We start from the raw sequence: 72,089 nt of genomic DNA on the forward strand, positions 1-72,089 counted from the left end.
TGGACAGCGTGTGTGTCACAATCCCCATTGGAAAAATTGTGTGTGTCTCAAACCCCATTGGACAGCGTGTGTGCCATAAACCTCATTAGACAGCATGTGTGTGTCACAATCCCCTTTATACAGTGTGTGTGTGTTACAAACCCCATAGGACAGTGTATGTGTCACAAAACCCATTGGATAGCGTGTGTGTGTCACAAACCCTATTGGACAGTGTTTCTGTCACAAACCCCATCGAACAGCCTGCTTGTCACAATCCCCATTGGACATCGTCTGTGTCACAAACCCTATTGGACAGCATATGTGTCACAAACACCATGGGACAGTGTGTGTGTCACAAAACCCTTTGGAAAGTGTGCATGTCACAAACCCCATTGGATAGTGTGTGTGTGTCACAATCCCCAATGGACAGCGTCTGTGTCACAAACCCCATGGGACAGCGTGTGTGCCACAAACCCCATTGGACAGCGTGTGTGTTACAAGAATCATTGGACAGAGTGTGTGTGTCACAAACCCCATTCGAAAGTGTTTGTGTCACAAACCCCTTTAGAAAGTGTGCGTGTCACAAACCCCATTAGATAGCGTGTGTGTCACAAGACCCATTGTACAGATTTTGTGTTTCACAAACTCCATTGGACAGCGTGTGTAGTCACAATCCCCATTGCACAGATTGTGTGTGTCTCAAACCCCATTGGACAGCGTGTGTATCATAAACCCCGTTACACAGCATGTGCGTGTCACAATACCCATTGGACAGTGTTTCTGTCAGAAACCCCATCGAACAGCCTGTTTGCCACAATACCCATTGGACATCGTCTGTGTCACAAACCCCTTTGGACAGCATGTGTGTTCACAAACACCAGGGGACAGTGTGTGTGTCACAAAACCCTTTGGAAGGTATGCATGTCACAAACCCCATTGGATAGCGTGTGTATGTCACAATCCCCATTGGACAGCGTCTGTGTCACAAACCCCATTGCACAGCATGTGTGTCACAAACACCATTGGACAGAGTGTGTGTGTCACAATCCCCATTGGAAAGTGTGTGTTTCACAAAACCAATTGGATAGCGTGTGTGTCAGAAACCCCATTAGAAAGTGTGTGTTTCACAAACCCTATTGCACAGTGTGTGTGTCACAAACTCAACTCGACAGAGTGTGTATCACGAACCCCATTGGACAGCGTGTCTGTCACAAGTACCATTGGACAGCATGTGTGTCACAAGTACCATTGTACAGATTGTGTGTGTCACAAATCCCATTGGACCTCGTGTGTGTCACAAGTACCATTGGACAGCGTTTGTTTCACAAACCCCATTTGACAGCGTGTGTGTGTCACAATCCCCGTTGGACAGCGTATGTATCACAAACCCCATTGGACAGCGAGTGTGTCACAAACACTATTGGATATCGTGTGTGTGTCACAAGCCCCTTTAGACAGTGTGTGTGTCACAAACACCACTGAAGAGAGTGTGTGTGTCACACACCCCATTGGACAGAGTGTGTGTCATAAACCCCATGGGACAGCGTGTGTGTCACAATCCCCATTGGACAGCGTGTGTGTCACAAGACCCATTTTCAGCATGTGTTTCACAATCCCCATTGAACAGCATCCGTGTCAGAAATACCATTGGACAGCGTGTGTGTCACAATCCCCATTGGACAGCCTGTGTGTGTCACAAACCCCATTGTACAGCGTGTTTGTCACTATCCCGATTGGAAAGTGTGTGTGTCACAAACCCCATTGGACAGAGTGTTTGTGAGAAACCCCATTGGACAGTGTGCGTGTCACAAACCCCATTGGACAGCTTGTGTTTCACAATCCCCATTGGACAGCGTGTGTGTCAGGAACCAGATTTGACAGCGTGTGTGTCACAAGACCCATTGGACAGAGTGTGTTTGTTACAAAACCCATTGGACAGTGTTTGTGTGTCAGAAACCCCATTGGAAAGTGTGTGTGTCACAAACCCCATTGGATAGCGTGTGTGTGTCACAAACCCTATTGGACTGTGTGTATGTCACAATCCCCATTGTACAATGTCTGTGTCACAAACCCCATTGTACAGCCTGTGTGTCACAAACACCATTGAATATCGTGTGTGTGTCACAATCCCCCTTGGTCAGTGTGTGTGTCACAAAACCCATTCTGTAGCGTGTGTGTCACAAACGCCATTAGAATGTGTGTCTGTCACAAACCCCACTGGATAGCGTGTGTGTGTCAGAAACCCCATTGGACAGCGTGGTTTTCACAATCCCCATTGGACAGCGTGTGTAGTCACACACCCCATTGTACAGAGTATGTGTCACAATCCGCATTGGACAGTGTCTGTGTGTCAAAAACCCCACTGGAAAGCGTGTGTGTCACAAACCCATTTGGACAGTGTGTGTTTCAGAAATCCCATTGGATAGCGTGTGTGTCACAAACACTTTTGGACAGCGTGTGTGTCATAAGCCCATTGGACAGAGTGTGTGTTTTTTCAAAACTCACTGGACAGCGTGTGTGTGTCACAATTCCCATTGGACAGTGTGTGTGTGACGAACCCCTTTGGAGAGTGTATGTGTCACAAAACCCATTGGATAGCGTGTGTGTGCCACAAAACCTATTGGACAGTGTGTGTGTCACAAACCCCACTGGACAGAGTGTGTGTCACGAACCCATTGGACAGCGTGTATGTGTCACAATCCACATTGCACAGCGTGTGTGTCACAAACCACATTGGACAGCGTGTTTGTGTCACAATCCCCATTGGACTATGTGTGTGTGTCATAAACCCCATTGGAAAGTGTGTGTGTCACAAACCCCATTGGACAGCGTGTGTGTGTCACAGTCCCCATAGTATAGCTGTGTGTCACAAACCCCTTTAGAAAGTGTGTGTGTCACAAACCCCATGGGACAGAGTGTGTGTGTCTCAAAACCCACTGTATAGTGCACGTGTCACAAAACCCATTGGATAGCGTGTGTGTGTCACAAACTCAATTGGACAGCGTGTTTGTCACAAACCCCTATGGACAATGTGTGTGTCACAAACCCGATAGGACAGCGAGTGTGTGTCACAGTCCCCATTGTATAGCGTGTGTGTTCACAAACACCATTGAAAATCGTGTGTGTGTCACCATCCCCATTGGTCAGTGTGTGTGTCACAAAACCCATTCTGTAGCGTGTGTGTCACAAACCCCATTAGAAAGTGTGTGTGTCACAAACCCCACTGGAAAGCGTGTGTGTGTCACAAACCCCATTGGACAGCGTGGTTGTCACAATTCCATTGGACAGCGCGTGTAGTCACACACCCTATTGTACAGAGTGTGTGTCATGAACCCCGTTGGACAGCGTGTGTATGTCACAATCCCCATTGGACAGTGTGTGTGTGTCAAAAAACCCATTGGAAAGCGTGTGTGTCACGCACCCCTTTGGAGAGTGTATTTGTCACAAACCCCATTGGATAGCGTGTGTGTGTCACAAAACCTATTCGACAGTGTGTGTGTCACAAACCCCACTGGACAGAGTGTGTGTCACGAACCCATTGGACAGCGTGTATGTGTCACAATCCCCACTGGACAGCGTGTGTGTCACAAACCACATTGGACAGCGTGTGTCTTTCACAATCCTCATTGGACAATGTGTGTGTGTCATAAACCCCACTGGACAGTGTGTGTGTCACAAACCCCATTTGACAGCGTGTGTGTGTCACAGTCCCCATAGTATAGCGTGTGTGTCACAAACCCCATTCGAAAGTGTGTGTGTCACAAACCCCATTGGACAGAGTGTGTGTGTCTCAAAACCCACCGGATAGTGTACGTGTCACAAACCACATTGCATAGCTTGTGTGTGTCACAAACTCCATAGTACAGCCTGTTTGTCACAAGCCCATTGGATAGAGTGTGTGTGTCAGAAACCCCATTGTGCAGCATGTTTGTCACAATCCCCTTTGGACAACGTGTGTGACACAAGCCCCATTGGACAGAGAGTGTGTGACAAAGCCCATTGGACAGTGTGTGTGTCACAAACCACATTGTACAGTGTGTGTGTGGCAAACCCCACTGGACAGAATGTATGTCACAAACCCCATTGGAAAGAGTTTGTGTTCCAAACCCCATTGGACAGTGTGTGTCACAAACCCCATTATGTAGCATCCGTGTCAGAAACGCAATTGGAGCGCGTGTGTATTTCACAATTCCAATTGGAAAGCGTGTGTGTCACAAAAACCATTGGACAGCACGCGTATCATAAACACCATGGGACAGCGTGTGTGTGTCACAGTCTCCATTGGACAGCGTGTGTGTTCCAAACCCATTGGACAGTGTGTGTGTTTCACAGTCCCCATTGGACAGAGTGTGTGTGTCACAAACCCTATTGGACTGTCTGTTTGTCACAAACCCCTTTGGACAGTTTGTGTGTCACAAATCCCTTTGGACAGCGTGTGTGTGTCACAATCACCATTGGACAGTGTGTGTGTCACAAACCCCATTGTACAGTGTGTGTGTGGCAAACCCCACTGGACAGAATGTATGTCACAAACCCCATTGGAAAGAGTTTGTGTTCCAAACCCCATTGGACAGTGTGTGTTTCACAAACCCCATTGGACAGTGTGTGTGTCACAATCCACTTTGGAGAGTGTGTGTGTCACAAACCCTATAGGCAGTGTGTGTGCAACGAACGCCGTTGGATAGCGTATGTGCAACAATCCCCATTGGACAGAGTGTGTGTGTTAAAAAACCCATTGGACAGTGTGTGTGTCACGAACCCCATTGGACAGCGTGTATGTCACAATCCCCATTGTATAGAGTGTGTGTGTTACAAAAAACCATTGGACAGTGTGTGTGTCAGAAACCCCTTTGGACAGCATGTGTGTTACAAACAGCATTGGACAGTGTGTGTTTGTCACAAACCTCATTGGACAGAGTAAGTGTGACAAACCCATTAGGCAGCGTGTGCGTGTCACAAACCCCATTGGAAAGGGTGTGTGTCACAAAACCCACTGGATAGTGTGTGTGAAACAAACCACACTGGACAGCGTGTGTGTCACGAAGTCCATTGGACACCATGTGTGTCACAACCCCCATTGGACAGCATGTGTGTCAGAAACCCAATTGGACAACGTTTGAGTCAAAATAGCCATTGGACAGAGTGTGTGTGTCGCAAACCCCATTGGACACCGTGTGTGTCACAATCCCCATTGGACAGATTGTGTGTGTCACAAACCCAACTGGTCAGCGTGTGTGTCAAAAACCCCATGGGAGAGCGTGTGTGTTTCACAAACCCCATTGGTAAGTGTGTGTGTCACAAACCCCATTTGATAGAGTGTGTGTGTCACAAACCCCATGAGAAAGTGTGCGTGTCACAAAACCCATTGGATAGCGAGTGTATGTCACAAACCCTATTGGACAGTTTGTATGTCACAATCCCCATTGGACAGTCTCTATTGCACAAACCCCATTGGACAGCGTGTGTGCCACAAAAACCATTGAACATCGTGTGTGTGTCACAATCCACACTGAACACTGTGTTTGTCACAAAACCCATTGTATAGTGTGTTTGTCACAAACCCCATGGGACAGAGTCTGTGTGTTACACACCACCATTGTACTGCGTGTGTGTCATAAACCCCATTGGACAGCGTGTGTGTGTCACTATCCCCATTGGACCGTGAGTGTGTGTCACAATCCCCATTGGACAACGTGTGTGTCACAAACCGCATTGGATAATGTGTGTGTGTCAGAAACCCCATTGCATAATGTGTGTATTCAGAAACACTATTGGACAGCGTGTTTGTCACAATAGCCATTGGACGGAGTGTGTGTCACAAACCCCATTGGACTGCGTTTGTGTCACAATCCCCAGTGGACAGTGTGTGTGTCACAAACCCCATTGGACAGTGTGTGTGTCACAAACCCCATTGGACATTTTTTCTTTCACAAACGCCATTGGACAGTGTGTGTGTCACAAACCCCATTGGAAAGTGTACGTGTCACAAACCGCATTGGATAGCGTGTGTGTGTCACAAACCCCATTGAACAACGTGTGTGTGTCACAATCTCCATTGGACAGTGTGTGTGTCACAAACCCTATTGGCAGTGTGTGTGTCACGAACCCCGTTGGACAGCGTATGTGCCACAATCCCCATTGGACAGAGTGTGTGAGTTAAAAAACCCATTGGACAGTGTGTGTGTCACGAACCCCATTGGACAGCGTGTGTGTCACAACCCCCATTGGACGGCATGTGTGTCAGAAACCCCATTTTACAGAGTGTGTGTGTCACAAACCCCTTTAGAAAGTGTGCGTGTCACAAACCCCTTTGGATAGCATGTGTGTGTCACAAACCCTATTGGATAGTGTGTATGTCACAATCCCCATTGGACAGCGTCTGTGTCACAAACCCCATTGTACCGCGTGTGTGTCACAAACACCATTGGACATCGTGTGTGTGTCACAATCCCCATTGGACAGTGTGTGTGTCACAAAACCCTTTGTATAGCGTTTGAGTCACAAACCCCGCTAGAAAGTGTGTGTGTCAAAACCCCTTTGGATAGTGTGTGTGTGTCACAAACCCTATTGGACAGTGTCTGTGTCTCAAACCCCACTTGACAGCGTCTGTGTCACGAACCCCATTGGACAACGTGTGTGTCACAAAACCCATTGGACAGCGTGTATGTCACAATCCCCATTGGAGAGAGTCACAAAAGCCCTTTGAAAGCGTGTGTTTCGCAAGATCCGTTGGACAGAGAGTGTGTGTCACAAACACCATTGGACAGCGTTTGTGTCACTATCCCCATTGGACAGATTGTGTGTGTCACGAACCCCATTGGACAACGTGTGTGTCATAAACTCCATTAGAAAGCGTGTGTGTGTCAGAATCCCCTTTGGACAGTGTGTGTGTGTCACAAACCCTATTGGACAGCATGTGTGTGTCAAAATCTCCATTGGACAGCATGTGTGTCACAAAACTAATTGGAGAGTATATGTGTTTCACAATCTCCATTGGACAGAGTGTGTGTGTCACAAAACCCATTGGTCTACGTGTTTGTCAAAAACCCCTATGGACAGTGTGTGTGTCACAAACCCCATTGGACAGTGTGTGTGTCACAATCCACATTGGACATCGTCTGTGTCACAAACCCCATTAGACAGCATGTGTGTCACAAACACCATTGGACATCGTGTGTGTCACAAACCCTATTTTCAGTGTGTGTGTCACGAAACACGTTGGACAGCGTATGTGCCACAATTCCATTGGACAGAGTGTGTGTGTTACAAAAACCCATTGGACAGTGTGTGTGTCACAAACCCCATTGGACAGCGTGTGTGTTCAAAACAGCATTGGATAGCGTGTGTTTGTCAGAAACCCCATTGGAGAGAGTGGGTGTGACAAAGCCAATGGGCAGCGTGCGCATGTCCCAACCCCCATTGGTCAGCATGTGTGTCAGAAACCCCACTGGATAGTGTGTGTGTCACGAACCCCACTGGATAAAGTGTGTGTCACAAACCCCATTAGACTGTGTGTGTGTAAAAAACCCTATTGGTCAGCGTGTGTGTCACAAAATCCATGGGACAGCGTTTGTGTGTCACAAAGCCCAATGGAATGTTTGTGTGTCACAAAACCCAATATATAGAGCGTGTGTGTCACAAACCCCTTTAAAAAATGTTCGTGTCACAAACCCCTTTGGATAGCTAGTGTGTGTCACAAACCCTATTGGATAGTGTGTCTGTCACAAACCCAATTAGACATCATGTGTGTGACAAACACCATTGGACTGAGTGTGGGTGTCACAAACCCCATTGGACAGCGTGTTTGTCACAATCCCCATTGGACAGCGTGTGTTTGTCATAAACCCCATTGGACAGTGTGTGTGTGTCACAAACCCCATTGGACAGTGTGTGTGTCACAATCCCCATTGGACAGCGTGTGTGTCACAAACCCCATTGGACAGCGTGTTAGTCACAATCCCCATCGGACAGCGTGTGTTTCTCATAAACCCCATTGGACAGCGTTTGTGTGTCACAGTCTCCATTGGACTGTCTGTGTGTCACAAACCCCATGGGACAGAGTGTTTTTCACAAACACTATTGGACAGCATGTGTATCACTAGCCCATTGGCCAGAGTGTGTGTGTCTCAAACCGCATTGGACAGTGTGTGTGTCACAAACCCCGTTGGAAAGTGTACGTGTCACAAACCGCATTGGAGTGTGTGTGTGTCACAATCCCAACTGGACAGCGTGTGTGTCACAAAAACCACTGGACAGCATGTGTGTCACAAACCCCATTGGACAGTGTGTCTGTTTCACAACCTCCATTGGACAGCGTGGTTGTCACAATCCCCATTGGACAGTGTGTGTGTCACAAACCCCATTAGACAGAGTGTGTGTGTCACAAACCCCTTTGGACATCGTGTGTGTTTCACAAACCCCTTTGGACAGTGTGTGTGTCACAGTCTCCATTGGACAGCATGTGTGTCACAAGCCCATTGGACAGAGCGTGTGTGTCACAAAACCCATGGGACAGAGTGTGTTTCACAAACACTATTGGACAGCGTGTGTGTCACAAGCCCAATGGTCAGAGTGTGTATAACAAAACCCATTGGAAAGAGTGTGTGTCACAAGCCCCATTGGACAGAGTGTGTGTGACAAACCCCACTGGACAGAGTGTGTCACGAACCCCATTGGACTGCGTGTGCATGTCACAGTCCCCATTGGACAGTTTGTGCGGCACAAACCCCATTGGACAGCGTGTTTGTCACAATCCCCATTGGACAGCGTGTGTGTCACAAACCCCATTGGACAGTGTGTGTGCGACAAACCCCATTGGAGAGACTGTGTGTCAGAAACCCCATTGGAAAGAGTGTGTGTCACAAACCCCATTGGACAGTGTGTGTGTCACAAACCCCATTGGACAGCATCCGTGTCACAAACGCCATTGGACAGCATGTGTATGTCACAATCCCAATTGGACAGCGTGTGTGTCACAGAAAACATTGGACAGCATGCGTGTCACAAACACCATGGAACACCGTGTGTGTGTCACAGTCTCCATTGGACAGCGTGTGTGTCACAAACCCCATTGCACAGTGTGTGTGTTTCACAATCCCCATTGGACAGAGTGCGTGTGTCACAAACCCAATTGGACAGCGTGTTTGTCACAAGCCCCTTTGGACAGTGTGTGTGTCACAAACACCTTTGGAAAGTGTGCGTGTCACAAAACACATTGGATAGCGTGTGTATGTAAAAATCCCCATTGGACAGTGTCTGTGTCACAAACCCCATGGGACAACGCATGTATTTCTCAATCCCCATTGGACAGCGTCTGTGTCACAAACCCCCTTGCATGGCGAGTGTGTCACAAACCCCATTGGACAGCGTGTATGTCACAAACACCATTGGATAACGTGTGTGTCCTAAACCCCATTAGACAGTGTGTGTGTGTCACAATCACCATTGGACAGTGTGTATGTCTCACAAACCCCATTGGACAGTGTGTGTGTCACAAAACCCACTGGACAGTGTATGTGTCACAAAACCCATTGGATAGCACGTGTGTGTCACAAACCCTATTGGACAGTGTGTGTGTCACAAACCCCATTGGATAGCGTGTTTGTCAAAATCCCCATGGGACAGCATCTGTGTCACAAACCCCATTGGCCAGCGTGTGTGTCACAAACACCCTTGGACAGTGTGTGTGTCACAAAACCCATTGTATACCGTGTGTGTCACAAACCCCATTAGAAAGTGTGTGTGTCACAAACCCCATTGGATAGCGCGTGTGTGTCACAAACCCTACTGGACAGTGTGTGTGTCACAATCCCCATTGGACAGCGTGTGTGTCACAAACCCCATTGGACAGATTGTGTGTGTCACAAACCCCTTTGGACAGCGTGTTTGTCACAATTCCCATTGGACTGCAACTGTTTCACAAACCCCATTGGACAGTGTGTGTGTGTCACAAACCCCATTGGAGAGCGTGTGTGTCACAAGTACTATTGGACAGATTTTGAGTGTCACAAACCCCTCTGGAGAGCGCGTGTGTCACAATTCCCATTGGACAGCGTGTGTCTCACAAGCCCCATTGGAAAGAGTATGTGTCACAAACCCCATTGGACAGCGTGTTTGTCACAATCCCCATTGGACAGCGTGTGTGACACAAACCCCATTGGGCAGCGTGTGTGTGTCACAATACCCATTGGCCAGTGCGTGTTTCACAAACCCCATTGGACAGAGTTTGTGGCCCAAAACCCATTGGACAGCGTGTGTGTCACAAAGAGCATTGGACAGTGTGTGTGTCACAAACCCCAGTGTACAGCGTGTGTGTCACAAACCCCACTGGACAGCGTGTGTGTCACAAACACCCATGGACAGTGTTTGTGTCAGAAACCCCATTGGACAGTGTGTGTGTCACAAACCCTTTGAAGAGCCTGTGTAGCAGAAACCCCATTGCACAGCGTGTGTGTGTTCACAATACACATTGCAGAGTGAGTGTGTCACAAACCCCATTGGACAGAGTTTTGTGTTACAATACCCATTGGACAGCGTGTCTGTCACAAACCCCATTGGACAGATTGTGTGTGACAAACCCCTTTGGACAGAGTGTGTGTCACAAACCCCAATGGACAGTGTGTATGTCACAAACCCCATTGGACAGGGTGTGTGTCACAAACCCCCATGGACACTGTGTGTGTCACAAACCCCTTTGTAAAGTGTGTGTGTTACAAACCCCATTGGACATCGTATGTGTCACAAAACCCTTTGGACAGTGTGTGTGTCACAAACCACTTTGGAGAGAGTGTGTGTGTCACAATCCCCATTGGACAGCGTTTGTGTCAGAAACCCCTTTGGACAGTGTGTGTGTCACAAACCCCATTGGACAGCGTTTGTGTGTCTTAATCCCCATTGGACAGTGTGTGTGTTCCAAACCCCATTGGACAGTGTGTGTGTCACAATACCCAGTAGACAGCGTGTGTGTCACAAACCCCATTGGATACTGTGTGTGTCACAAACACCTCTAGACAGAGTTTGTGTGTCACAATCCCCATTGGACAGTGTGTGTGTCACAAGTCCTATGGGAAAGAGTTTGGGTCACAAACCCCGTTGGACAGCGTGTGTGTCACAACACCCATTTGACCGAGTGTGTGTGTTACAAATCCCATTGGAGACCGTGTGTCTGACAAATCCCACTGGACAGTACGTGTGTCACAAAACCCATTGGACAGAGTGTGTGTCACAAAAAACATTGGACAGCATGCGTGTCGCAAACACCTTTGGACAGTGTGTCTGTAACAAACACAACTGATCAGAGTGTGTGTCAGGAAACCCATGGGACAGCGTGTGTGTGTCACAAACCCCATTGGAAAGTGTTTTTGTCACAAACCCCTTTGGAGAGCGTGTGTGTGTCACAATCCCCATTGGACAGTGTGTGTGTCACAAGCCCCATGGGACACAGTGTGTGTCAGAAACACTTTTGGACAGTGTGTGTGTCACAAACCCCACTGGACAGCGTGTGTGTCACAATCCCCATTGGAGAGCGGTTGTGTGTCGCAATCCCCATTGGACAGTGTGTGTGTCACAAACCCCAGGGGACAACGTGTGTGTCACAAACACTATTGGACAGTGTGTGTGTCACAAACCCCACTGCTCAGCGTGTTTGTTACAAACCCAATGGGACAGCGTTTGTGTGTCATAAACTCGACTGGAAAGTGTGTTTGTCACATACCCCTTTGGATAGCATGTGTGTGTGTCACAAACCCTATTGGATAGTGTGTATGTCACAATCCCCATTGGACAGCGTCTGTGTCACAAACCCCATTAGACAGCGTGTGTGTCACAAACACCATTGGACATCCTGTGTGTGTCACAAACCCCATTAGACAGCGTCTGTGTCACAAACCCCATTAAAACATGTGTGTGTAACAAACCCCATTGGATAGCGTGTGTTTGTCACAAACCCTATTGGACAGTGAGTGTGTCACATACCGCACTGGACAGCGTGTGTGTCACAAACCCCATTGGACAACGTGCATATCACAAAACCCATGGGACAGCGTGTGTGTCACAATCCCCATTGGACAGAGTGTGTGTGTCAAAAAACCCATTGGACAGCGTGTGTGTCACAATCCCCATTGGACAGATTGTGAGTGTCACAAGCCCCATTGGGCAACGTGTGTGTCATAAACCCCATTAGACAGCGTGTGTGTCTCACAGACCGCATTGACAGAGTGTGTGTGTCACAAAACCCACTGGACAGTGTATGTGTCACAAAAACCTTTGGATAGCATGTGTGTGTCACAAACCCTATTGCACAGTGTGTGTCTCACAAAGGGCATTGGACAACGTGTTCGTCACAATCCCCATGGGACAGCGCCTGTGTCACAAACCCCATTGGACAGTGTGTGTGTCTCAAACCCCCTTGGAAAGTGTACGTGTCACAAACTGCATTGGATAGCGTGTGTTTGTCATAAATTCCATTCTACAGCTTTTTTGTCACAAACCCATTGGATAGAGTACGTGTGTCACAAACCCCATTGTACAGCGTGTTTGTCACAATCCCAATTGGACACCGTCTGTGTCACAAACCCCATTGGACAGAGTGTGTATGACAAACCCCATTGGACAGAGTGTGTGTCACAAGCCCCATTGGACAGTGTGTGTGTGACAAAGCCCATTGGACAGTGTGTGTGTCACAAATTGTATTGGACAGCGTGTGTGTGACAAACCCTACTGGAGAGAGTGTGTCACGAACCCCATTGGACTGCGTGTGCATGCCCCAGTCTCCATTGGAAAGTTTGTGTGGCACAAACCCCACTGGACAGCTTGTTTGTCACAATAGCCATTGAAAAACATGTGTGTCACAAACCCCATTGGACAGAGTGTGAGTGACAAACCCCCTTGGACAGCATCCGTGTCTCAAACGCCATTGGACAGCGTGTGTGTGTCACAATCTCCATTGGACAGAGTGTGTGTCACAAACCTCATTGGACAGCGTGTTTGTCACAAACCCCTTTGGACAGTGTTTGTGTTCCAAACCCAACTGGACAGTGTGTATGTCACAATCCACTTCGGACAGTGTTTGTGTCACAAACCCTATTGGCAGAGTGTGTGTCACGAACCCCATAGGACAGCGTGTGTGTCACGAACCCCATTGGACAGCGTGTATGTCACAAGTACCATTGGACAGACTGTGTGTGTCACAATCCCCATCGGACAGCGTGGGTGTCACAATCCCCATTAGACAGCGTGTGTGTCACAATCCCCATTGGACAGCATGTATGTTTCACAAACCCCATTGGACAGCGTGTGTGTCACAAATCCCTTTGGACAACGTGTGTGTCACAAGCCCATTGGAAAGAGTGTGTGTGTCACAAAACCCACTGGACAGTGAAAGTGTCACAAAACACACTGGATAGCGTGTGTGTGTCCCAAAGCCTAGTGGACAGTTTGTGTGTCACAAAAGCCATTGGACAGCATGCGTGTCACAAACACCATTGGACAGCGTGTGTGTGTCACAAACCCCATTAGACAGTGTGTGTGTAACAAACCCAATTGGTCAGCATGTGTGTCACAAACCACATTGGATAGCGTGTGTGTGTCACAAACCCCTTTAGAATGTGTGCGTGTCACAAATCCCTTTGGATAGCGTGTGTGTGTCACATACCCTATTGGGTAATGTGATGTCACAATCCCCATTGGACAGCGTCTGTGTCACAAACCCCATTTTTAGAGAGTGTGTGTCACAAACACTATTGGACATCGTGTGTTTGTCACAAAACTCTTTGTATAGCATATGTGTCACAACCCCATTAAAAAGTGTGTGTGTCACAAACCCCACTGGACAGCGTGTGTGTCACGAACCCTATTGGACAGGGTGTGTCACAAGACCCATTGGACAGATTGTGTTTCTCACAAACCCCATTAGAACGTGTGTGTGTCACAAACCCCGTTGTATAGCGTGTGTGTGTCACAAACCCTATTGGACAGTTTGGGTGTCACAATCCCCACTGGACAGCGTGTGTGTCACGAACCCCATTGGACAACGTGCATGTCACAAAACCCATTGGACAGAGTGTGTGTCACAATCCCCATTGGACAGTGTGTGTTACAAAACCCACTGGACAGTGTGTGTGTCACAAGCCCCACTGGACAGTACGTGTGTCACAAAACCCATTGGACAGCATGCGTGTCACAAACACCATTGTATAGCGTGTGTATGACACAATCCTCATTGCACTGTGAGTGTGTCACAAAACAATTTGACAGCGTGTGTGTCACAAACGATATTGGACAGAGTGTGTGTGTGATAAACACCATTGCACAGAGTGTGTGTGTCATAAACCCCATTGGACAGAATGTGTGTCACAATCCCCATTGGACACCGTGTGTGTGACACGAACCCCACTGGACAGCGTGTGTGTCACAAACACCCATGGACAGTGTTTGTGTCAGAAACCCCATTGGACAGTGTGTGTGTCACAAACCCATTGAAGAGCCTGTGTAGCACAAACCCCATTGTACAGCGTGTGTATGTCACAATACACATTGCAGAGTGAGTGTGTCACAAACCCCATTGGACAGAGTTTTGTGTTACAATACCCATTGGACAGAGTGTGTGTGTGATAAACACCATTGGACAGAGTGTGTGTGTCATAAACCCCATTGGACAGAATGTGTGTCACAATCCCCATTGGACACCTTGTGTGTGACACGAACCCCATTGGACAGCGTGTGTGGGTCACAAACCCTCCTGGTCAGTGTGTGTGTCACAAAACCCATTGGACAGCGTGTGTGTCACAAGCCCATTGGATAGAGTGTGTGTCACAAAAACCATTGGACAGCACGCGTGTCGCAAAAACCATTGGACAGTGTGTGTGTAACAAACCCAACTGGTCAGAGTGTGTGTCAGAAAACCCATGGGACAGTGTGTGTGTGTCACAAAAACCATCGGAAAGTGTGTTTGTCACAAACCCCATTGGAGAGCGTGTGTGCGTCACAAACTTATTGGACAGTGTTTGTGTCTTAAACCCCACTGGACAGCGTGTGTGTCACGAACCCTATTAGACAACGTGTGTGTCACAAAACCCATTGGACAGATTGTGTGTGTCACAAACCCCATTGGACAGCGTGTGTGTCACAATCCCCATTGGACAGATTGTGTGTGTCACAAACCCCATTGGACAGCGTGTGTGTCACAATCCCCATTGGACAGATTGTGTGTGTCACAAACCCCTTTGGTCAACGTGTGTGTCATAATCCCCATTAAATAGCGTGTGTGTGTCACAATCCCCGTTGGATAGTGTGCGTGTCACAAAGCCCACTGGACAGAATATGTGTCACAAAACCCATTGCATAGCGTGTGTGTGTCACAAACCCTATTGGACAGTGTGTGTTACAAAACCCCCTGGACAGAGTGTGTGTCACAAGCCCCACTGGACAGAGTGTGTGTGTCACAAACTGCATTGGACAGCATGTGTGTCAGAAACCCCCGTGGGTACTGTGTGTATCACGAACGCCATTGGACAGTGTGTGTGTAACAACCCCCTCTGGACAGTGTGTGTGTCACAATCCCCAGTAGACAGCGTGTGTGTCACAAACCCCATTGGATAGTGTGTGTGTCACAAACCCCACTGGACAGAGTTTGTGTCTCAAACACCAATGGACAGTGTGTGTGTCACAAAACCCATTGGACAGAGTTTGTGTGTCACAATACCCATTGGACAGTGTGTGTGTCACAAATCCCATGGGACAGAGTTTGTGTCACAAACCCCATTGGACAGCGTGTGTGTCACAACCCCCATGTGACCGAGTGTGTGTGTCTCAAACCCCATTGGAGACCGTGTGTCTGACAAACCCCACTGGACAGTACGTGTGTCACAAAACCAATTGGACAGCATGCGTGTCACAAACACCATTGTACAGCGTGTGTATGTCACAATCCTCATTGCACTGTGAGTGTGTCATAAAACCATTTGACAGCGTGTGTGTCACAAACGCCATTGGACAGAGTGTGTGTGTGACAAACACCATTGGAGAGTGTCTGTGTCACAATCCCCATTGTACAGTGTGTTTGTGACAAACTCCATTGGACAGCGTGTGTGTGTCACAAACCCCATTGGACAGTGTGTGCATCACAAACTCCCCTGGACAGTTTGTTTGTCACAAACCCCATTGGACAGAGTGTGTGTGTCATAAACCCCTTTGGACAGCATGTGTGTCAGAAACCCCATTGGACACTGTGTGTCACAAATGCCATTGGACAGCGTGTGTGTCACAAACCCCATTGGACAGCCTGTGTGTATCACAAATGCCCCTGGTCAGTGTGTGTGTCACAATACCCATTGGACAGTGTGTGTGTGTCACAAACACGATTGGACAGTGTGTGTGTCACAAATCCAATTGGTCGGCGTGTGTGTCACAAACCCGTTGGGACAGCGTGTGTGTGTCACAAACCCCAATGGACAGCGTGTGACTGTCACAAACCCTCCTGTTCAGTGGGTGTGTCACAAACCCCATGGGACAGTGTGTGTATATCACAATCCCCATTGGACAGTGTCTGTGTCACAAACCCCAATGCACAGCGTGTGTGTCACAAACAACATTGGACAGAGTGTGTGTGTCACAATCCTCATTGCAAAGTGTGTGTGTCACAAAACCCATTTGACAACGTGTGTGTCACAAACACCATTGGACAGTGTGTGTATCACAAAACCCATTGGACAGCATGCGTGTCACAAACACCATTGGAGAATGTGTGTGTGTCAAAAACCCCATTGGACAGCGTGTGCGTGACAAACCCCCCTGGACAGTTTGTTTGTCACAAACCCCATTGGACAGAGTGTTTGTGTCATAAACCCCATTGGACAGCATGTGTGTCAGAAACCCCATTGGACAGTGTGTGTCACAAATGCCATTGGACAGCGTGTGTGTCACAAACCCCTTTGGACAGCCTCTGTGTATCACAAACCCCCCTGGTCAGTGTGTGTGTCGCAATACGCATTGGACAGTGTGTGTGTGTCACAAACACGATTGGACAGTGTGTGTGTCACAAATCCCATTGGACAGCGTATGTGTGTCACAAACCCTCCTGGTCAGTGTGTGTGATACAAACCCCATTGAACAGCATGCGTGTCACAAACACCATTGGACAGTGTGTGTGCAACAAACCCAATTGGTCGGGGTGTGTGTCACAAAGCCCATGGGACAGTGTGTGTGTCACAAACCCCAATGGACAGCGTGTGTGTTTCACTAACCCTCCTGTTCAGTGTGTGTGTCACAAACCCCATGGGACTGCGTGTGTACATCACAATCCCCATTGGACAGCGTCTGTGTCACAAACCCCAATGAACAGCGTGTGTGTCACAAACAACATTGGACAGAGTGTGTGTGTCACAATCCCCATTGGACAGTGTGTGTGTCACAAGAACCATTGGACAGAGTGTGTGTGTCAAAAACTCCATTGGACAGAGTTTGTCATAAACAGCATTGGACAACGTGTGTGTTTCACAATCCCCATTGGACAGTGTGTGTGTGTCACAAACCCCATTGGACAGCGTGTGCATCACAAACCCCATTGGAATGTGTGTGCCTCACAAACCCCATTGGACAGTGTGTGTGTGTCACAAACCCTATTGGATAGTGTGTATGTCACAACTCCCATTGGACAGCGTCTGTGTCACAAACAACGTTGGATAGCGTGTGTGTGTCACAAACCCCACTGGACAGCGTGTTTGTCACGAAGAGCATTGGACAGCGTGTGTGTGACAAGACCCATTGGACAGAGTGTGTGTTTCACAAACCCCATTCTACAGCGTGTGTGTCACAAAACCCAGTGGACAGAGTTTCTGTGTCACAATCCCCATTGGACAGCGTGTGTTTCACAAACACCATTGGACAGCATGCGTGTCACAAACACTATTGGAGAATGTGTGTGTGTCAAAAACCCCATTGGACAGCGTGTGTGTGTCACAACCCCCATTGCACTGTGTGATTGTGTGACAAACACCATTGGACAGAGTTTGTGACACAAACTCCATTGGACAGAGTGTGTGTCACGAACCCCATTGGACAGTGTGTGTGTGTCAGAAACGCCATTGGATAGTGCGTGTGTCACTAAACCGATTGGATAGCGTGTGTATTACAAAGCCCTTTAGAAAGTGTTTGTTTCAGAAACCCCATTGGATAGCGTGTGTGTGTCACTAACCCTATTGGACACTGTGTGTGTGTCACAAACCCCATTGGAAAGAGTGTGTGTCACAAACCACATTACAAAATGTGTATGTCACACATCCCATTGGAAAGCGTGTGTGTCACAAACCCCATTGGACAGTGTGTGTGTCACAAACCCCACTGCACAGCGTGGGTGTCAAAAACCCCATTGGACAGATTGTGTGTTTCACAAACCACATTGAAGAGTGTGTGTATCACAAGAACCATTGGACAGATTGTGTGTGTCACAAACACCATTGAACAGTGTGTGTGTCATAAACCGCATTGGATAGCGTGTGTGTGTCACAATACCCATTGGACAGCGTGTGTGTGTGTGTCACAAACCCCATTGGACAGCGTGTGCGTCACAACCCCATTGGAATGTGTGTGCGTCACAAAACCCATTGGACAGTGTGTGTGTGTCACAAACCCTATTGGAAAGGGTGTGTGTCAAAAACACCATTGGACAGAGTGGGGGTCACAAACCCCCATGGACAGTGCTTGTGTCACGAAACCCATAGGACAGCATGCGTGTCACAAACAACATTGGACAGCCTGTGTTTGTCACAAGAACCATTGGACAGAGTGTGTGTGTCACAAACCCCATTGGACAGCGTGTGTGTGTCACAAACCCCATGGGACAGTGTGTGTGTCACAAACCCCATTGGACACTGTGTGCATCACAAACCCCCCTGGACAGTTTGTTTGTCACAAACCCCATTGGACAGAGTGTGTGTGTCATAAACCCCATTGGACAGCATGTGTGTCAGAAACCCCATTGGACAGTGTGTGTCACAAATGCCACTGGACAGCGTGTGTGTCACAAATCCCATTGGACAGCCTGTGTGTATCACAAATGTCCCTGGTCAGTGTGTGTGTCACAATACCCATTGGACAGTGTGTGTGTGTCACAAACACGATTGGACAGTGTGTGTGTCACAAACCCAATTGGTCGGCGTGTGTGTCACAAACCCCTTGGGACAGCGTGTGTGTGTCACAAACCCTCCTGTTTAGTGTGTGTGTCACAAACCCCATGGGACAGTGTGTGTATATCACAATCCCCATTGGACAGTGTCTGTGTCACAAACCCCAATGCACAGCGTGTGTGTCACAAACAACATTGGACAGAGTGTGTGTGTCACAATCCTCATTGCAAAGTGTGTGTGTCACAAAACCCATTTGACAACGTGTGTGTCACAAACGCCATTGGACAGTGTGTGTGTCACAAAGACCATTTGACAGCGTGTGTGTCACAAACCCCATTGGAAAGTGTGTGTGTCACGACCCCATTGGATAGGATGTGTGTGTCACAAACCCTATTGGACAGTGTGTGTTTCACAAACTGCTTTGGACAGTGTGTGTGTCACAAGCCGTCATGGACATTGTGTGTGTCACAATCCCCATTGGTGAGCGTGTGTGTGACAAACCCCATTGGACAGTGTGCGTGTCACAAACCCCATTTGACAGCGTGTGCGTCACAAACCCCCTGGACAGTGTGTTTGTCACAAACCCCATTGGACAGAGTGTGTGTGTCACAATACCCATTGGACAGTGTGTGTGTGTCACAATACCCATTGGACAGCTTGTGTGTGTCACAAACCCCACTGGAAAGTCTGTGTTTCACAAACACTATTGGAGAGCGTGTGTGTCACAAACCCCTTTGTACTGCGTATGTGTCACAAGCACCATTGGACAGAGTGTGTGTGTCACAAACCCCTTTTTAAAGTGCATGTGTCACGAACCCCATTGGACAGCGTGTTTGTCACGAAGAGCATTGGACAGCGTGTGTGTGACAAGGCCCATTGGACAGAGTGTGTGTTTCACAAACCCCATTCTACAGCGTGTGTGTCACAAAACCCATTGGACAGAGTTTGTGTGTCACAATCCCCATTGGACAGCGTGTGTTTCACAAACACCATTGGACAGCATGCGTGTCACAAACACTATTGGAGAATGTGTGTGTGTCAAAAACCCCATTGGACAGCGTGTGTGTGTCACAACCCCCATTACACTGTGTGATTGTTTGACAAACACCATTGGACAGAGTGTGTGACACAAACTCCGTTGGACAGAGTTTGTGTCACGAACCCCATTGGACAGTGTGTGTGTGTCAGAAACGCCATTGGATAGTGCGTGTGTCACTAAACCGATTGGATAGCGTGTGTATCACAAAGCCCATTAGAAAGTGTTTGTTTCAGAAACCCCATTGGATAGCGTGTGTGTGTCACTAACCCTATTGGATACTGTGTGTGTGTCACAAACCCCATTGGACAGAGTGTGTATCACAAAACCCATTGGAAAGAGTGTGTGTCACAAACCACATTACAAAATGTGTGTGTCACAAATCCCATTGGAAAGCGTGTGTTTCAGAAACCCCATTGGACAGTGTGTGTGTCACATACCCCACTGGACAGCGTGGGTGTCAAAAACCCCATTGGACAGATTGTGTGTTTCACAAACCCCATTGGACAGTGTGTGTATCACAAGAACCATTGGACAGCGTGTGTGTGTCACAACCCCATTGGACAGCGTGTGCGTCACAAACCCCATTGGAATGTGTGTGCGTCACAAAACCCATTGGACAGTGTGTGTGTGTCACAAACCCTATTGGAAAGGGTGTGTGTCAAAAACACCATTGGACAGAGTGGGGGTCACAAACCCCCATGGACAGTGCTTGTGTCACGAAACCCTTAGGACAGCATGCGTGTCACAAACAACATTGGAAAGACTGTGTTTGTCACAAGAACCATTGTACAGAGTGTGTGTGTCACAAACCCCATTGGACAGCGTGTGTGTCACAAGAACCATTGGACAGAGTGTGTGTGTCACAAACACCATTGGACAGCGTGTGTGTCATAAACCGCATTGGACAGTGTGTGTGTGTCACAAACCCCATTGGACAGTGTGTGTGTCACAAACCCCATTGGACAGTGTGTGCATCACAAACCCCCCTGGACAGTTTGTTTGTCACAAACCCCATTGGACATAGTGTGTGTGTCATAAACCCCATTGGACAGCATGTGTGTCAGAAACCGCATTGGACAGCCTGTGTGTATCACAAATGCCCCTGGTCAGTGTGTGTGTCACAATACCCATTGGACAGTGTGCGTGTGTCACAAACACGATTGGACAGTGTGTGTGTCACAAACCCCATTGGACAGCGTATGTGTGTCACAAACCCTCCTGGTCAGTGTGTGTGTCACAATACCCATTGGACAGTGTGTGTGTGTCACAAACACCATTGGACAGTGTGTGTGCAACAAACCCAATTGGTCGGCGTGTGTGTCACAAACCCCATGGGACAGCGTGTGTGTGTCACAAATCCCAATGGACAGCGTGTGAGTGTCACAAACCCTCCTGTTCAGTGTGTGTGTCACAAACCCCATGGGACAGTGTGTGTATATCACAATCCCCATTGGACAGTGTCTGTGTCACAAACCCCAATGCACAGCGTGTGTGTCACAAACAACATTGGACAGAGTGGGGGTCAGAAACCCCCATGCACAGTGCGTCTGTGACAAAACCCATTGGACAGCATGCGTGTCACAAACACCATTTGACAGCCTGTGTGTGTCACAATCCTCATTGCACAGTGTGTGTGTCACAAAACCCATTTGACAACGTGTGTGTCACAAACGCCATTGGACAGTGTGTGTGTCACAAACCCCATTTGAAAGCGTGTGTGTCACAAACACCATTGGACAGTGTGTGTGTCACAAACCCCATTTGAAAGCGTGTGTGTCACAAACCCCATTGGACAGCGTGTGTGTCACAAACCCCAGTGTACAGCGTGTTTGTCACAATCCCCATTGGACAGCGTGTGTGTCACAAACCCCATTTAACAGAGTGTGCGTGACAAACCACATTGGACAGCGTGTGTGTGCCACAATCCCCATTGGACAGTGTGTGTGTGTCAGAAACCCCACTGGACAGTGTGTGTTTCACAAACCTTCATGGACATTGTGTGTGTCACAGTCCCCATTGGACAGTGTGTGTGTCACAAGCCCAATGGACAGCGTCTGTGTCACAATCCCCATTGAACAGTGGGCGTGTCACAAACCCCATTAGACAGTGTGTGCTGCACAAAACCCATTGGACTGAGTGTGTTTCACGATGCCTATTGGACAGATTGTGTGTGTCACAAAACCCATTGGACAGCGTCTGTGTCATAAACCCCAGTGGACAGCGTGTATGTGTCAAAATCCCAATTGGACAGTGTGTGTGTGTCACAAACACCATTGGACAGTGTGTGTGTCACAATACGCATTGGACAGTGTGTGTGTGTCACAAACACGATTGGACAGTGTGTGTGTCAAAAACCCCATTGGACAGCGTATGTGTGTCACAAACGCTCCTGGTCAGTGTGTGTGATACAAACCCCATTGAACAGCATGCGTGTCACGAACACCATTGGACAGTGTGTGTGCAACAAACCCAATTGGTCGGCGTGTGTGTCACAAAGCCCATGGGACAGCGTGTGTATATCACAATCCCCATTGGACAGCGTCTGTGTCACAAACCCCAATGAACAGCGTGTGTGTCACAAACAACATTGGACAGAGTGTGTGTGTCACAAACCCCATTGGACAGTGTGTATGTCACAAGAACCATTGGACAGAGTGTGTGTGTCACAAACACCATTGGACAGCGTGTGTGTCAAAAACCCCATTGGAAAGTGTGTGTGTCACAAGCCCCATTGGACAGTGTGTGTGTGTCACAAACTCCATTGGAAAGTTTGTGTGTCACAATCCCCATCAGAAAGTGTGCGTGTTCACAAACCCCTTTGGATAGCGTGTGTGTGTCAAAAACCCTATTGGATAGTGTGTATGTCACAACTCCCACTGGACAGCGTCTGTGTCACAAACAACATTGGATAGCGTGTGTGTGTCACAAACCCCACTGGACAGCGTGTTTGTCACGAAGAGCATTGGACAGCGTGTGTGTGACAAGACCCATTGGACAGAGTGTGTGTTTCATAAACCCCATTCTACAGCGTGTGTGTCACAAAACCCATTGGACAGAGTTTGTGTGTCACAATCCCCATTGGACAGCGTGTGTTTCACAAACACCATTGGACAGCATGCGTGTCACAAACACTATTGGAGAATGTGTGTGTGTCAAAAACCCCATTGGACAGCGTGTGTGTGTCACAACCCCCATTACACTGTGTGATTGTTTGACAAACACCATTGGACAGAGTGTGTGACACAAACTCCATTGGACAGAGTTTGTGTCACGAACCCCATTGGACAGTGTGTGTGTGTCAGAAACGCCATTGGATAGTGCGTGTGTCACTAAACCGATTGGATAGCGTGTGTATCACAAAGCCCATTAGAAAGTGTTTGTTTCAGAAACCCCATTGGATAGCGTGTGTGTGTCACTAACCCTATTGGATACTGTGTGTGTGTCACAAACCCCATTGGACAGAGTGTGTATCACAAAACCCATTGGAAAGAGTGTGTGTCACAAACCACATTACAAAATGTGTGTGTCACAAATCCCATTGGAAAGCGTGTGTTTCAGAAACCCCATTGGACAGTGTGTGTGTCACAAACCCCACTGGACAGCGTGGGTGTCAAAAACCCCATTGGACAGATTGTGTGTTTCACAAACCCCATTGGACAGTGTGTGTATCACAAGAACCATTGGACAGCGTGTGTGTGTCACAACCCCATTGGACAGCGTGTGCGTCACAAACCCCATTGGAATGTGTGTGCGTCACAAAACCCATTGGACAGTGTGTGTGTGTCACAAACCCTATTGGAAAGGGTGTGTGTCAAAAACACCATTGGACAGAGTGGGGGTCACAAACCCCCATGGACAGTGCTTGTGTCACGAAACCCTTAGGACAGCATGCGTGTCACAAACAACATTGGAAAGACTGTGTTTGTCACAAGAACCATTGTACAGAGTGTGTGTGTCACAAACCCCATTGGACAGCGTGTGTGTCACAAGAACCATTGGACAGAGTGTGTGTGTCACAAACACCATTGGACAGCGTGTGTGTCATAAACCGCATTGGACAGTGTGTGTGTGTCACAAACCCCATTGGACAGTGTGTGTGTCACAAACCCCATTGGACAGTGTGTGCATCACAAACCCCCCTGGACAGTTTGTTTGTCACAAACCCCATTGGACATAGTGTGTGTGTCATAAACCCCATTGGACAGCATGTGTGTCAGAAACCGCATTGGACAGTGTGTGTCACAAATGCCATTGGACAGCATGTGTGTCACAAACCCCATTGGACAGCCTGTGTGTATCACAAATGCCCCTGGTCAGTGTGTGTGTCACAATACCCATTGGACAGTGTGCGTGTGTCACAAACACGATTGGACAGTGTGTGTGTCACAAACCCCATTGGACAGCGTATGTGTGTCACAAACCCTCCTGGTCAGTGTGTGTGTCACAATACCCATTGGACAGTGTGTGTGTGTCACAAACACCATTGGACAGTGTGTGTGCAACAAACCCAATTGGTCGGCGTGTGTGTCACAAACCCCATGGGACAGCGTGTGTGTGTCACAAATCCCAATGGACAGCGTGTGAGTGTCACAAACCCTCCTGTTCAGTGTGTGTGTCACAAACCCCATGGGACAGTGTGTGTATATCACAATCCCCATTGGACAGTGTCTGTGTCACAAACCCCAATGCACAGCGTGTGTGTCACAAACAACATTGGACAGAGTGGGGGTCAGAAACCCCCATGGACAGTGCGTCTGTGACAAAACCCATTGGACAGCATGCGTGTCACAAACACCATTTGACAGCCTGTGTGTGTCACAATCCTCATTGCACAGTGTGTGTGTCACAAAACCCATTTGACAACGTGTGTGTCACAAACGCCATTGGACAGTGTGTGTGTCACAAACCCCATTTGAAAGCGTGTGTGTCACAAACACCATTGGACAGTGTGTGTGTCACAAACCCCATTTGAAAGCGTGTGTGTCACAAACCCCATTGGACAGCGTGTGTGTGTCACAAACCCTCCTGGTCAGTGTGTGTGTCACAAACCCCATTGGACAGAATGGGGGTTGAAACCCCCATGGACAGTGCGTGTGTCACAAAACCCATTGGACAGCATGCGTGTTCACAAACACCATCGGACAGCCTGTGTGTGTCACAATCCTCATTGCACACTGTGTGTGTCACAAAACCCATTTGACAACCTGTGTGTCACAAACGCCATTGGAGAGTGTGTTTGTGACAAACACCATTGGACAGCGTATGTGTCACAAGAACCATTGGACAGAGTGTGTGTCTCACACACACCATTGGACAGCGTGTGTGTCATAAATTCCATTGGACAGCGTGTGTTTGTCACAATACCCATTGGACAGTGTGTGTGTGTCACAAACCCCATTGGAAAGTTAGTGTTTCACAAACACTATTGGACAGCGTGTGTGTCACAACACATTGGACAGAGTGTGTGTGTCTCAAAACCCACTGGACAGCGTGTGTGTCACGAACCCCTTTGGACAGCGTGTGTGTCACAAACACCATTGGACAGAGTGTGTGTGTCACAAACCCCTTTGGAAAGTGTATGTGTCACAAATCCCATTGGATAGCGTGTGTATGTCATAATCCCCATTGGACAGCATCTGTGTCACAAACCCCATGGGACAGCGTGTGTGTGTCACAACACCCATTGGGCAGTGTGTGTGTCACAAAACCCATTGGACAGCGTGTGTGTCACAAACCCCATTGGAAAGTGTGCGTGTCAAAAAACCCATTGGATAGCGTGTGTATGTCACAATCCCCATTGGACAGCATCTGTGTCACAACACCATGGGACAGCGTGTGTGTGTCACAATACCCATTGGACAGTGTGTGTGTGTCACAAACACCATAGGAAAGTGTGCGTGACACAAACACCATTGTATAGCATGTAGCGTGACAGAAACACCATTGTATAGCATGTAGCATGTCACAAACCCTATTGGACAGTGTGTGTGTAACAAAAAACATTGGTCAGTGTGTGTGTGTCCACAAACCCCATTGGACAGAGTGTGTGTCACAAACCACATTGGACAGAGTGTGTGTCACAAACCCCGTTGGACAGCATCCGTGTCACAAACACCATTGGACAGCGTGTGTGTGTCACAATCCCCATTGGACAGCGTGTGTTTCACAAACACCATTGGACAGCATGCGTGTCACAAACAGCATTGGAGAATGTGTGTGTGTCAAAAACCCCATTGGACAGCGTGTTTCTGTCACAACCCCCATTGCACTGTGTGATTGTGTGACAAACACCATTGGATAGAGTGTGTGACACAAACTCCATTGGACAGATTGTGTGTCACGAACGCCATTGGACAGTGTGTGTGTGTCACAAATTCCATTGGACAGAGCGTATGTCAGAAAACCGATCGGATAGCGTGTGTATCACAAACCCCATTAGAAAGTGTGTGTTTCAGAAAAACCATTGGATAGCGTGTGTGTGTCACAAACCCTATTGGACAGTGTGTGTGTCACAAAGCTCACTGGATAGAGTGTGCGTCACAAACCATATTAGAGAATGTGTGTGCCACAAATCCCATTGGAAAGTGTGTGTGTCACAAACCCCATTGGACAGTGTGTGTGTGTCACAAACCCCACTGGAAAGTGTGTGTGTCACAATCCCCATTGTACAGTCTGTTTGTGACAAACCCCATTGGACAGTGTGTGTGTGTCACAAAGCCCTTTGGACAGCTTGTGCGTCACAAACCCCATTTGACAGTGTGTGTGTCACAAAACCCTTTGGATAGAGTGTGTGTCACAGACCACATTACAAAATGTGTGTGTCACAAATGCCATTGGAAAGCGTGTGTGTCACAAACCCTATTGGACAGTTTGTGTGTCACAAACCCCACTGGACAGCGTGTGTGTAAAAACCCCATGGACAGATTGTGTGTTTCACAAATCCCATTGGACAGTGTGTGTGTCACAAGAGCCATTGGACAGAGTGTGTGTGTCACAAACACCATTGGACAGCGTGTGCGTCACAAACCCCATTGGAATGTGTGTGCCTCACAAACCCCATTGGACAGTGTGTGTGTGTCACAAAGCCCATTGGACAGTGTGTGTGTCACAAACCCTCCTCGACAGCGTCTGTGTCACAATCCCCATTGGACAATGTGCGTGTCACAAACCCCATTGGACAGTGTGTGTGTGTCACAAACACGATTGGACGGTGTGTGTGTCACAAACGCCATTGGACAGCGTATGTATGTCACAAACCCTATTGGAAAGGATGTGTGTCACAAACCCCATTGGACAGAGTGGGGGTCAGAAACCCCCATGGACAGTGCGTGTGTCACGAAACCCATTGGACAGCATGCGTGTCACAAACAACATCGGACAGCCTGTGTATGTCACAAGAAGCATTGGACAGAGTGTGTGTGTCACAAACCCCATTGGACAGCGTGTGTGTCACAAGAACCATTGGACAGCGTGTGTGTCATAAACCGTATTGGACAGTGTGTGTGTGTCACAAACCCCATTGGACAGAGTGTGCATCACAAACCCCCCTGGACAGTTTGTTTGTCACAAACCCAATTGAACAGAGTGTGTGTGTCATAAACCCCATTGGACAGCATGTTTGTCAGAAACCCCACTGGACAGTGTGAGTCACAAATGCCATTGGACAGCGTGTGTGTCACAAACCCCATTGGACAGCCTGTGTGTATCACAAACAACCATGGTCAGTGTGTGTGTCACAATACCCATTGGACAGTGTGTGTGTGTCACAAACACGATTGGACAGTGTGTGTGTCACAAACCCCACTGGACATCGTATGTGTGTCACAAACCCTCCTGGTCAGTGTGTGTGATACAAACCCCATTGTACAGCATGCGTTTCACAAACACCATTGGACAGTGTGTGTTCAACAAACACAATTGGTCGGCGTGTGTGTCACAAACCCCATGGGACAGCGTGTGTGTGTCACAAACCCTCCTGTTCAGTGTGTGTGTCACAAACCCCATGGGACAGCGTGTGTATGTCACAATCCCCATTGGACAGCGTCTGTGTCACAAACCCCAATGCACAGCGTGTTTGTCACAAACAACTTTGGACACAGTGTGTGTGTCGCAATCCCCATTGGACAGTGTGTGTGTCACAAGAAGCATTGAACAGAGTGTGTGTGCCAAAAACTCGACTGGACAGAGTGTGTGTCATAAACCGCATTGGACAGCGTGTGTGTTTCACAATACCCATTGGACAGTGTGTGTGTGTCACAAACCCCATTGGACAGCGTGTGTGTCACAAACGCCATTGGACAGTGTGTGTGTCACAAACCCCATTTGACAGCGTGTGTGTCACAAACACCTTTGGACAGAGTGTGTGTCACAAACCCCATTGGACAGCGTGTGTGTGTCACAAACCCTCGTGGTCAGTGTGTGTGTCACAAACCCCATTGGACAGAGTGGGGGTCAGAAACCCCCATGGACAGTGCGTGTGTCACAAAACCCTTTGGACAGCATGCGTGTCACAAACACCATCGGACAGCCTGTGTGTGTCACAACTTTCATTGCATACTGTGTGTGTCACTATCGAGGGTTAAGATTGTGGGGTGACAATAAAACCCTGGCAGATGTATTGTTAACCCCCTCTTCCCCCCACACACTTCCCCCTCCCTCTTCCCCCTTTTCACTAAGGAGAGGCGATTCTAAGGAAAAGAAGCACAGAGTGAAGAGAGTTGGAAAAAAATTAAGGATGTTTTACTAATGCTACTAATAAGAATAGAGAAAATAATACAAAATATACAAAACCAATCCTGAAAGTCTCAGCAACTGCAGAGCCGGCACCCAAAGTCCTGGATTAGACTCTGCAGCCAATCGGAGCTGGATTCAGTCTCTCACTAGGCCTCAGTTCTCAGGGACGACTAGGAAGGTCCTCTTCTAATGTCGGCCATAAGCAGAAGGGAAAAGGGAAAAACACCCGAGATCCTCGTGATCTCCCACTTTTATATGAAGTATTCACGTGAATGGAATGTTATACACAGTTGGTCAGTTTCTTGTTCACTTGTTTCTCGTCGCCCCACTCGCGAGATGTCCATCTGTGCTTATCATTAAGTTTGCATTCCATTGATAGGTTTACCAAAACATGTGTCTGGTGCTCCAGGAAAATGCAGTTAATATGAAGGCTTTAGCTGACAGGAAAAATTCACTGAAAGAGAAACTTGTTTTTACCAAAACCAGGACATTCCACCCCTTATAATATGCCATTCACTGAATGCTTATACCTTATCAATACAATCTATCAATACAATCTAATTAATCACTACTACTATATATATATACATATGTACATATATACACAGGAGTAATTAATCAGTGGACCATCCTTTAAAAAGTTCATTAAGTTCATTTTGTCACGACAGTCTCCCAGGGCAGGAAAAAAATAGTACAAGTACATCTCATGACCACTCTTTGTGGGTTAAAGATATCAACGTCGAAGAAGTTGTCAGGCGCCACTCGAAGAAGCTAGCTCTGGCTTCATCATCACTGTTTTGATCTGAAAAACACTTATTAAACACTGTTAGCATGGCAATTCACATTATGCAGTTCAGTATTGCATATTTTCACCTAAACTCAAATCCCCTTGAGGTACACACCGAACTTCTCCATCCTTAAGTATCACCCACCAGGTGCTGCCAGGTCCCTGGGCAAAAACAATCCCACGAATGGGCTTGCCTTTGCCTGAGGCAGGAGTAACCCAGACTGCCTTTCCTAACATGTTTTTCATGTGTACTACAGGGACTTTATCTCCTACAGTCTGTAGAATTTCTGATTGGGCAGGCCCGGCTCGATTGGTTGATCCCCTGGTGTTGACCAACCAAGTGGCTTTTGCTAAATGTGAATCCCAGTTTTTAAAGGTTCCACCACCAAGTGCCTTTAGTGTAGTTTTTAGCAAACCATTGTACCTTTCAATTTTCCCAGAGGCTGGTGCATGATATGGAATATGATATACCCACTCAATACCATGTTCTTTGGCCCAATTGTCTATAAGACTGTTTTTGAAATGAGTACCGTTGTCTGATTCAATTCTTTCTGGCATACCGTGTCGCCAAAGGACTTGCTTTTCAAGGCCCAAGATAGTATTTCGGGCTGTAGCATGAGGTACGGCATATGTTTCCAACCATCCAGTGGTTGCTTCCACCATTGTAAGTACATAACGCTTACCTTGACGTGTTTGTGGAAGTGTAATATAATCAATCTGCCAAGCTTCTCCATACTTATACTTTAACCATCGCCCCCCATACCATATAGGCTTTAACCGTTTTGCTTGTTTGATTTCGGCGCAAGTCTCACATTCATGAATAACCTGTGAAATAGTGTCCATAGTTAAATCCACCCCTCGATCGCTAGCCCATTTATACGTTGCATCTCTACCTTGATGCCCTGAAGCATCATGAGCCCACCGAGCTAGGAAAAGTTCACCTTTATGTTGCCAGTCCAAGTCCACCTCAGCTACTTTAATCTTAGCAGCTTGATCTGCTTGTTGGTTGTTTAGATGTTCCTCGGTGGCTCGACTTTTAGGCACATGAGCATCTACATGCCGAACTTTCACAGGCAGGCTCTCTAGCCGAGCAGCAATGTCTTGCCACAGTGTGGCAGCCCAAATGGGTTTACCTCTGCGCTGCCAGTTGCTTTTCTTCCATTGCTGTAGCCACCCCCACAAGGCATTTGCTACCATCCATGAGTCAGTATAGAGATAAAGTATTGGCCACTTCTCTCGTTCAGCAATGTCCAAAGCCAGCTGGATGGCTTTCACTTCTGCAAATTGACTAGATTCACCTTGTCCTTCAGTGGCTTCTGTAACTTGTCGTGTGGGACTCCACACAGCAGCTTTCCACCTTCGATGTTTTCCTACAAGACGACAGGATCCATCTGTGAACAGTGCATACTGCTTATCAGTCTCTGAAAGAGTATTATACGGTGGTGCTTCTTCAGCACGTTTTACTTCCTCCTCATCTGGGGACATCCCAAAGTCTTTGCTTTCTGGCCAGTCTGTAATCACTTCTAAGATCCCTGGGCGATTGGGATTTCCAATTCGAGCTCGTTGCGTGATCGATGTAATCCATTTACTCCACGTAACTTCGGTTGCATGATGTGGAGAGGGAACCGTCCCTTTGAACATCCAACTCAGCACTGGCAGTCGAGGTGCTAGGAGGAGCTGTGCTTCAGTACCGATCACTTCTGAAGCAGCTCGAACTCCTTCATATGCTGCTAGTATCTCTTTTTCAGTTGGAGTATAGTTGGCCTCAGATCCTTTGTATCCTCGACTCCAAAAACCTAAGGGTCGACCTCGGGTTTCTCCTGGTGCTTTCTGCCAGAGGCTCCAGGTAAGTCCATTATCTCCGGCTGCAGTGTAGAGCACATTTTTAACATCTAGTCCAGTCCGAACTCGTCCAAGGGCCACCGCATGAGTTATCTCACACTTAATTTGTTCAAAGGCTTGTCGTTGTTCAGGGCCCCACTCAAATTGGTTCTTTTTACGAGTCACTCGATAGAGAGGGCTCACAATCTGGCTGTAGTCAGGAATATGCATTCTCCAAAAACCTACAATGCCCAAGAAAGTCTGTGTCTCCTTTTTATTAGTAGGTGGAGACATTGCTGCAATTTTGTTGATCACATCCATTGGGATCTGACGACGGCCATCTTGCCATTTTATTCCTAAAAACTGTATCTCTCGTGCAGGTCCCTTGACCTTGCTTCGTTTTATGGCAAAACCAGCATCCAAAAGAATCTGAATTATTCTCTCACCTTTCTCGAAGACTTCTTTCGCTGTGTCGCCCCATACGATGATGTCATCAATATATTGCAAGTGTTCTGGAGCTTTACCTTGCTCCAGCGTGGTCTGGATCAGCCCATGGCAGATGGTAGGACTGTGTTTCCACCCCTGGGGCAAGCGATTCCACGTGTACTGGATGCTTCTCCAGGTGAAAGCAAACTGCGGCCTGCACTCTGCTGCTACAGGAATAGAGAAAAATGCATTAGCAATGTCAATTGTAGCATACCACTTAGCTGCCTTTGACTCCAGTTCAAATTGCAGTTCTAGCATGTCAGGCACAGCAGCACTCAGTGGTGGTGTAACTTCATTCAGGCCACGATAGTCTACAGTTAGTCTCCACTCATCACTAGACTTACGCACTGGCCAGATTGGGCTGTTAAAAGGTGAGCGAGTCTTACTGATCACACCCTGGCTTTCCAATTGACGGATCAATTTCTGGATTGGAATCAAAGAGTCTCGGTTGGTGCGATATTGCCGGCGATGCACTGTTGTGGTAGCAATTGGCACCTGCTGATCGTCAACCATCAGCAGTCCTACAACAAAAGGGTCATCTGAAAGACCAGGCAAATCGGACAGCTGTTCAATTTTCTCAGTGTCCACAGCTGCTATACCAAATGCCCACCTATACCCTTTTGGGTCCTTAAAATACCCTCTCCTGAGGTAGTCTATGCCAAGGATGCACGGAGCATCTGGACCAGTCACAATGGGATGCTTTTGCCAGTTTTTTCCAGTTAGGCTCATTTCAGCCTCTACAACAGTCAGTTCCTGGGATCCCCCAGTCACTCCAACAATATTGATGGATTGCGTTCCTTTATAATTGGAAGGAATTATTGTGCACTGTGCACCAGTGTCCACTAAAGCTTTGTACTCCTGGGGGTGTGTTGTACCAGGCCATCGTATTTGTACAGTCCAATAAACTCTGTTATCCCTTTCCTCCACCTGGTTGGAGGCAGGGCACCTCTAATTTCTGGTTTGCACAGTCTCTGGGTGTGAATTAGAGGTTCCTTCAAGAGCATCAGAATCTCTTCTGCTCCTTTTGTAAACTGGAGCAGCCACCTTCCTAGCAGTTTTTCCTTTTAGCTCACGTACTCGTTCCTGAAGTTCTGAGGTAGGTCTTCCATGCCACTTATTCATGTTTTCTCCCTGCTCATGTAGGAAGAACCACAGTGAACCTCTTTTTGTGGGCTGCCTCTGTCCTCTCTCTCGAGATTGGAAACGCCTTTTCCTAATAGCTGAAACATAGGTTTGTGCAGGTCGTGAATGGTATGTGTTTTCTCTGAGTTCTTTGATTTCTTGCAACAGCTTTTCAAACCGGTCATCAGATTTTTCACACAGTTTCTCTACAGCAGAGACACAAGCCCGTAGAGAACCAGCAAGGCTGTCCTCAAAGTTTCAAAGCTGCTCAATCACTTCATTAATCTCTTGTTGACCTCTAGCTGACCAGACCATTCCTGCCAATGACCTAGCATATGCAGGGGGTGCACTTTGTACAAATCTGCGCCACAGAGATCGTGTACAATTGATTTTATCTGGGTCTGTCCCCTCTTGGTTGTCTGATCCAAAATAGATGATCTCTCGCACAGCTAATTCTCTCAGGAACTGAATACCTCTCTCCATAGTATTCCATTTCCCTAACTTGGATATACAATCTTCCTTGTAGGGAAATCTTACTTTCATAGCTGCCAGGAGTCGGGTCCAGAGACTAGTGGCATTAGACTCTCTTGAAATTGCCCTATCAATGGTGGAATCTCTTGACAGAGATCCCAGCTGCCTGGCTTCACCACCTTCCAATTCAATTGTTTCTGCCCCATTGTCCCAGCATCGGAGCAGCCAGGTTAAAATATTCTCGCCTTCACGACGACTAAAGTCTTTTCGCAGATCTCTCAGCTCACCTGGAGAAAAGGACCGAGTAGTGGTCACTTCATCTCCTCCCTGTCCTGATGATGCCCCTTGGGTTGATGTTGGCCCTGTGCCATCATCTGCTGCATGAGTAGTCTTTCTAGTGACTTTCTTACAACCAGCAACTGATGCTGATATGGGTTCACCATCATTTGATTTATTTCCAGAGTCTGAATGACTGTCACAGTGGTTACAGCAGCAACAGTGCCCAGTGTGTGAAGAAGGGGGGGCTGCCTTGTTAGCCTTTGAGGCTGGAGAAGTAACGTTATCTGCAGCGACCTTGGCAGAGGAACTCTGCGGAGGAGCTGTAGCTTCAGCCTGCGAAGCCGCCGTTGGGGGGGCAGTGGCTGCAGCGGCAGCTTTGGCTGTTTTGCTCTTTCTTGAGCGGCTAGGAGTGCTTTTTGCTAAAGCTTCCGAAGACGCACCGCAAATCTCAGGACAACAAAGAGACGCAAACCTCCTGTTGAACGCCATTTCTCTTAACAGAAGCACAAACTGGCACACATTCAGCAAACCAGATAACACCATCACAGTTCTATCAAAACTCCAAGGATATTCAAAGTTCTCTAAAACATTTGTGAACTGTCCTAGCGAAAAAACGGAAGTATTGTTAGTCAGCCTTTCTAAAGATTCGCTGGACCAATTAGCAAACACAGAGCCGTACTGCTCTTTAATCTCTCCTGGAGGCTTTTCAAGGTAAAGCAGAAGCGAGTAGAAATTCATTAGCGGCTGCAGTATAATGAAATAAACCAGTGACAAACCACACAGTATCATCATGACCATTGTCCAGTTCCTTGTTGTTATATAATGAATACTTTGATTTAAAAAGAAAGCCCAACACAGATATGGAATCAGTGAGCACAATGTAGAAAATAACTGATACAACTTATGCCATAACATCTTTAAATCAGTGTAATTCACTTTGCCTTAATACAACTAAATAATATCCAAAGCAAACGGACGCGTGAGTATCACAACTCTATGAGTTGGCACCGTGCCAAGAAAACTGAAAGGTACGTCAGAGCAATAGAAAAGCCAAAAAATCTTCAAATTTACCCCTTTCTCTTTGCCCCACGTTGGGCACCAATTATCTGTCGAGGGTTAAGATTGCGGGGTGACAATAAAACCCTGGCAGATGTATTGTTAACCCCCTCTTCCCCCCACACACTTCCCCCTCCCTCTTCCCCCTTTTCACTAAGGAGAGGCGATTGGAAGGAAAAGAAGCACAGAGTGAAGAGAGTTGGAAAAAAATTAAAGATGTTTTACTAATGCTACTAATAAGAATAGAGAAAATAATACAAAATATACAAAACCAATCTTGAAAGTCTCAGCAACTGCAGAGCCGGCACCCAAAGTCCTGGATTAGACTCTGCAGCCAATCGGAGCTGGATTCAGTCTCTCACTAGACCTCAGTTCTCAGAGACGACTAGCAAGGTCCTCTTCTAATGTCGGCCATAAGCAGAAAGGAAAAGGGAAAAACACCCGAGATCCTCGTGATCTCCCACTTTTATATGAAGTATTCACGTGAATGGAATGTTATACACAGTTGGTCAGTTTCTTGCTCACTTGTTTCTCGTCGCCCCTCTCGCGAGATGTCCAACTGTGCTTATCATTAAGTTTGCATTCCATTGATAGGTTTACCAAAACATGTGTCTGGTGCTCCAGGAAAATGCAGTTAATATGAAGGCTTTAGCTGACAGGAAAAATTAACTGAAAGAGAAACTTGTTTTTACCAAAACCAGGACAGTCACAAAACCCATTTGACAACGTGTGTGTCACAAATGCCATTGGACAGAGTGTGTTTGTGACAAACACCATTGGACAGCTTATGTGTCACAAGAACCATTATACAGAGTGTGTGTCTCACACACACCATTGGACAGCGTGTGTGTCATAAACCCCATTGGACAGCGTGTGTGTGTAACAATACCCATTGGACAGTGTGTGTGTGTCACAAACCCCATTGAAATGTGAGTGTTTCACAAGGACTACTGGACAGCGTGTGTGTCACAACCCATTGGACAGAGTGTGTGTGTCACAAAACCCACTGGACAGCGTGTGTGTCATGAACCCCTTTGGACAGCGTGTGTGTCACAAGCAATATTGGACAGAGTGTGTGTGTCACAAACCTCTTTGGGAAGTGTATGTGTCACAAATCTCATTGGATAGCGTGTGTGTGTCACAAACCCCATGGGACACCGTGTGCGTGTCAAAAACCCCACTGCACAGAGTGTGTGTCACGAACCCCATTGGACAGCGTGTATGTGTCACAATCCCCATGGGACAGCGTGTGTGTCACAAACGCCATTGGACAGTGTGTGTGTCACAAACCCCACTGGACAGAGTGTGTGTCACGAACCCCATTTGACAGCGTGTGTGTCACAAACACCATTGGACAGTGTGTGTGTCACAAACCCCATTGGACAGCATGCGTGTCACAAACACCATTGGACAGTGTGTGTGTAACAAACCCAATTTGTCGGTCTTTGTGTCTCAAACCCCATGGGACAGCGTGTGTCTGTCACAAACCCCATTGGAAAGTGTGTGTGTCACAAACCCCATTGGAAAATGTGCGTGTCACAAACCCCATTGTATAGTGTGTGTATGTCACAAACCCCATGGGACAGCGTGTGTGTCTCAAACCCCACTGGACATAGTGTGTGTCACGAACCCCATTGGACAGTGTGTGTGTCACAAGCCCATTGGACAGAGTGTGTGTGTCACAAACCTCATTGTACAGTGTGTTTGTCACAATCCCCATTGGACAGCGTGTGTGTCACAAATGCCATTGGACAGAGTGTATGTGACAAACCCTATTGGACAGCGTGTGTGTGTCACAATCCCCATTGGACAGTGTGTGTGTGTCACAAACCCCATTGCACAGTGTGTGTGTCACAAACCGTCATGGACACTGTGTGTGTCACAATCCCCATTGGTGACCGTGTGTGTCACAAACCCCATTGGACAGTGTGTGTGTCACAAACTCCATTGGACAGCGAGTGCGTCACAAAACCCCCTGGACAGTGTGTTTGTCACAAACCCCATTGGACAGAATGTGGGTCAAAAACCCCATTGGACAGCCTGTGTGTGTCACAAAAGCCCCGGTCAGTGTGTGTGTCACAAACCCCATTTAACAGCCTGTGTGTCACAAACACCATTGGACAGTGTTTGTGTCACAAACCCCATTGGACAGCGTGTGTGTGTCACAAACCCTCCTGGTCACTGTGCGTGTCACAAACCCCATTGGACTGCATGGGTGTCACAAACAATATTGGACAGTGTGTGTGCAACAAACCAAATTGGTCGGCGTGTGTGTCACAAACGCCATTTTAAAGTGTGGGTGTCACAAACCCCATTGGAAAATGTGCGTGTCACTAACCCCATTGTATAGTGTGTGTCTGTCATAATCCCCATTGGACAGTGTCTGTGTCACAAACCCCATGGGACAGCGTGTGTGTCAGAAACCCCTTTGGACAGTGTGTGTCACAAACCCAACTGGCCAGTGTCTGCGTCACAAACCCCATTTGACAGCGTGTGTGTCACAAACACCATTGATCAGTGTGTGTGTCACAAACTCCATTGAACAGCGTGTGCGCGTCATAAACTCCCCTGGTCAGAGTGTGTGTCACAAACGCCATTGAACAGTGTGTGTGTCACAAGCCCAATGGACAGAGTGTGTGTCATAAACCCCATTTGACAGTGTGTGTGTAACAAACCCAATTGGTCACGTGTGTGTCACAAACACCATTGGACAGAGTGTGTGTGTCACAATCCCCATTGGACAGTGTGTGTGTCACAATCCCCATTGTACAGTGAGTTTGTGACAAACCCTATTGCACAGCATGTGTGTGTCACAATCCCCATTGGACAGCGTGTTTATCACAAACCCCCCCTGGACACTGTGTGTGTCACAAACCCCACTGGACAGAGTTTGTGTGTCATAAAGACCATTTGACAGCGTGTGTGTTACAAACACCCCTGGACAGTGTGTGTGTCACAAACCCCATTGGACAGCGTGTGTGTGTCACAAACCCTCCTGGTCAGTGTGTGTGTCACAAATCCCATTGGAAAGCGTGTGTTTCACAAGCCCATTGGATAGAGTGTGTGTCACAAAACCCATTGGACAGCATGCGTGTCACATACACCTTTGGACAGTCTGTGTGTAACAAACCCAATTGTTCAGCGTGTGAGTAACTAAACCCATGGGACAGCGTGTGTGTGTCACAAACCCCATTGAAAACTGTGCGTGTCACAAACCCCTTTTAATAGCGTATGTATGTCACAGTCCCCATTGGACAGCGTCTGTGTCACAAACCCGATGGGACAGTGTGTGTGTCACAATACCCATTGGACAGTGTGTTTGTGTCACAAACCCCATTGGACAGTGTGTTTGTCAGAAAACCGATTGGATAGCGTGTGTATCACAAACCCCATTAGAAAGTGTGTGTTTGAGTAACCCCTTTGGATTGCGTGTGTGTGTCACAAACCCTATCGGACAGTGTGTGTGTCACAAACCCCATTAGAAAGTGTGTGTCACGAACCCCATTGGACAGATTGTGTGTTTCACAAACACCCATTGGACAGCGTGCGTGTCACAAGAACTATTGGACAGCGTGTGTGTGTCACAATACCCATTGGAAAGTGTGTGTGCGTCACAAACCCCGTTGGAATGTGTGTGCGTCACAAACCCCATTGGACAGTGTGTGTGTCACAAACCCTATTGGAAAGTGTGTGTGTCACAAACCCCATTGGAAAGAGTGGGGGTCAGAAACCCCCATGGACAGTGCGTGTGTCACAAACCCATTGGACAGCGTGTGTGTCACAAACCCCATTGGACAGCCAGTGTGCGTCACAAACCCCCCAGGTCAGTGTGTGTGTCACAAACCCAATTTGATAGCGTGTGTGTGTCACAAACCCCATTGGACAGCCTGTGTGTGTCACAAACCCCCCAGGTCAAGTGTTTGTGTCACAAACCCCCTTTGACAGCGTGTGTGTCACAAACACCATTAGACAGTGTGTGTGTCACAAACCCCATTGGACAGTGTGTGTGTGTCACAAACCCTCCTGCTCTGTGTGTGTGTCACAAACCCCATTGGACAGCGTGTGTGTCACAATGTCAATGGACAGAGTGTGTGTCACAAAACCCATTGTATAGTGTGTGTATGTCAAAATCCCCATTGGACAGCGTCTGTGTCACAAACCCCATGGGACAGCGTGTGTGTGTCAGAAACCCCACTGCACACACTGTGTGTCACGAACCCCATTGGACAGCGTGTATGTGTCACAATCCTCATTGGACAGCGTGTGTGTCACAAACCCCATTGGACAGAGTCTTCGTCACGAACCCCATTGGACAGTGTGAGCTGACCCTGGCAACTACAGGCCTGTCAGCCTGACCTCGGTGCCTGGCAGGGTTATGGAGCAGATCATCCTGAATGGAATCACACAGCACCTTCAGGATGGACAAGGGATCAGACCCAGCCAGCATGGGTTTAGGAGGGGCTGGTCCTGTCTGACCAACCTAATCTCCTTTTATGATCAGGTGACTCACCTGGTGGATGAGGGGAAAGCTGTGGATGTTGTCTATCTGGACTTCAGCAAGGTCTTTGACACTGTCTCCCATAATATACTCTTGCAAAAGCTGGTAGCCCATGGCTTGGACAAGTTTACTCTACGCTGGGTTAAGAACTGGCTGGAGGGTCGGGCCCAGAGAGTGCTGGTGAATGGGGCTGCATCCAGCTGGCAGCCAGTCACTAGTGGTGTTACCCAGGGGTCAGTGTTGGGTCCAGTCCTGTTTAACATCTTTATTGATGATTTCGATGAGGGGATTGAGACCATCATCAGCAAATTTGCTGATGACACCAAGTTGGGAGGGAGTGTCGACCTGCTGGAAGGCAGGAGGGCTCTGCAGAGGGATCTGGATAGTCTGGAAAAATGGGCTGATTCCAATGGGGTGAAGTTCAATAAGGCCAAATGCCGGGTGCTGCACTTTGGTCACAACAACCCCCTGCAGCGCTACAGGCTGGGCGCAGAGTGGCTGGAGAGCAGTCAGACAGAAAGGGACCTGGGGGTACTAATTGACAGGAAGCTCAACATGAGCCAACAGTGTGCCCAGGTGGCCAAGAAGGCAAATGGTATCCTGTCCTGTATCAAAAACAGCGTGGTCAGCAGGACAAGGGAAGTGATCCTTCCCCTGTACTCTGCATTGGTGAGGCCACACTTGGAGTATTGTGTTCAGTTCTGGGCCCCTCAGTTCAGGAAAGACATTGAAGTGCTGGAGCGGGTCCAGAGAAGAGCAACACGACTGGTGAAGGGACTTGAACATAAGACCTATGAGGAGAGGCTGAGGGAGCTGGGGTTGTTTAGTCTAGAGAAGGGGAGGCTTAGAGGTGACCTCATCACTCTCTATAACTACCTGAAGGGAAGTAATAGCCAGGTGGGGATTGGTCTCTTCTCCCAGGCAGTTAGCAATAGGACAAGGGGGCATGGGCTTAAACTCTACGAGGGGAAATTTAGGCTGGATATTAGAAAGAAATTCTTTACAGAGAGAGTGATCAGGCATTGGAATGGCCTGCCCAGGGAGGTAGTGGACTCGCCGTCCCTGGAGGTTTTTAAACTGAGATTGGACATGGCAATTAGTGCCATGATCTAGTAAACAGACTAGAGTTGGACCAAGGCTTGGACTCGATGATCTCTGAGGACTTTTCCAACCCAGTCGATTCTGTGATTCTGTGATTCTGTGATTCTGTGATTCTGTGATTCTGTGATTCTGTGATTCTGTGTGTGTGTCACAAGCCCATTGGACAGAGTGTGTGTGTAACAAACCCCATTGGATAGAGTTTGTGTGTCACAAACCCCATGGGACAGCGTGTGTGTGAAACTAAACCCACTGGACAGAGTGTGTGTCACGAAAACCATTGGACAGAGTGTGTGTGTCACAATCCCCATTGGACAGCGTGTGTGTCACAAACCCCCCTGGACAGATTGTGTGTGTCACAAACCCCATTGGACAGCGTGTGTGTCACAAACCCCCCTGGACAGTGTGTGTGTCACAAACCCCATTGGACAGTGTGTGTGTCACAAACCCCATTGGAAAGTGTGTGTGTCACAAACCCCATTGGATAGCGTGTGTGTGTCACAAACACTACTGGACAGTGTGTGTGTCACAAACCCCATTGGACAGCGTGTTTGTCACAAGCTCCATTGGACAGAGTGTGTGTGTCACACACCCGAATGTACAGCGCGTGTGTCTTAAACCCCATTGGACAGTGTGTGAGTGTCACAACCCCCATTGGACAGTGTGTGTGTGTCACAAACCCCATTGCACAGCGTGTGTGTCACAAAAAGCCATTGGATAGCGTGTGTGTCACAAACACTATTGGAGAGCGTGTGTGTCACAAGACCATTGGATAGCGTCTGTGTGTCACAAACCCAATGGGACAGCGTGTGTGTCACAAACCCCTCTGGACATCCCGTGTGTCATGAACTCCATTGGACACTGTGTGTGTCACAAGACCATTGTACAGTGTGTTTGTCACAATCCCCATTGGACAGAGTGTGTGTCACAAACTCCATTGGAAAGAGTGTGTGTGACAAAAGCCATTGGACAGCGTGTGTGTCACAATCCGCATTGGACAGCGTGTGTGTCACAAACTCCATTGGACAGCCTGTTTGTCTCAATCCCCATTGTACAGCGTGTTTGTCACAAACCCCATTAGGACAGAGTGTGTGTGTCACACACCCCATTGTACAGCGTGTGTGTCTTAAAACCCATTGGACAGTGTGTGTGTGTCACAAACCCCATTGGACAGTGTGTGTGTCACAAAACCCACTGGATAGCGTGTGTGTCACAAACACTATTGTAGAGCATGTGTGTCACAAGCCCCATTGGATAGCGTGTGTGTGTCACTAAACCCAATCGACAGAGTGTGTGTCACGAACCCCATTGGACAGCCTGTGTGTCATGAAATCCCTTGTACAGTGTGTGTGTCAAGAGCCCTTTGGACAGAGTGTGTGTGTCACAAACCCCTCTGGACAGAGTGTGTGTTACAAACGCCTTTGGAAAGGGTGTGTGTGACAAAACCCATTGGACTGCATGTGTGTCACAATCCCCATTGGGCAGCGTGTGTGTCAGAAACCCCATTGGACAGTGTGAGTCACAAACCCCCCTGGCCAGTGTCTGTGTCACAAACCCCATTTGACAGCGTGTGTGTCACAAACACCATTGATCAGTGCGTGTGTCACAAACTCCATTGGACAGTGTGTGTGTGTCACAAACTCCCCTGGTCAGAGTGTGTGTTTTTACAAACGCCATTGAACAGCGTGTGTGTCATAAGCCCAATGGACAGAGTGTGTGTCACAAACCCCATTTGACAGTGTGTGTGTAACGAACCCAATTGGTCAGCGTGTGTAGTCACAAACACCATTGGACAGAGTGTGTGTCTCACAATCCCCATTGGACAATGTGTGTGTGTCACAAACCCCATTGGACAGTGTGTGTGTCACAATCCCCATTAGACAGCAACTGTGTCACAAACCCCAATGCACAGCGTGTGTGTCACAAACCCCATTAGAAAGTGTGTGTTTGAGAAACCCCTTTGGATAGCGTCTGTGTGTCACAAACCCTATCGGACAGTGTGTGTGTCACAAACCCCATTAGAAAGTGTGTGTCACGAACCCCATTGGACAGATTGTGTGTTTCACAAACTCCATTGGACAGCGTGCGTGTCACAAGAACTATTGCACAGAGAGTGTGCGTCACAAACCCCATTGGACAGTGTGTGTGTGTCACAAACCCTATTGGAAAGGGTGTGTGTCACAAACCCCATTGGAAAGAGTGGGGGTCAGAAACCCCCATAGACAGTGCGTGTGTCACAAAACCCATTGGACAGCGTGTGTATCACAAACCCCATTGGACAGCCGGTGTGTGTCACAAATCCCCCAGGTCAGTGTGTGTGTCAAAAACCCCATTTTACAGCGTGTGTGTCACAAATTCCATTGGACAGCGTGTGTGTGTCACAAACCCTCCTGGTCAGAGTTTGTGTCACAAACCTCATTGGACAGCGTGTGTGTCACAAACACCATTGGACAGTGTGTGTGTCACAAAACCAATTGGTAGGCGTGTTTGTCACAAACCCCATGGGACAGCGTGTGAGTGTCACAAACCCCATTGGAAAGTGTGCGTGTCACAAACCCCATTGGAAAGTGTGTGTGTCACAAAACCTATTGGAAAGTGTGCGTGTCACAACCCCATGGGACAGCGTGTGTATGTCACAATCCCCATTGGACAGCGTCTGTGTCACAAACCCCAATGCACAGCGTGTGCGTCACAAACACCTTCGGACAGAGTGTGTGTGTTACAATTCCCATTGTACCGTGTGTGTGTCACAAAACCGATTGGACAGCGTGTGTGTCACATACCGCTTTAGAAAGTGTGTGTTTCAGAACCACCATTGGATAGCGTGTGTGTGTCACAAACCCCACTGGACAGTGCGTGTGTCATGAACCCCATTGGACAGATTGTGTGTTTCACAAACCCCATGGGACAGCGTGTGAGTCACAAGAACCACTGGACAGAGTGTGTGTGTCACAAACACCATTGGACAGCGTGTGTGTCACAAGCCCCATTGGAATGTGTGTGCGTCACAAACCCCATTGGACAGCGTGTGTGTCACAAGCCCCATTGGAATGTGTGTGTCTCACAAACCCCATTGGACAGAGTGGGGTCACAAACCCCCATGGACAGGGTGTGTGTCACAAAACCCATTGGACAGCATGCGTGTCACAAACACCATTGGACAGCCTGTGTGTGTCACAATCCTCATTGCACAGTGTGTGTGTCACAAACCCCATTTGACCCCATTGGACAGCGTGTGTGTGTCATAAAACCCAATGGACAGCGTGTGTGTCACGAACCCCTTTGGACAGCGTGTGTGTCACAAGCACCATAGGACAGAGTGTGTGCGTCACAAAACCCTTTGGAAAGTGTATGTGTCACAAACCCCGTTGTATAGCTTGTGTGTCACAAACCCCACTGGACACAGTGTGTGTCACGAACCTCACTGGACAGTGTGTGTGTCACAAGCACATTGGACAGAGTGTGTGTGTCACAAACCCCATTGTACAGCGTGTTTGTCACAATTCCCATTGGACAGCGTGTGTGTCACAAATCCCATTGGACACAGTGTGTGTGATAAACCCCATTGGACAGCGTATGTGTGTCACAATCCCCATTGGACAGTGCGTGTGTGTCACAAATCCCATTGGACAGTGTGTGTGTTCACAAACCGTCATGGACATTGTGTTTGTCACAATCCCCATTGGTGAGCGTGTGTGTCACAGACCCCATTGGACAGCGTGTGCGTCACAAACCCCCCTGGACAGTGTGTTTGTCACAAACCCCATTGGACAGTGTGTTTGTCACAAACCCCATCGGACAGCGTGTCTGTGTCACAACCCCCATTGGACAGTGTGTGTGTGCAACAAACCCCATTGGACAGTGTGTGTCACAAACCCTTCTGAACAGCGTCTGTGTCACAATCCCCATTGGACAGTCTGCTTGTCACAAACCCTATTGGACAGCGTGTGCGTCACAAACGCCCCTGGTCAGTGTGTGTGTCACAAACCCCATTTGACAGCATGCGTGTCACAAACACCATTGGACAGCATGTGTGTGTCACAATCCTCATTGCACAGTGTGTGTGTCACAGACCCCATATGAGAGCGTGTGCATCACAAACGCCATCCGACAGAGTGTGTGTGTCACAAACCCCATTGGATAGCGTTTGTGTGTCACAAACATTATGGGACAGCGTGTGTGTGAAACTAAACCCTCTGGACAGAGTGTGTGTCACGAACCCCATTGGACAGCGTGTGTGTCACAAACACTCCTGGTCAGTGTGTGTGTCACAAACCCCATTGGACAGTGTGTGTGTCACAAACCCCATTGGACAGCATGAGTGTCAAAAACCCCATTGGACATCGTGTGTGTCACAAACACTCCTGGTCAGTGTGTGTGTCACAAACCCCATTGGACAGTGTGTTTGTCACAAACCCCATTGGACAGCATGCGTGTCACGAACACCATTGGACAGTGTGTGTGTCACAAACCCAATTGGTCGGCGTGTGTGTGTCATAATCCCCATTGGACAGTGTGTGTGTCACATAACCGATTGCATAGCGTGTGTGTTCACAAACCCCATAAGAAAGTGTGTGTTTCAGAAAACCCATTGGATAGCTTTGCGTGTCACAAACACCATGGGACAGCGTGTGTGTGAAACTAAACCCACTGGAGAGAGTGTTTGTCAGGAACCCCATTGGACAGCGTGAATGTGTCACAATCCCCATTGGACAGCGTGTGTGTCACAAACCCCATTGGACAGCGTGTGAGTCACTAACCCCCCTGGACAGTGTGTTTGTCACAATTCCCATTGGACAGTGTGTGTGTCATAAACCCCTTTGGACAGCATGTGTGTCACAATCCCCATTGGACAGCGTGTGTCTCAGAAACCCCATTGGACAGTGTGTGTCACAAATTCCTTTGGACTGCGTGTGTGTCACAAACCCCATTGGATAGCGTGTGTGTCACAAACACTACTGGAGAGCGTGTGTGTCACAAGCCCTTTGGACAGAGTGTGCGTGTCACAAACCCCATTGGATAGTGTTTGTGTGTCACAAACCCCATGGGACAGCGTGTGTGTGAAACTAAACCCACTGGACAGAGTGAGTGTCACGAACCCCATTGGACAGCGTGTATGTGTCACAATCCCCATTGGACTGCGTGTGTGTCAAAAACACCATTGGACAGACTGTGTGTCACGAAACCCGTTGGACAGCCTGTGTGTCACAATACACATTGGACAGAGTGTGTGTGTCACAAACCCCATAGTACATCGTGTTTGCCACAATCCCCATTGGACAGCGTGTGTCTCACAAACCCTATTGGACATTGTGTGTGTCACAAACCCCACTCGACAGCGTGTGTGTCACAAAACCCATTGTATAGCGTGTGTGTCTCAAACCCCATAAGTAAGTCACAAAGCCCATTGTATAGCGTGTGTGTGTCACAAACTCTATTGGACAGTGTGTGTGTCACAAACCCCACTGCACAGCGTGTGTGTCCCGAAACCCATTGGACAGCGTGTGTCTCACAAGACCCATTGGACAGAGTGTGTGTGTCACAAACCTCATTAGACAGCGTGTATGTGACAAAATCCACTGGACAAAGTGTGTCACGAACCCCATTGGGCAGCGTGAGTGTGTCAGAAACACTATTGGAGAGAGTGTGTGTCACAAGACCCATTGGACAGAGTGTGTGTGTCACAAACCTCATTAGACAGCGTGTATGTGACAAAATCCACTGGACAAAGTGTGTCACGAACCCCATTGGGCAGCGTGAGTGTGTCAGAAACACCATTGGAGAGAGTGTGTGTCACAAGCCCATTGGACAGAGTGTGTGTGTCAGAAACCCACTAGACAGCGTGTGTGTCACGAACCCCTTTAAACAGCGTGTGTGTCACAAGCACCATTGGACAGAGTGTGTGTGTCTCAAACCACATTGGAAAGTGTATGTGTCACAAACCCCATTGTATAGCAAGTGTGAGTCACAAACCCTATTGGACAGTGTGTGTGTCACAAACTCCATTGGACAGCATCCGTGTCTCAAAAACAATTGGATACCGTGTGTGTGTCACAATCCCCGTTGGACAGTGTGTGTGTCTCAGACACCCAACTGGAAAGCGTGTGTGTCACAAACCCCTTTGGATAGTGTGTGTGTCACAAACCCCATTGGAAAGCATGTACGTGTAACAAACCCCACTGGAAAGCGTGTGTTTCACAAACCCTTTTGAATACCATGTGTGTGTCACAAAGCCTATTGGATAGTGTGTATGTCACAATCCCCATTGGACAGCGTCTGTGTATTAAACCCCATTGGACAGCGTGTGTGTCACAAACACCATTGGACAACGTATGTGTGTCACAATCCCCATTGGACAGCGTGTGTGTCACAAAACTCATTGGACAGCCTTTGTGTCACAATCCCCATAGGACAGCGTGTGTGTCACAAGACCCATTGGACAGAGTGTGTGTGTCACAAAACCCATGGGACAGCGTGTGTGTCATAAACCCCATTCGACAGCGTGTGTGTGTCACAATCCCCATTGGACAGTGTGTGTGTTTCACAAACCCCATAGGACAGTGTATGTGTCACAAAAACCATTGGATAGCGTGTGTGTGTCACAAATCCTATTGGACAGTGTGTGTGTCACAAACCCCATTGGCCAGCGTGTTTGTCACAATCCCCATTGGACATCGTCTCTGTCACAAACCCCATTGGACAGCATATGTGTCACAAGCCCCATTGGACAGAGTGTGTGTGTCACAATCCCCATTGGACAGTGTGTGTGTCACAAAACCCATTGTACAGCGTGCGTGTCACAAACCACATTTGAAAGTGTGTGTGTCACAAACCCCACTCGACAGCGTGTGTATCACGAACCCCATTAGACAGCGTGTTTGTCACAAGACCCATTGCACAGAGTGTGTGTTTCACAAACCCCACTCGCCAGCGTGTTTGTCCCAATCCCAAAAGGACAGCGTGTCTGTCACAAACCCCATTGGACAGAGTGTGTGTGTCACAAACAACATTGGACAGCGTGTGTGTCATTAACCACTTTGGACAGCGTGTGTGTGTCACAATTCCCATTGGACAGTGTGTGTGTGTCACAAACCCCATTTGACAGCGTGTGTGTCACAAACCTCTTTGGACAGTGTCTGTGTCACAAACCCCATGGAACAGAGTGTGTTTGACAAACACTATTGGACAGCTTGTGTGTCACAAGCCCATTGGACAGTGTGAGTGTGTCACAAATGCTCCTGGACAGTGTGTGTGTCACAAATGCCATTGGACAGCGTGTGTGTCACAAGCTCATTGGACAGAGTTTGTGTCACAAAACCCATTTGACAGCGTGTCACAAACCCCATTGGAAAGTGTGCGTGTCACAAACCCCAATGGATAGCGTGTGTATGTCACAGTCCCCATTGGACAGCATCTTTGTCACAAACTCCATGGGACAGCGTGTGTATATCGCAATCCCATTGGACAGTGTCTGTGTCACAAACCCCATTACACAGCATGTGTGTAACAAACACCATTGGACAGAGTGTGTGTGTCACAATCCCCATAGGACAGTGTATGTGTCACAAAACCCGTTGGATAGTGTGTGTGTATCATAAACCCTATTGGACAGTGCGTGTGTCACAAACACCATTGACCAGAGTGTTTGTCACAATCCCCATTGGACAACGTCTGTGTCACAAACCCCATTGGACAGCGTGTGTTTGTCAGAATCCCCATTGGACAGTGTGTGTGTCCTAAAACCATTTGTATAGCGCGTGTGTCACAAACCCCATTAGAAAGTGAGTGTATCACAAACCCCATTGGATTGCGTGTGTGTGTCACAAACCGTTTTGGACAGTGTCTGTGCACAAACCCCACTGGACAGTGTGTCTGTCACGAAACCCATTGGACAGCGTGTGTTTCACAATCCACATTGGACAGCATGTGTTTCACGAACCACATTGGACAGATTGTGTGTGTCACAAACGTCATTGGACAGCGTGTGTGACACAAACCCATTGGATATCGTGTGTATGTCACAAACCCCTTTAGAAAGTGTGCGTGTCACAATCCCTTTTGGGTAGTGTGTATGTCTCATTCCCCATTGGACAGCATCTGTGTCACAAACACCATTGGACATTGTGTGTGTGTCACAATCCCCATCGGATAGTGTGTGTGTCACATACCCCATGAGAAAGTGTGCATGTCAGAAATCCCATTGGATAGCGTGTGTGTGTCACAAACCCTATTGGACAGTGTGTATGTCACAATCCCCATTGGACAGTGTCTGTGTCACAAACCCCACTGGACAGTGTGTATGTCACAAACCCCATTGGATAGCGTGTGTGTGTCACAAACCCCATTGTACAGCGTGTGTGTCATAAACTCCATTGTACAGCGTGTGTGTCATAAACCCCATTGGACAGCGTGTGTGTCACAAACCCCATGCAACAGAGTGTGTTTGACAAACACTATTGGACAGCTTGTGTGTCACAAAACCCATTGGATTCTGTGTGTGTGTGACAAACCCTATTGGACAGTGTGTGTGTCACAAACACCATTGACCAGCGTGTTTGTCACAATCCCCATTGGACATCGTCTGTGTCACAAACCCCATTGGACAGCATGTGTGTCACAAACACCATTGGACATCGTGTGTGTGTCACAATCCCCATTGGACAGTGTGTGTGTTACAAAACCCATTGTATAGCGTGTGTGTCACAAACCCCATTTGAATGTGTGTGTCACAAACCCCACTCGACAGCGTGTGTGTCACGAACCCCATTAGACAGCGTGTGTGTCTCAAGACCCACTGCATAGAGTGTGTGTGTCACAAACCCCACTCGACAGCGTGTGTGTCACGAACCCCATTAGACAGCGTGTGTGTCTCAAGACCCACTGCATAGAGTGTGTGTGTCACAAACCCCATTACACCGTGTGTGTCATTAACCCCTTTGGACAGCGTGTGTGTGTCACAATTCCCATTGGACAGTGTGTGTGTGTCACTAACCCCATTGGACAGCGTGTGTGTCACAAAACTCTTTGGACAGTGTGTGTGTGTCACTAACCCCATTGGACAGCGTGTGTGTCACAAAACTCTTTGGACAGTGTCTGTGTCACAAACCCCGTTGGACAGCGTGTGTGTGTCACAATCTCTATTTGACAGTGTGTGTGTCACAAACCCCATGGAACAGAGTGTGTTTGAAAAACACTATTGGACAGCTTGTGTGTCACAAGCCCATTGGACTGCGTGAGTGTGTCACAAATGCCATTGGACAGCGTGTGTTTCACAAGCTCATTGGACAGAGTTTGTGTCACAAAACCCATTTGACAGCGTGTCAGAAACCCCATTGTTAAGTGTGCGTGTCACAAACCCCATTGGATAGCGTGTGTATGTCACAGTCCCCATTGGACAGCATCTGTGTCACAAACCCCATGGGACAGCGTGTGTATATCGCAATCCCATTGGACCGTGTCTGTGTCACAAACCCCATTACACAGCATGTGTGTCACAAACACCATTGGACAGAGTGTCTGTGTCACAATCCCCATAGGACAGTGTATGTGTCACAAAACCCGTTGGATAGCATATGTGTGTCACAAACCCTATTGGACAGTGCGTGTGTCACAAACACCATTGACCAGCGTGTGTGTCACAATCCCCATTGGACAACGTCTGTGTCACAAACCCCATTGGACAGCGTGTGTGTGTCACAAACCCCATTGGACAGCGTGTTTGTAACAATCATCTTTGGACAGTGTGTGTGTCACAAACCCGATGGGACAGAATGTGTTTCACAAACACTATTGGACAGTTTGTGTGTCCCAAACCCTATTGGACAGAGTGTTTGTCACAAAAGCCATTGGATAGCATGCGTGTCACAAACCCCATTGGACAGCGTGTGTGTGTCACAGTCTCCATTTGACTGTGTGTGTTTAACAAACCCAATTGGTAAGCGTGTGTGGCACAAACCCAATGGGACAGCGTGTGTGTGTCACAAACCCCATTGGACAACGTGTGTGTCACAATCCCCATTGGACAGTGTGTGTGCAACAAAATCCCATTGGACAGAGTGTGTGTGACAAAACCCATTTGATAGCGTGTGTGTGTCACAAAACCGTATTGGATAGTGTGTATGTCACAATCCCCATTACACAGCGTCTGTGTCACAAACCCCATTGGACAGAGTGGGTATGACAAACCCATTGGGCAGCGTGTGCGTGTCACAATCCCCATTAGAAAGTCTGTGTGTCACAAACCCCACTGGACAGTCTGTGTGTCACAAACCCCACTGGACAGCGTGTGTGTCACGAACCCCATTGGACAGCGTGTGTGTCACAAGTCTATTGGACAACGTCTGTGTCACAAACCCCATTGGACAGCGTGTGTGTGTCACAATCCCCACTGGACAGTGTCTGTGTTTCACAAACCCCATAGGAGAGTGTATGTGTCACAAAACCCATTGGATAGCATGTGTTTGTCACAAACCCTATTGGACAGTGTGTGTGTCACAAACCCCATTGGGCAGCGTGTTTGTCACAATCCCCATTGGACATCGTCTGTGTCACAAACCCCATTAGACAGCATGTGTGTCACAAACACCATTGGACATCGTGTGTGTGTCACAATCACATTGGACAGTGTGTGTGTTACAAAACCCATTGTATAGCGTGTGTGTCACAAACCCCATTTGAAAGTGTGTGTATCACAAACCCCACACGACAGCGTGTGTGTCACGAACCCCATTAGACAGCGTGTGTGTCACAAACCCCATTGGACAGCGTGTGTGTGTCACAGTATCCATTTGACTGTGTGTGTGTCACAAACCCCATGGAACAGAGTGTGTTTGAAAAACACTATTGGACAGCTTGTGTGTCACAATCCCATTGAACTGCGTGAGTGTGTCACAAACGTTCCTGGTCAGTGTGTGTGTTACAAATGCCATTGGACAGTGTGTGTTTCACAAGCTCATTGGACAGAGTTTGTGTCACAAAACCCATTTGACAGCGTGTCACAAACCGCATTGGAAAGTGTGCGTGTCACAAACCCCATTGGATAGCGTGTGTATGTCACAGTCCCCATTGGACAGCGTCTGTGTCACAAACCCCATGGGACAGCGTGTGTATATCGCAATCCCATTGGACAGTGTGTCACAAACCCCATTGCACAGCATGTGTGTCACAAACACCATTGGACAGTGTGTGTGTGTCACAATCCCCATAGGACAGTGTATGTGTCACAAAACCCATTGGATTCTGTGTGTGTGTGACAAACCCTATCGGACAGTGTGTGTGTCACAAACACCATTGACCAGCGTGTTTGTCACAATCCCCATTGGACATCGTCTGTGTCACAAACCCCATTGGACAGCATGTGTGTCACAAACACCATTGGACATCGTGTGTGTGTCACAATCCCCATTGGACAGTGTGTGTGTTACAAAACCCATTGTATAGCGTGTGTGTCACAAACCCCATTTGAAAGTGTGTGTCACAAACCCCACTCGACAGCGTGTGTGTCACGAACCCCATTAGACAGCGCGTGTGTCTCAAGACCCACTGCATAGAGTGTGTGTGTCACAAACCCCACTCGACAGCGTGTGTGTCACGAACCCCATTAGACAGCGTGTGTGTCTCAAGACCCACTGCATAGAGTGTGTGTGTCACAAACCCCATTACACCGTGTGTGTCATTAACCCCTTTGGACAGCGTGTGTGTGTCACAATTCCCATTGGACAGTGTGTGTGTGTCACTAACCCCATTGGACAGCGTGTGTGTCACAAAACTCTTTGGACAGTGTCTGTGTCACAAACCCCGTTGGACAGCGTGTGTGTGTCACAATCTCTATTTGACAGTGTGTGTGTCACAAACCCCATGGAACAGAGTGTGTTTGAAAAACACTATTGGACAGCTTGTGTGTCACAAGCCCATTGGACTGCGTGAGTGTGTCACAAACGCTCCTGGTCAGTGTGTGTGTCACAAATGCCATTGGACAGCGTGTGTTTCACAAGCTCATTGGACCGAGTTTGTGTCACAAAACCCATTTGACAGCGTGTCAGAAACCCCATTGTTAGGTGTGCGTGTCACAAACCCCATTGGATAGCGTGTGTATGTCACAGTCCCCATTGGACAGCATCTGTGTCACAAACCCCATGGGACAGCGTGTGTATATCGCAATCCCATTGGACCGTGTCTGTGTCACAAACCCCATTACACAGCATGTGTGTCACAAACACCATTGGACAGAGTGTCTGTGTCACAATCCCCATAGGACAGTGTATGTGTCACAAAACCCGTTGGATAGCATATGTGTGTCACAAACCCTATTGGACAGTGCGTGTGTCACAAACACCATTGACCAGCGTGTGTGTCACAATCCCCATTGGACAACGTCTGTGTCACAAACCCCATTGGACAGCGTGTGTGTGTCACAATCCCCATTGGACAGTGTTTGTGTGTCACAAACCCCATTGGACAGCGTGTTTGTAACAATCATCTTTGGACAGTGTGTGTGTCACAAACCCGATGGGACAGAATGTGTTTCAAAAACACTATTGGACAGTTTGTGTGTCCCAAACCCTACTGGACAGAGTGTTTGTCACAAAAGCCATTGGATAGCATGCGTGTCACAAACACCTTTGGTCAGCGTGTGTGAGTCACAAACCACATTAGACAGTGCGTGTTTAACAAACCCAATTGGTAAGCGTGTGTGGCACAAACCCAATGGGAGAGCGTGTGTGTGTCACAAACCCCATTGGACAACGTGTGTGTCACAATCCCCATTGGACAGTGTGTGTGCAACAAAACCCCATTGGACAGAGTGTGTGTGACAAAACCCATTTGATAGCGTGTGTGTGTCACAAAACCGTATTGGATAGTGTGTATGTCACAATCCCCATTACACAGCGTCTGTGTCACAAACCCCACTGGACAGTCTGTGTGTCACAAACCCCACTGGACAGCGTGTGTGTCACGAACCCCATTGGACAGCGTGTGTGTCACAAGTCTATCGGACAACGTCTGTGCCACAAACCCCATTGGACAGCGTGTGTGTGTCACAATCCCCACTGGACAGTGTCTGTGTTTCACAAACCCCATAGGAGAGTGTATGTGTCACAAAACTCATTGGATAGCATGTGTGTGTCACAAACCCTATTGGACAGTGTGTGTGTCAAAAACCCCATTGGGCAGCGTGTTTGTCACAATCCCCATTGGACATCGTCTGTGTCACAAACCCCATTAGACAGCATGTGTGTCACAAACACCATTGGACATCGTGTGTGTGTCACAATCCCATTGGACAGTGTGTGTGTTACAAAACCCATTGTATAGCGTGTGTGTCACAAACCCCATTTGAAAGTGTGTGTATCACAAACCCCACACGACAGCGTGTGTGTCACGAACCCCATTAGACAGCGTGTGTGTCACAAACCCCATTGGACAGCGTGTTTGTGTCACAGTCTCCATTTGACTGTGTGTGTGTCACAAACCCCATGGAACAGAGTGTGTTTGAAAAACACTATTGGACAGCTTGTGTGTCACAATCCCATTGAACTGCGTGAGTGTGTCACAAACGTTCCTGGTCAGTGTGTGTGTCACAAATGCCATTGGACAGCGTGTGTTTCACAAGCTCATTGGACAGAGTTTGTGTCACAAAACCCTTTTGACAGCGTGTCACAAACCCCATTGGAAAGTGTGCGTGTCTCAAACCCCATTGGATAGTGTGTGTATGTCACAGTCCCCATTGGACAGCATCTTTGTCACAAACCCCATGGGACAGCGTGTGTATATCGCAATCCCATTGGACAGTGTCTGTGTCACAAACCCCATTGCACAGCATGTGTGTCACAAACACCATTGGACAGAGTGTGTGTGTCACAATCCCCATAGGACAGTGTATGTGTCACAAAACCCGTTGGATAGCGTGTGTGTGTCACAAAACCTATTAGACAGTGCGTGTGTCACAAACACCATTGACCAGCGTGTGTCTCACAATACCCGTTGGACAACGTCTGTGTCACAAACCCCATTGGACAGCGTGTGTGTGTCACAATCCCGATTGGACACTGTGTGTGTCACAAAACCCTTTGTATATCGTGTGTGTCACAAACCCCATTAGAAAATGCGTGTGGCAGAAACCCCCTTGGATAGCGTGTGTGTGTCACAAACCCTATTGGATAGTGTGTGTGCCACAAACCCCACTGGACAGTGTGTATGTCACGAAACTCTTTGGACAGCGTGTGTGTCACAAAACCCATTGGACAGCGGGTGTTTCACAATCCCCATTGGACAGCGTGTGTGTCACAAACCACATTGGACAGACTGTGTGTGTCACAAACCTCACTGGACAGCGGGTGTGTCACAAACCCCAATGGACAGCGTGTGTGTGTCACAGTCTCCGTTTGACAGTGTGTCACAAACCTCATGGGAGAAAGTGTGTGTGTCACAATCCCCATTGCACAGCGTTTGTGTATCACAAACCCCATTGGACAGTGTTTGTCACAATCTCTATTGGACAGCGTGTGTGACACAAACCCCATTGGATATCGTGTGTATGTCACAAACCCCTTTAGAAAGTGTGCCTGTCACAAAACCTTTTGGATAGTGTGTATGTCACAGTCCCCATTGGTCAGTGTCTGTGTCACAAACCCCATTGGACAGCGTGTGTGTCACAAACACCACTGGACATCGTGTGTGTGTCTCAATCCCCATCGGATAGTGTGTGTGTCACAAACCCCATGAGAAAGTGTGCATGTCACAAACCCCATTTGATAGCGTGTGTGTGTCACAAACTCTATTGGATAGTGTGTATGTCACAATCCCCATTGGACAGTGTCTGTGTCACAAACCCCACTGGACAGTGTGTGTGTCACAAAACCCATAAGATAGCGTGTGTGTCACGAACCCCATTAGACAGCGTGTGTGTCACAAACTCTATTGGACAGTGTGTGTGTGTCATAAACCCCATTGGACAGCGTGTTTGTCACAATAACCTTTGGACAGCATGTGTGTCACAAAGCCCATTGGACAGAGTGTGCATGTCACACACCCCATTGGACGGCGTGTGTGTCATAAACCCCATTGGACAGTGTGTGTGTGTCACACACCCCATTGCACAGCGTGTGTGTCATAAACCCCATTGGACAGCGTGTGTGTGTCACAAACCCCATGGGACAGAAAGTGTTTCTCAAATACTATTGGACAGCGTGTGTTTCACAATACGCATTGGACAGCGTGTGTGTGTCACAAACCCCCCTGGTCAGTGTGTGTGTCACAAACCCCATTGGAGAGCGTGTGTGTCACAAACCCCATTGGACAGTGTTTGTGTGTCACAAAACCCATTGGAAAGTCTGTGTGTCACAAACCCAATTGGAAAGTGTGTGTGTCACAAACCCCATTGTACAGCGTGTGTGTCATAAACCCCATTGTACAGCGTGTGTGTCACAAGCACCATTGGACAGAGTGTGTGTGTCACAAACACCATTGAACAGCGTGTGTGTGTCACAATCCCCGTTGGACAGAGTGTGTGACAAACCCCACTGGACAGCGTGTGTGTCACAGACCGCCCTGGACAGTGTGTGTTTTACAAAACCGATTGGACAGTGTTTGTGTCACAAACACCATTGGAAAGCGTGTTTGTGTCACAATCCCCATTGGACACATGTGTGTCACAAACCCCATTGGACAGCGTGTGTTTCACAAAAACCACTGGACAGCACGCGTGTCACAAACACCATGGGACAGCGTGTGTGTGTCACAATCTCAATTGGACAGCGAGCGTTTCACAAACCCATTGGACAGTGTGTGTGTTTCACAATCCCCATTGGACAGAGTGTGTTTGTCACAAACCCTATTGGCAGTGTGTGTGTCACGAACCCCGTTGGACAGCGTGTGTGTCACAAGCCCCATTGGACAGAGTGTATATGTTACAAAAACCCATTGGACAGTGTGTGTGTCACAAACCCCATTGGACAGTCTGTGTGTCACCAACACCATTGGACAGTGTGTGTGTGTCACAAACCCCATCGGACAGCGTGTTTGTCACAATCCGCATTGGACAGCGTGTGTGTCACAAAACCCACTGGATAGAGTGTGTATGACACACACCCCATTGGACAGCGTGTGTGTCATAAACCCCATTGGACAGCACGCGTTTTTCACAATCCCCATTGGACAGTGTGTGCGTGACACAAACCCCATTGGACAGCGTGTTTGTCACAAACCCCTTCGGACAGTGTGTGTGTCACAATCCCCGTTGGACAGTGTGTGTGTCACAATCCCCGTTGGACAGTGTGTGTGTCGCAATTTCTGTGGAAAGAGAAGGGGGTCAGAAACCCTCCTGGACTGAGCGTTTGTCACAAAACCCATTGGACAGCATGCGTGTCACAAACACCATTGGACATCGTGTGTGTGTCACAATCCTCATTGCACAGTATGTGTGTCAAAACCCCATTTGACAGCGTGTGTGCCACAATCCTCTTTGGACAGCGTGTGTGCCACAAACCCCACTGGATAGAGTGTGTATGTCACACACCCCATTGGACAGCGTTTGTGTCATAAACCCAACTGGACAGCGTGTGTGTTTCACAATCCCCATTGGACAGTGTCTGTGTGTCACAAACCCCATTGGTCAGCGTGTATGTGAAAAACCCCTTTGGACAGTGTGTGTGTCACAAACCCCATTGGATAGCATGTGTGTGTCACAATCTACATTGGACAGTGTGTGTGTCACAAACCCCATGCGACAGAGTGTGTTTCTCAAACAGTATTGGACAGCGTGTGTGTCACAAGCCCATTCGACAGCGTGTGTGTGTCACAAAACCTCCTGGTCAGTGTGTGTGTCACAAACCCCATGGGACAGCGTGTGTGTGTCACAAAACCCATTGGAGAGTGTGTGTCACAAACCCCATTGGAAAGTGTGCGTATCACAAACCCCATTGTATAGCGTGTGTATGTCACAATCCCTTTGGACAACGTCTGTGTCACGAACCCCATGGGATAGCGTGTATATGTCACAAACCCCATTACACAGCGTGTGTGTCACAAACCCCTTTGGACAGCGTGTGTGTGTCACAATCCCCATTGCAGAGTGTGTGTGTCACAAACCCCATGGGACAGAATGTGTGTCACAAAACCCAATGGACAGAGTGTGTGTCACGAACCCCATTCGACAGCAGGTGTGTCAGAAGCACCATTGGACAGAGGGTGTGTGTCACAAACCCCATTGGACAGAGTGTGTGTCATATACACCACTGGAAAGCGTGCGTTTCACAGACACCCATAGATAGTGTGCATGTCACAAACCCCGTTATTCAGCATGTGAGTCGCAGACCCATTAGGAAAGTGTGTGTGTCACAAACACCATTGGACAGCATGTGTGTGTCACAATCCGTATTGGACTGTGTATGTGTGTCAAAAACCCAATGGGAAAGAGTGTGTGTCACAAACACCATTGGACACCGTGTGTGTCAAAAGCCCATTGGACGGAGTGTGTGTGTCACAAAACCCAATTGGACAGAGTGTGTGTGTCAAAAACAACTTTGGACAGAGAGTGTCTCAAAAACCCCTTTGGACAGAGTGTGTGTGACAAACCCCACTGGACAGTTTGTGTGTCACAAACCCCATTGGACAGCGTGTGTGTCAGAAACCGCCGTGGACACTGTGTGTGACACGAACGCCGTTGGACAGTGTGTGTGTCACTAACCCCATTGGACAATGTGTGTGTGTCACAAAACCCATTGGACAGCATGCGTGTCACAAACACCATTGGACAGCATGTGTGTGATATACCCCATTCTACAGTGTGTTTGTCACAAACCCTATTGGAGAGAGTGTGTGTTTCACAAACCCCTTTGCACAGCATGCGTATCACAAATCCCATGGGACAGCGTGTGTCGGTCACAAACATAATTGGACAGTGTGTGTGTCACAATCCCCATTGGACAGCGTGTGTGTCACAAACCCCATTGGACAGCGTGTGTGTCACAAACAGCATTGGTCAGCGTGTGTGTGTCACAATCCCCATTGGACAGTGTGTGTGTCACAAACCCCACTGGACAGCATGTGTATCATGAATACCATTGGACAGCGTGTGTCTCACAACAGCCATTGGACAGAGTGTGTGTGTCACAAACCCCATGGGAAAGAGTGTGTGTGTCAGAAACCCCATTGGACAGCGTGCGTGCCACAAACCCCATTGGTCAGAGTGTGTGTCACAAACCCCATTGGATAGCTTGTGTGTCACAAACCCCCGTGGACAATGTGTGTGTCACGAACGTCATTTTACAGCTTGTGTGCCACAAAACCGTTGGACATTGTGTGTGTCACAATCCCCAGTGGACAGCGTCTGTGTCACAAACCCCATTGGACAGTGTGTGTGTCATATACTCCACTGGGCAGCGTTTGTGTCACAAAGACCCATGGACAGCGTGCGTGTCACAAACCCCATTGGACAGCGTGTGAGCCAAAAACCCCTTTGGACAGTGTGTGTGTCACAAACCCCTTTGGACAGCATGTGTGTGTCACAATCCCCATTGGAGTGTGTGTGTGTCACAAACCCCATTGGACAGAGTGTGTGTCTCACAAACACCATTGGAAAGTCTATGTGTCACAAAACGCATTGGATAGCGTGTGTGTGTCACAAACCCCATTGTACAGCGTGTTTGTCACAAGCCCATTGACAGAGTGTGTCTTTCACAATCCTCATTGGAAAGGGTGTGTGTCACAAACCCCTTTGGACAGTGTGTGTGTCACAAATACCATTGGACAGGCTGTGTGTGTCACAATCCCCGTAGGACAGCGTGTGTGTCACAAAACCTATTGGACAGTGTGTGTGTGTCACAAACCCCATTGGAAAATGTATGTGTCACAAACCCCATTGTATAGCATGTGTGTGTCACAACCCCTATTGGACAGCGTGTGTGTCATAAAACGCACTGGACAGTGTGTGTGTCACAAACCCCATTGGACAGTGTGTGTGTCACAAGCCCCAGTGGACAGAATGTGTATGTCATAAAACCCATTAGACAGCGTGTGTGTCACAAACCCTATTGGACAATGTTTGTGTGTCACAATACCCATTGGACAGTGTTTTTGTCACAAACCCCATTGGACACAGTTTGTGTCAGAAACCCCATTGGACAGTGTGTGTGTCAGAAACCTCATAGGTAAAATGTATGTGTCACAAACAGCATTGGATAGCGTGTGTGTGTCACAAACCCCAATTTACAGTGTGTTTGTCACAATACCATTGGACAGAGTGTTAGTCACAAACCCCCGTGGACAGTGTCAGTCACGAGCGGCATTAGACAGTGTGTTTGTCACAAAACACCCTGGACAGGGTGTGTGTCACAATCCCCATCGGACAGCGTGTGTGTCACAAACCCCGTTGGACAGTGTGTGTGTCACAAACCCCACTGGACAGCGTGTGTGTCACAAAAACCCATGGACAGTGTGCGTATCGCAAACCCCAATGGACATCGTGTGTGTCACAAACCCCTTTGGACAGTGTGTGTGTCACAAGCCCCATTGGACAGAGTGTGTGTGTCACAAACCCCATTGGACAGTGTGTGTGTGAGACACTTCATTGGACACCGTTTGTCTCACAAACCCCTCTGGACAGAGTGTGTGTCACAAACACCTCTGCACAGTGTGCGTTTCAGAAACCCAATTGGAAAGCGTGTGTGTCACAATCCCCATTGGACAGCATGTGTGTCACAAACCCCGTTGGACAGTGTGTGTGTCTCAAACCCCACTGGACAGAGTGTGTGTCACAAACGCCACTGGACAGCGTGTGTGTCACAAGCCCATTGGACAGAGTGCGTGTTTCGCAAACCCCATTGGAAAATGTATGTGTCACAAACCGCATTGGATAGCTTGTGTGTTTCGCAAACCCCATTGGATAGAGTGTGTGTGTCACAAACCCCCTTGTACAGCGTGTTTATCACAAGCCCACTGGACAGAGTGTGTGTGTCACAGACTCCATTGGACAGCGTGTGTGTAACAAAGCCCAGTGAACACTGTGTGTGACACGAAGGCCATTGGATAGTGTATGTGTCACAAACCCCATTGGATAGCGAGTGTGTGTCACAAACCCTATTGGACACTGTGTGTGTCACAAAACCCACTGGACAGCGTGTGTGTCACGAACCCCATTGGACAGAGTGTGTGTGTCACAAACCCGTTTGGACAGCGTCTGTGTCACAAAATCTCCTGGACAGTTTGTGTGTCACAGAACCCATTGGACAGCATGCGTGTCACAAACACCATTGGACAGCGTGTGTGTCACAATCCCCATTGGACAGCGTGTGTGTCACATACCCCATTGGAAAGTGTGTGTGTCAGAAACCCCATTTGACAGAGTGTGTGTGACATACCCCATTGGACTGTGTGTTTATCACAAACACCATTGGAGAGAATGTGTGTCACAAACCACTTTCAATAGCGTGTGTGTCACAATCCCCATTTGACAGCGTGTGTACTAAAAACACCATTGGACAGCGTGTGTGTGTATCAAACCCCATTGGAAAGTGTGTGAGTCACACACCTCATTGGATTGCGTTTGTGTGCCACAATCCCCATTTGACAACGTGTGTACTAAAAACACCATTGGACAGCGTGTGTGTGTATGAAACCCCATTGGTAAGTGTGTGAGTCACACACCTCATTGGATTGCGTTTGTGTGCCACAATCCCCATTTGACAACGTGTGTACTAAAAACACCATTGGACAGCGTGTGTGTGTATGAAACCCCATTGGTAAGTGTGTGAGTCACACACCTCATTGCATAGTGTGTGTCTGTCACAATCCCCATTGGACAGCGTGTCTGTCACAAACCCTTTGGACAGTGTGTGTGTCACAATCCCATTGGAAATAGTTGGTGTGCCAAATCCCATTGGAAATAGCGTTCGTTAGTCACAATCTCCATTGGACAGGGTGTGTGTCACAAACCCCTTTGGACGGCGTGTGTGTCACAAATGACCCTGGACAGTGTGTGTGTTATAATCCCCAGTGGACAGCGTGTGTGTCTCAAACCCCTGTGGACACTGTGTGTGTCAGAAACCCCATTGGACACTGTGTGTGTCACAAACCTCACATGACAGCGTGTGTGTCACAAACACCCATGTACAGTGTGCGTGTCACAAACCCCATTGGACATCGTGTGTGTCACAATTCCCGTTGGACAGTGTGTGTGTCACAAACCCCATGGGACAGAGTGTGTGTCACAAACACCATTGGACAGCATGTGTATCACAAGCCCATTGGACAGAGTGTTTGTGTCACAAAACCCACTGGACAGCGTACGTGTCACGAACCCCATTGGACAGCGTGTGCTTCACAAGCGCTAGTGGACAGAGTGTGTGTGTCACAAAACCCATTGTATAGTGTGTGTGTGTCACAAATGCTATTGGACAGTGTATGTGTCACAAAACCTATTGGAGAGCATGCATGTTACAAACACCATTGGACAGCGTGTGTGTGTCACAGTCCCCATTGGACAGCGTGTGTGTCACAAACCCGGTTGGACAGTGTGTGTATCACAAACCTCACTGGACAGAGTCTGTGTCATGGACCCCACGGGACAGCGTGTGAGTCAAAAGCGCATTGGACAGCGTGTATGTGTCACAAACCCCATTGTACAGCGTGTTTGTCACAATCCACATTGGACAGCGTTTGTGTCACAAACTCCATCGGACAGAATGTGTGTGACAAACCGCATTGGACAGAGTGTGTGTCACAAACCCCATTGGACAGAGTGTGTGTGAGAAACCCTGTTGGACAGTGTGTGTGTGTCACAAACATTTGGACATTGTGTGTGTCACAAACCCCATTGGACAGCGTGTGTGTCAGTAACACCTCTGGACAGAATATGTGTCACAAACACCCCTGCACAGTGTGCGTGTCAGAAACCCAATTGGAAAGCGTGTGTGTCACAAACCCCTTTGGACAGTGTGTGTGTCACAAGCCCCATTGGACAGAGTGTGTGTGTCAAACCCCATTGTAAAGTGTATGTGTCACAGAACCCATTGGATAGAGTTTGTGTGTCACAAACCCTATTGGATAGTGTGTGTGTCACAAAACCCACTGGGAAGCGTGTGTGTCACGAACCCCATTGGACAGCGTGTGTGTGTGACAAACCCCTTTTGACAGCATGTGTATCAAAATAACCATTGGACAGCGTGCGTGTGTATCAAACCCCATTGGAAAGTGTGTGTGTCACAAACTCCAATGGACAGAGGGTGTGTGCCACAAACCCTAGTGGACACTGTGTGTGTCACAAACCCCACTGGACAGAGTTTATGTCACGAACCCCATTGGACAGAGTGTGTGTCACAATACCGATTGGACAGTGTGTGTGTCACAAACCCCATTGGACAACGTGCGTGTGTCACAATACCCTTTGGAAAGTGTGTGTGTCACAAAACCCATGGGACAGTGTGTGTGTCACAAATCCTATTGGACAGCGTGTTTGTCACAAAACCCATTGGACAGCATGCGTGTTACAAATACCATTGGACAGCCTGTGTGTGTCACAATCCCCATTGGACAGCATGTGTGTCACAAAACCCATTGGACAGTGCATGTGTGTCACAAACCCCAATGGAAAATGTATGTGTCACAAACCCCATTGTATAGTGTGTGTGTGTCACAACCCCTATTGGACAGCATGTGTGTCACAAGCGCCATTGGACAGAGTGTGTGTGTCACAATATCCATTGGACAGTGTGTCTGTCACAAAACCCATAGGACAGTGTGTGTGTCACAAACCGCATTGGACAGAGCTTGTGTCACAAACGCCATTGGACATCGTGTGTGTCACAAACCCCATTGGAAAGTCTATGTGTCACAAAACGCATTGGATAGAGTGTGTGTGTTGCAAACCCCATTGGACAGTGTGTGTCACAAACCCCATTGGACAGTGTGTGTGTGTTACACACCCCATTGGACGGTATTTGTGTCACAAACCCCATTGGAAAGTGTATGTGTCAGAAACCCCATTTGACAGAGTGTGTGTGATATACCCCATTGGACAGTGTGTGTGTCAAAAACCCCATGGGACAGAGTGTGTGTCACAAACAGCATTGGACAACGTTTTTGTCACAAGCCCATTGGACAGAGTGTGTGTGTCACAAAACCCACTGGAGATCGTATGTGTCACGAACCCATTGGACAGTATGTGTGTCACAAACCCCATTGGGCAGTATGTGTGTCACAATCCCCAGTGGACAGCATGTGATTCATAAACCCCATTGGACAGTGTGTGTGTCATATAGCCCACTGGACACGTGTGTGTCACAAACACCCTTGGACAGTGTGAGTGTCACAAACCCCATTGGACAGCGGGTGAGTCACAAACCCCTTTGGACAGTGTGTGTGTCACAAACCCCATTGGACAGCATGTGTGTGTCACAAACCCCATTGGACAGCGTGTGTGTATAACAATACACATTGGACAGTGTGTGTGTCACAAAACCCATTGGACTGCGTGTGTGTCACAAACCCCTCTGGAAACTGTCTGTCACGAACACCATTACACAGTGTGTTTATCACAAACCACTGTGGACACTGTGTGTGTCACAATCTCCAGTGGACAGCGTGTGTGTCACAAACCACTGTGGACACTGTGTGTGTCACAAACTCCATTGGACAGTGTCTTTGACACAAACTCCACTGGTCAGCGTGTGTGTCACAAAAACCCATGGACAGTGTGCGTGTCACAAACCCCATTGGACATCGTGTGTGTCACAATGCCCTTTGGGCAGTTTGTGTGTCACGAACCCCATTGGACAGTGTGTGTTTGTCACAATCCCCAATGGACAGTGTGTGTGTCACAAACCGCCTTGGACAGCGTGTGTGTCACAAACCCTGTTGGACAGTGTGTGTGTCACAAACCCCTTTGGACAGCGTGTGTGTGTAACAATACCCATTGGACAGTGTGTGTGTCGCAAACCCCATTGGACACTGTGTGTGTTACAAACCCCCGTGGACACTGTGTGTGTCACGAACGCCATTGGACAGTGTGTGTGTCACAAACCCCATTGGGCAGCATGTGTGTCACAATCCCCAGTGGACAGCATGTGATTCACAAACCCCATTGGACAGTGTGTGTGTCATATAGCCCACTGGACACGTGTGTGTCACAAACACCCATGGACAGTGTGAGTGTCACAAACCCCATTGGACAGCGGGTGAGTCACAAACCCCTTTGGACAGTGTGCGTGTCAGAAATCCCATTGGACAGCATGTGTGTGTCACAAACCCCATTGGACAGCGTGTGTGTATAACAATACCCATTGGACAGTGTGTGTGTCACAAACCCCATTGGACAGCATGTGTGTCACAAACCCCTGTGTAAACTGTCTGTCACGAACATCATTAGACAGTGTGTTTGTCACAAACCCCCCTGGACAGTGTGTGTGTCACAATCTCCAGTGGACAGCGTGTGTGTCACAAACCACTGTGGACACTGTGTGTGTCACAAACTCCATTGCACAGTGTCAGTGTCACAAACCCCATTGGACAGCGTGTGTGTCACAATTCTATTTGGATAGCGTGTGTGTCACAAACCCCATTGGACTGCATGTGAGTATCACAAAAACTATTGGAATGAGTGTGTGTCAGAAAACCCAATGTATAGAGTACGTGTGTCACAAACCCCATAGGATAGTGTGCGTGTGTCACAAACCCCATTAGAAAGTGTGTGTGTCACAAACCCCATTGGACACTGTGTATGTCTTTAACCCCATTGGACAGCGTCTGTGTGTCACAATCCCCATTGCACAAGGTGCGGGCGACAATCCCCATTGGACAGTGTGTGTCACAAACCCCCCTGGACAGTGTGTGTGTCACGATCACCATTGGAAAACTTGTGTGTCATAAACCAATTGCAGAGCCTGTGTTTCTCAATCCCCATTGGACAGCGTGTGTGTCACAAACTCCTTTGGACAGTTTGTGTGTCATAAACCCCATTAGACATTGTGTGTGTCACGAACCCCATTGGACAGCGTGTGTGTCACAATTCCCATTGGACAGCGTGTGTGTAACAATACCCATTGGAGAGTGTATGTGTCACAAACTCCATTGGACAGCATGTGTGTATCACAAACCCCAATGGACAGCGTTTGTGTATAACAATACCCATTGGACAGTGTGTGTGTCACAAACCCCATTGGACAGCGTGTGAGTCACAACCCCCTGTGGAAACTGTCTGTCACGAACGCCATTAGACAGTGTGTGTGTCACAATCTCCAGTGCACAGCGTGTGTGTCACAAACCACTGTGGACACTGTGTGTGTCACAAACTCCATTCGACTGTGTCTGTGTCACAAACCCTACTAGTCAGCGTGAGTGTCACAAAAACCCATGGACAGTGTGTGTGTCACAAAACCCATTGGACATCGTGTGTGTCACAATGCCCTTTGGGCAGTTTGTGTGTCACTAACCCCATTGGACAGTGTGTGTGTGTCACAATCCCCAATGGACAGTGTGTCTGTCACAAACCCCATGGGACAGAGTGTGTGTGTCACAAACCGTATTGGACAGCGTGTGTGTCACAATGCCCTTTGGGCAGTTTGTGTGTCACAAACCCCATTGGACAGTGTGTGTGTGTCACAATCCCCAATGCACAGTGTGGCTGTCACAAACCCCATGGGAAAGAGTGTGTGTGTCACAAACCGCATTGGACAGCGTGTGTGTGTAACAATTCCCATTGGAGTGTGTGTGTGTTGCAAAACCCATTAGACAGCGTGTGTGTTACAAACCCCCGTGGACACTCTGTGTGTCACGAACGCCATTGGACAGTGTGTGTGTCACAAACCCCATTGGGTAGTACGTGTGTCACAATCCCCAGTGGACAGCATGTGATTCACAAACCCCATTGGACAGTGTGTGTGTCATATTACCGACTGGACACATGTGTGTCACAAACACCCACGGACAGTGTGAGTATCACAAACCCCATTGGACAGCGGGTGAGTCACAAACCCCTTTGGACAGTATGCGCGTCACAAACACCATTGGCCAGTGTGTGTGTAACAAATCCAATTGGTGAGCGTGTGTGTCACAAACCCCATTGGACAGCGTGTGTGTCACAAACCCCTCTGGAAACTGTCTGTCACGAACGCCATTAGACAGTGTGTTTGTCACAAACCCCCCTGGACAGTGTGTGTGTCACAATTTCCAGTGGATAGCGTGTGTGTCACAAACCACTGTGGACACTGTGTGTGTCACAAACTCCATTGGACAGTGTCTGTGTCACAAACCCCACTGGTCAGCGTGTCTGTTACAAAAAACCATGGACAGTGTGTGTGTCACAAACCCCATAGGACAGCGTGTGTGTGTAACAAAACCCATTGGACAGTGTGTGTATCACAAACCCCTTTGGACAGAGCGTGTGTTACAAACCCCCGTGGACACTGTGTCTGTCACGAACGCCATTGGACAGTGTGTGTGTCACAAACCCCATTGGGCAGTATGTGTGTCACAATCCCCAGTGGACAGCATGTGACTCACAAATCCCATTGGACAGTGTGTGTGTCATATAGCCCACTGGACACGTGTGTGTCACAAACCCTATTGGACAGTGTGAGTGTCACAAACCCCATTGGACAGCGGGTGAGTCACAAACCCCTTTGGACAGTGTGTGTGTCACAAACCGCATTGGATAGAATGTGCGTGTCACAAACCCCATTGGACAGCGTGTGTGTCACAAACCCCTGTGGACAATGTGTGTGTCACAAACTCCACTGGACAGTGTCTGGGTCACAAACCCCACTGGTCAGCGTGTGTGTCACAAAAACCCATTGACAGTGTGCATGTCACAAACCCCATTGGACAGCGAGTGTTTCACAAACCCCTTTGGACAGTGTGTGTGTCATAAACCCTATTGAACAGCGTGTGTGTGTCATAATCCCCAATAGAAAGTGTGTCTGTCACAAACCCCATTGGACAGAGTGTGTGTCACAAACACCATTGGAAAGCGTGTGTGTTAAAAGCCCATTGGACAGAGTGTGTGTATCACAAAACCCACTGGACAGCGTATGTGTCACGAACCCCACTGGACAGCGTGTGTGTCAGAAGCGCCATTGGACAGAGTGTGTGTGACACAAACCCCATTGGATAGTGTGTGTGTGTCACATACCCTATTGGAGAACATGCGTGTCACAAACACCATTGGACAGCGTGTGTGTGTCACAATCCCCATTGTACAGTGTACGTGTCTCAAACCCCATTGGCCATCCTGTGTGTCAGACACCCCATTGGACAGCGTGTGTGTCACAAACAACATTGGACAGCGTGTGTGTGTCACAATCCCCATTGGACAGTGTGTGTTTCACAAAACCCATTGGAGAGCATGTGTGTGTCACAAACGCCACTGGATAGCGTGTGTATGTCACAAACCCTATTGGACGGCATGTGTGTCACAAGAAACACTGGACAGAGTGTGTGTGACACAATCCGCATTGGACTGTTTGTGTGTCACAAACCGCACTGGACAGCGTGTGTGTGTAACAATACCCATTGGACAGCGTGTGTGTCACAAACCCCATTGGACAGCGTGTGTGTCACAAACCCCCGTGGACACTGTCTGTCATGAACGCCATTGGACTGTGTGTGTGTCACAAACCCCACTGCACAGCGTGTGTGTCACGAACACTATTGGACAACGGGTGTGTCACAAACCCCATGGGACAGAGTGTGTGTCACAAACACCATTGGACAACGTGTGTGTTACAAGCCCATTGGACAGGGTTTGTGTAGTCACAAAACCCACTGGACATCGTATGTGTTACGAACCCCATTGGACAGCGTGTGTGTCACAAGCGCCATTGGACAGAGTGTGTGTGTCACAAACCCCATTGGATAGTGTGTGTGTGTCACAAACCCTATTGGAGAGTGTGTGTGTCACAAAACCTATTGGAGAGCATGTGTGTCACAAACACCGTTGGAAAGCGTGTGTGTGTCACAATCCCCATTGGACAGTGTGTGTGTCACAAACCCCTTTGGACAGTGTGTGTGTCACTAACCCCAATGGACAGCGCGTGAGTCACGAACCCCATTGGACAGAGTGTGTGTCACAAGTTCCATTGGACAGAGTGTGTATGTCACAAACCCCATTGGACAGCGTGTGTTCTACAAACGTCATTGGAAAGTATGTGTGTCACAAACCCCATTAGACAGCGTGTGTGTGTCACAATCCCCATTGGACAGTGTGTGTTTCACAAAACCCATTGGATAGCGCATGTGTGTCACAAACCCCACTGGACACCGTGTGTGTCACGCACCCCATTGGACAGCGTGTGAGTCACATGACCCATTGGACAGCCTGTTTGTCACAAACCCCATGGGACAGAGTGTTTGTCCCACAAACCGCATTGGACAGTGTGTGTGTCACAAAACCTATTGGACAGTGTGTGTGTCACAAACCCCATTGGACAGCGTGTGTGTGTAACAATACCCATTGGACAGTGTGTCTGTCACAAACCCCATGGGACAGAGAGTGTGTGCAACAATACCCATTGGACAGTGTGTGTGTCACAAACCCCATTGGACAGCGTGTGTGTGTGTCACAATCCCCAATGGACAGTGTGTCTGTCACAAACCCCATGGGACAGAGAGTGTGTGTAACAATACCCATTGGACAGTGTGTGTGTCACAAACCCCTTTGGACAGCGTGTGTGTTACAAACCCCCATGGACACTCTTTGTGTCATGAACGCCATTGGACAGTGTGTGTGTCACAAACCCCATTGGGCAGTATGTGTGTCACAATCCCCAGTGGACAGCATGTGATTCACAAACCCCATTGGACAGTGTGTGTTTCATATAGCCCACTGGACACGTGTGTGTCACAAACACCCATGGACAGTGTGAGTGTCATAAAACCCCATTGGACAGCGGCTGAGTCACAAACACCTTTGGACAGTGTGTGTGTCACAAACCCCATTGGATAGCATGTGTGTGTCACAAACCCCATTGGACTGCGTGTGTGTCACAAACCCCTCTGGAAACTGTCTGTCACGAACGCCATTAGACAGTGTGTTTGTCACAAACCCCCATGGACAGTGTGTGTGTCACAATCTCCAGTGGACAGCGTGTGTATCACAAACCACTGTGGACACTGTGTGTGTCACAAACTCCATTGGACAGTGTCTGTGTCACAAACCCCACTGGTCAGCGTGTGTGTCACAAAACCCCATGGACAGTGTGCGTGTCACAAACCCCATTGGACATCCTGTGTGTCATAATGCTCTTTGGACACTGTGTGTGTCACAAACCCCATTGGACAGTGTGTGTGTGTCACAATTCCCAATGGACAGTGTGTCTGTCACAAACGCCATGGGACAGAGTGTTTGTGTCACAAACCGCATTGGACAGCGTGTGTGTCACAAACCCCATTGGACAGCGTGTGTGTGTAACAATACCCATTGGGCAGTATGTGTGTCATAATCCCCAGTGGACAGCATGTGATTCACAAAGCCCATTGGAGAGTGTGTGTGTCATATAGCCACCTGGACACGTGCGTGTCACAAACACCCATCGACAGTGTGAGTGTCACAAACCCCATTGGACAGCGGGTGAATCACAAACCCCTTTGGACAGTGTGTGTGTCAAAACCCGATAGGACAGCATGTGTGTGTCACAAACCCCATTGGACAGCGTGTGTGTATAACAATACCCATTGGACAGTGTGTGTGTCACAAACCCCATTGGACAGCGTGTGTGTCCAAAACCCTGTGGAAACTGTCTGTCACGAACGTCATTAGACAGTGTGTTTGTCACAAACCCCCCTGGACAGTGTGTGTGTCACAATCTCCAGTGCACAGCGTGTGTGTCACAAACCACAGTGGACACTGTGTGTGTCACAAACTCCATTGGACAGTGTCTGTGTCACAAACCCCACTGGTCAGCGTGTGTGTCACAAACCCCTTTAGACAGTGTGTGTGTCACAAACCCCATTGGACTGCATGTGTGTGTCACAAACCCCATTGGACAGCGTGTGTGTCACAAACCCCATTGGACTGCATGTGAGTATCACAAAAACTATTGGAATGAGTGTGTGTCAGAAACCCCATTGTATAGAGTACGCGTGTCACAAACCCCATAGGATTGTGTGCGTGTGTCACATACCCCATTAGAAAGTGTGTGTGTCACAAACCCCATTGGACATTGTGTATGTCTTTAACCCCATTGGACAGCGTGTGTGTCACAAAAACCCATGGACAGTGTGCGTGTCACAAACCCCATTGGACATCGTGTGTGTCACAATGCCCTTTGGACAGTGTGTGTGTCACAAACCCCATTGGACAGTGTGTGTGTGTCACAATCCCCAACGGACAGTGTGTCTGTCACAAACCCCATGGGACAAAGTGTGTGTGTCACAAACCGCTTTGGACAGCGTGTGTGTCACAAACCCTATTGGACAGTGTGTGTGTCACAAACCCCATTGGACAGCGTGTGTCTGTAACAATACCCATTGGAGAGTGTGTGTGTCGCAAACCCCATTGGACAGCTTGTGTGTTACAAACCCCCGTGGACACTGTGTGTGTCACGAACGCCATTGGACAGTGTGTGTGTCACAAACCTCATTGGGCAGTATGTGTGTCACAATCCCCAGTGGACAGCATGTGATTCACAAACCGCATTGGACAGCATGTGCGTGTCATAAACCCCATTGGACAGCGTGTGTGTATAACAATACCCATTGGACAGTGTGTGTGTCACAAACCCCATTGGACAGCGAGTGTGTCACAAAGCCCACTGGTCAGCGTTTGTGTCAAAAAAACCCATGGACAGTGTGCATGTCACAAACCCCATTGGACATCGTGTGTGTGTCATAATCCCCAATGGAAAGTGTGTCCGTCACAAACGGCATGGGACAGAGTGTGTGTCACAAACACCATTGGAAAGCGTGTGTGTTACAAGCCCATTGGACAGAGTGTGTGTGTCACAAAACCCACTGGAGAGCGTATGTGTCATGAACCCCACTGGACAGCGTGTGTGTCAGAAGCGCCATTGGACAGAGTGTGTGTGTCACAAACCCCATTGGATATCGTGTGTGTCACAATCCCCATTTGACAGCGTGTGTGTCACAAACAACATTGGACAGCGTGTGTGTGTCCCAATTCCCATTGGACAGTGTGTGTTTCACAAAACCCATTGGAGAGCATGTGTGTGTCACAAACCCCACTGGATAGCGTGTGTATGTCACAAACCCTATTGGACAGCGTGTGTGTCACAAGAAACACTGGACAGAGTGTGTGTATCACAATCCCCATTGGACTGTTTGTGTGTCACAAACCCCATGGGATATAGTGTGTGTGTCACAAACCGCACTGGACATCCTGTGTGTCACAAACCCTATTGGACAGTGTGTGCGTCACAAACCCCATTGGACAGCATGTGTGTAACAATACCCATTGGACAGCGTGTGTGTCACAAACCCCATTGGACAGCGTGTGTGTCACAAACCCCCGTGGACACTGTCTGTCATGAACGCCATTGGACTGTGTGTATGTCTCAAACCGCCCTGGACAGTGTGTGTGTCACAATCCCCAGTGGACAGCGTTTGTGTCACAAACCCCCGTGGACACTTTGTGTGTCACAAACCCCATTGGAC

This window comes from Columba livia, unplaced genomic scaffold (assembly GCF_036013475.1).
Source record: "Columba livia isolate bColLiv1 breed racing homer unplaced genomic scaffold, bColLiv1.pat.W.v2 Scaffold_107, whole genome shotgun sequence".
Taxonomy (NCBI): domain Eukaryota; kingdom Metazoa; phylum Chordata; class Aves; order Columbiformes; family Columbidae; genus Columba; species Columba livia.